The sequence below is a fragment of the Gossypium hirsutum genome, chromosome A05 (assembly GCF_007990345.1).
Source record: "Gossypium hirsutum isolate 1008001.06 chromosome A05, Gossypium_hirsutum_v2.1, whole genome shotgun sequence".
In the NCBI taxonomy this organism is placed as follows: domain Eukaryota; kingdom Viridiplantae; phylum Streptophyta; class Magnoliopsida; order Malvales; family Malvaceae; genus Gossypium; species Gossypium hirsutum.
Window position 1 is genome coordinate 94,773,647 of NC_053428.1, and position 72,089 is coordinate 94,845,735.

General features: G+C 37.9%; 3 protein-coding genes across 3 annotated transcripts; 2 read left to right on the forward strand and 1 right to left on the reverse strand.

Moving 5' to 3' along the window:
* Positions 1-15,681: 15,681 nt before the first annotated feature.
* Positions 15,682-19,014, reverse strand: LOC121228968 (uncharacterized). Its single transcript, XM_041112018.1, has 9 exons — positions 18,524-19,014; positions 18,224-18,434; positions 17,902-17,967; positions 17,783-17,816; positions 17,559-17,629; positions 17,394-17,474; positions 16,812-16,957; positions 16,201-16,333; positions 15,682-16,071 (listed from the first exon to the last, which is right to left on the reverse strand). Exons 1-9 carry the CDS (start codon positions 19,012-19,014, stop codon positions 15,682-15,684), a joined length of 1,623 nt encoding a protein of 540 aa, XP_040967952.1.
* Positions 19,015-28,200: 9,186 nt separating this feature from the next.
* LOC107960467 (uncharacterized) lies at positions 28,201-55,770 on the forward strand. The gene is made up of 9 exons (XM_041112019.1): positions 28,201-28,375; positions 52,544-52,807; positions 52,953-53,188; positions 53,300-53,477; positions 53,588-53,645; positions 53,756-54,008; positions 54,663-54,724; positions 55,031-55,133; positions 55,378-55,770. Exons 1-9 carry the CDS (start codon positions 28,201-28,203, stop codon positions 55,768-55,770), a joined length of 1,722 nt encoding a protein of 573 aa, XP_040967953.1.
* Positions 55,771-62,643: 6,873 nt separating this feature from the next.
* LOC107960466 (uncharacterized) lies at positions 62,644-63,636 on the forward strand. Its single transcript, XM_016896810.2, has 2 exons — positions 62,644-63,258; positions 63,334-63,636. The coding sequence occupies exons 1-2, from the start codon at positions 62,644-62,646 to the stop codon at positions 63,634-63,636; spliced, it is 918 nt and encodes a 305-aa protein (XP_016752299.2).
* The last annotated feature ends 8,453 nt before the right edge of the window (positions 63,637-72,089 follow it).

A 72,089-nucleotide genomic window follows, 5' to 3' on the forward strand; every position in this document is an offset into this window, starting at 1 on the left:
ATGGGAGCAAATGCCGTTTGGGTGATCGAAATAAATAATTAGAGGTTTAATTATCAAAAGGTTTGGCTATGTATATGATTTTTAAGGTATAATTTTGAATAATATAAGTAATGTTATGCATAGGTTTCGGCTTGATATTATCTTTATATAATTAATTCATTTTGATAATAAAGTATGAGGTGATAGGTAAAATTATTATGGTGGCTTAGGTTTAATGACATTTGGCTATGGATTATAAGTGTTAGCTAATTCGGCATAAGGGTATAAGTGTTCATTTCTTTGTATTTGAAGTCTTGAAAAATAGGTAGTGGTTAATGAAAGTGATGAAGGCTAAATCTTTAAGTTTGGTTAAATTAGGCATTCGGCATTTCTTAAGACATTAGATATAAGTGTATGAAAGGTTAAGTTTAAGTAGTTGGTGCGTTAAAATGTTGATGATTTGGGTGCTACCTATGGTTGATTTAGGTACGGTCTTTGCATGAGTAAAAAATATACTTATGGAGATGGTTATTATATTTTACTAAAGTATCACTATATGCATTTATATTAAGGAATATTCAGCTATGTTATATATATATTGTAATATCCTGAATTAGGGCTTAATCGGAATAGTGGTTTCGTGACCACAAATTCGAGATAGAAATAATTATTTTACAATTATTTTGATGTTTATGATATGATTGCATGATTGTGTGAAAATTTCGTGATGAAATTCTATGCCTAAAGTGCTTAAATTGAAAGTACGGACTAAATCGAATAAGTTGCAAAACTTGCATTCTAGAAGTTTTTAGTATGAAATTGTTTTGGAATATTAATGAGGAGGTCTTAAATAGCAATTTGACCAATTTTAAGTTCATGGACAAAATTAGGACATGGAAGGAATTTTTGGAAAGTTTAGTAGTAAGGGTATTTTGGTCATTTAGTTATTAAAATGAATTAAAAACAATATTAAAAGCCAATTTTTGTCCATCTTCTTCATTAGGCCGAAATTTCAAGGGTTCTCCATAGCTAGGGTTTGTTTCAAGCTTCCAAGCTCCATAGTAAGTGATTCCAAGCCCCGTTTTTAATGTTCTTTACGTTTTTGGAATCCCGGAAGCTCGATTAAGCTTATGCTAGCAATAATTCAACCTAGGGTTTATATTTGGAAAAATACCCATAGGTGAAATTTGTGTATTTTGATGTTTTATGATAGAATATGGGGTTTTAAATTATGTTAGACAACTTGTGCTACTCGGTTTTTAGTGAAAACGAGTAAAAGGGCTTAATCGGCAAAAATACCTAATAGTCACAAGTATATGTTAGAGAGAGAATTTGATGTTACCATAGAAGGGAAAAGTGATCAGCATGTTATAAAACATAAGAATAAGAATAAATTTTAATTCCCGAGCCTAGGGGCAAAAGTGTAATTATGCAAAAGTTTAGGGGCAAAAGTGTAAATTTTTTAAAGTTCGTATTAAATGCTGTTTTGATAAATGTGTGTATTAAATAAGATTAATTTGGTATTATAGATCAAGAAAAACGAGATTCAAGTCGTGATCGAGGAAAAGAAAAGATTGTGGACTAAATTGCAAAATCTTTATATTTTGGTACCAAGGTAAGTTCATGTGTAAATAATGTAGCATAAATGTTATTTTTAAGTTATTAATGTTAATTATATGATATGCTGATTTTTAATCGTGAAATATTATGCTTTGAGGTTAATGTTGAGTAATATGCAAATTATGTTTACTACTTGATAAATATGAATTGCTACCGAGTATCGGTTCCGATATTCCATGGAAGACGGCAAATGTGAGATCGAGGGAAAAAGCCCGTTTGAACCTTAGGAATAGATTAGGATACAAGTGACATGTCACTAGGATGGTTGAGCATCCGAACTCGTTGAGTTGAGTCCGAGTTCACTTATGGATGCAAATGTCCGAACTCGTTGAGTTGAGTCCGAGTTCGTGAGATGTAACTAGGCATCCGAACTCGTTGAGTTGAGTCCGAGTTCATTTATGGATGCGAACGCCCGAGCTCGTTGAGTTGAGTCCGAGTTCACTTAGGGGCGGGTTACATGATTTCTTGATTACATATGTGGCACTTATGTGCAAATTATCCATGTATCCGAGTTATATTTCGATGTGTTCAACGGGTGAAATTTCTAGTTTAATGGAAGAGCACTTAAGATATAAGTGACGTTTTGGGTAAGTGTTGTGAAATGGACACTTTGGACAAGTATGTTCTTAACCCTCGGGTTGAAAATAGATACAACAACGATAAGGTGGTAAGATGATGAATGATGTTTAAAGATGTGATATATGTTTTGGTGGTACCATGCTAAAGTTGTTTGGTATATTTGTATTGTTATGTTACTTGTTATTTACATATGAACTTACTAAGCATTTATGCTTACTCCTTCCTTTTCATTCACTGTAGTTTTGAACAAGCCGGCTCAGGAATCGGGACAGGTCGAAAGTTCGATCACACTATCCAAAGGACTTTCATCTGGGTAAATGGCTTGAAAAACATAAGTATGGCATGTATAACAATATACTTATTTTGTGTAAATAATTTTATGATATGGCCATGTTTGGTTGAGAAAATGTTTGATATTGATAAGTCATGGTGATGGCTAATTTAGATCATGTTTGATATTATGGAAGTTTAATAGGTTATCTAGTTCATAAAAATTCATGGAAATATGAAACTTGCCTTAAACAGAATATTGCTGCAGCAATGACATGAATTTGAAAAATCACTAAAAATAGTATAAATGGAACTAAATGATGAGTAAGTTATGAAATTGAATCTTAATGAGTCTATTTTCATATGGATTGAACAAAACAGGAATATAAATTATATTTTATGAGATATTTAAACTTTTGCGAAACAGGGCCAGAGTGATTTCTAGATCCCCTGTTCTGATTTTAAAAATTCATAATAAATTTTACTAAAATAATTAGAAGTTGTTATTTATATTTACGAATTCCTTATTGAGTCTAGCTTTAATAGAAACAAACCTCATAGTCATTGAAATTTTGTATATAGATATATCTAATTTGTAATACACAGAGGTCAGAGCAGTCGAACCCTGAAACAGGGGATACTTTAATTAATAAAATGTACCAATTGGCCCAATAAAAAATTATAGAAAACAATTATTAAATAGATATATGAGTCTAGATTCAGGGAAAATTTACGGATCTTGATTTCGAGTTTTGTAACTCGAGATATGATTTTTCTTGTAACTGTGACGCGAGTAGCTAGAAAGCTGTGAATGTAGAAACAAATGATTTGAAGTTCTTAAATTGATAAATTATGTTCGGTAACCCCTCAAGCTCGACTCCGGTGATGGTCTCGGGCGTGGGGGCGTTACATATATATATTGAAATGATTATAATGGATAATATGTAAGAGTAGTTTCGGTTTGTCAAATATGCGGTATGTGTATGGCAAATTGTATAACTATGATGCATTGAAGTTACCCTATATGATCGAGTAGATAATTAGATTACTAGTAGTATATATATATGTAATTTTTTTATTCATGGTAACTTGGCATGTGGATTGGGTATATGTTAGTCAATATATGCATTGGAGGTGATGTGTTAAAATAATTAGGTATACGGTTTGGTTTCATTATTGAGTATAAGGGTTAAGTGCTTTAAATTGCCTTTGATGTTCGAAATGATTAAACAAATTTATTGGTTTAAATTAAGCTCAAGAGCAAAGAGGAGCTAGATCCGATAAGGGAAAGGAGAAAGGAGTCGAATAGCCTATTCACAACTATTCAAAATTTTCCTATGTAAGTCTTTGAGTAATGGAACTTAGCTTATGATTTGATAAAATAATAATATATAAGTATAATATATAAATTGTGACCTAATGTATCTACTTGAATTAAGTAGTAAGATAAGTAATTTGTACATATGACTTGTATCCGAATGGTTATAGAAATTATGTTGGATAGTGAAACGAAATCGGGTTCTTTGCATGCGACTATTGAGCCGGAAGTGAAATTATTGATAAGCATGTTGTGCTTGAGTTCTAGTAAGGTAAATGAAATGCTAATGTATTGTGATATATATATGTGAACGATAATTGAGGATTTTAACCGGGCTAAGACCCGCAGGCCTTGTGTGAGATATCTATCCGGGCTAATTCCCGAAGGCATTCGTGCTGGTGTTATATCCGGGCTAAGTCCCGAAGGCATTCGTGCTGGTGTTATATTCGGGCTAAGTCTTGAAGGCATTCGTGCTAGTGTTATATCCGGGCTAAGTTCTGAAGGCATTCGTGCTGGTGTTATACATGGGCTAAGTCCCGAAGGCATTCGTGCTGGTGTTATATCCGGGCTAAGTCCTGAAGGCTTTGTGCTGGTATTACATCCGGGCTTAAAGTCCCGTATGCTTTATGGTGGTGATTGGATTTGGGTTTTAAACCTAGCAGACTTAATGCCGATGATTGGAGTAAGATTTTGATTTCGAATGTTCGTAGTAAACTACCATTGAATATGTTCAATACATTAAGTTGGTCAGGTATGTATTATATACTGTTATATGTTAGATTGATCGGAATTGACTCATGAATGCGAAATGAGAAGTCTATGTGAAAATCTCATATGTGTATGTGTGTATTCGGTTATGGTGAAAGGTTATATGAGATTGATTTGGTGATATACATGTTAAATAATATGAATGCAAAGAATGGGTAATAAATCTGCTCGGGATAACAGCAGTAACGTGATTTCGGAAAATCACCATAAATTGTGGAAGTTGAGTTAGAGGCTGAATAAATTATGTTATGAAATATTAATGAGTCTAGTTTCTTATAAAAGAAACGTGTAAGTAAAAGAATTGCCAATAATGAGATAATTGAAGTGGCGTGGAATAGAGTCAAAATGACTTCAAGGTCCCCTGTTCTGTTTTCAGAAAATCATTATAAATGGTACAAAAATGGTTATAAGATAAAATATATATTGTTAGACTCCTTAATGAGTCTAGTTTCAAATTAAATAAACGATAACATATTTCGAATTCTGTATAATGAGAAAATTGATTCGTAGTGAAGAGTGGTCAGAATAGTCAAACAGTGAAATAGGGGAAAATTCAATAAAAATCTGGTATTGATTGGTCAAACCAAAAATTCTTAAAATTTTATATATGGAAGATATATGAGTCTATTTTCAGGAAAAATTTACAGCACTTGATTTGGACTTTCTTATCTCCAGTTATAAATAATTTAGTAACTGTTACTTAGGAAGACAACTTGTAGTGAATTTGTGATTTTGTTGCAAACATGGTGAAAACTTGTTAATGAGATGCTTTTCGAGTTCTTACGATCTTACTTGTGATTTAAATATTTGGTTTTAATTGAGTTCAGATTCAAGTGAGGTGAATTTGCTTAATATGCATTACGTTCATGGATACTTGGCCAAAGTGGCAATTATCTAGGAATAATCGATCTATAAGTAAATTAATTGTTTGCATTGCTTAAAACTTCCTAAGCATTGAAGCTTACTCTGTGTTCTCTTTGCCATTTCTTATAGGTTTATTCTTTAGCTCGAGTTGGAAGGGCCGGAGATATCATCACACTATCGAGTCATTATGTGAGTTGAGAAGATTGTATATCATCATGGTTTAAGGCATGTATAGGATAGACTATAGGTAGAATGATATTTCGACTTTGTATATATTATAGCCATGCGAAGATGGCTTACTCATTTTGTTTAGAGAAGTCTTATAATTGAACTAATGTGGTGAAATGCTTTAGTTATAACTTGACAGTACTTAATTTGTTATTAGATATTCGGTTATGTTTTGATAGTGAGTCATTTTGGAAATTTATAAGAGCTCTTATGGAAAATCAATGAGACATTTTTGCATTGTTGATTATTTATGTCTGGTAAGTATCTTTGGCCTTATAGAAGTTTTGTTCAGTCAAGTAATACCTGTTAACCTCATTCCGGCAACGGATACGGGTTTGGAGTGTTACATTTAAATAACATGCATGCAAGTTAAGTGTGAAAGAGTGATTTGGTAATAAATCTGCTTGGGACAGCAGCAGTAACGTGACTTTGGAAAATCACCATAAATTGTGGGAGATGAATTAGAAGCTGAATAAATTATGTAATTAAATTTTATTGAGTCTAGTTTCAAATGAAATAAACAAGAACATATTTTGAATTCTGTACAATGAGAAATTTGATTCGTAATGAAGAGTGGTCATATTAGTCAAATAGTGAAACATGGGAAAATTTGAGAAAAATCTGGTATTGATTTCCTAAACCAAAAATTCTGAAAATTTTATGGATAGAAGATATATGCATCTATTTTCAGGGAAAATTAACGGTACTTGATTTGGATTTTCGTAGCTCCAGTTATAAATGATTTAGTAACTGTTGCTCAGGAAGACAGCTTGCAGTGAAATTATGATTATGTGGTAAACACTGACAAAAATTTGTTAATGAGTTGCTTATTGATTTATTATAAGCTTACTCTGATCTGTAGGTTTGGTTGGCCGAATATTGTAAGGGGTTAATACGTAGTTCGTTTTTGAATAGTTAGATTAACGTGTTAGTAATCCAATTGTAGGCGGTTCGTGTGTGGATCTCGTCAGCATATCGTCGCAAACAGGTGTGTAACTAACACCCTCTTATAGACTAGATCGGCACAAGCCGAAAAGCCGAAATGCTAAAAAGTCGGTATTTGAGATCTTGCGAGTGTGTGAATGCTCATGAGATTAATAGTTTGATGTATATGGTAAATTAAAGTGATAAGACTGCAGAGTGCGCGATTCTGTGCATTTCGATATTTTTGGGCTTAATGGGCCAAAAAGGGGATAACAGGGCAACGGGCCCAAATTGGTAAGAAAACGCGCTAAGTGTTTTTGATCGTATGTAAATGACTATGTTATGTATGAAAACCTTAAGAATAGTTAAATTACTTGAATACCCCTATGTATGCAAAATTACCATTATACCCCTAGGGTTACTTTTGACTGAAAAGCATGACGATCTGATTCTATATGATGTATGCCATCATTATATATCTATTGCATGGGGACTTGGGTTATACTATGAAGGAAGCGTCCAGGTGGCTATGCCACAATTATCTAATCTGGTGGCTCTACCACATATATCTGTCTTGGTGGCTATGCCACAATTATCTAATCTGGTGGCTCTGCCACATATATCTGTTCTGGTGGCTTTGCCACAATATCTATATCTGGTGACTTCGTCACAATATCTGGCAGCCTCGATGCGATTTCTGTGGTGTGTAGCGGTTGGGTGGGTCGAGTAGTCTCCTCACATGGTGTAAGGCAGGTACGGGGGTGTTATGGATGAATCTGGGTTGGGTTTCTGCATAAACATGTAATATTTATTCTATTCTGTTATGGGCCTATGGGCTTTATTTTGAATTCTGTTCTGGGCTAAGGCCAACTTATTCTATTTCTGTGGTTTGAGCTGATATAGGCTATGGTTGAGTTAATTTACACACTGAGTTTCCCGAAACTCACCCCTTTTATTTTCATCCACGCAAAAAATCCCCAACCATAGTGGGCTTGGAGCTGTGAGGGAATTCGGAGTGGCCACCCAGTCTGAAAGTTTGGTTTTCTTCTAGTGAACTGGACATCCTATTTTTTACGTTGAGGTTTGGGTTTTTAAATGTAATAAGGCCGCTTAATTATTTTTGATGGTTTTAATATGTATTACTAAGATAGGTATTACTTATTTTAACTGTTGAATTTGGATAGCTTTAGGGCGCGTTTTCAAAAAAAACAACAATTGATTTCAAAATAACACGACAACAAGCAAAGCTTCCGCAATGAAAGTATTTTCCAAAATTAATCAGTTTTCCTAAAAATGACTTAATCAAATCGGTTTCCTAGAAATATCTATGACGTTAAGGTGTGGCAATGGCAGTATGCATGTCTAGGATTGGATCCGAAGGGAGCTTGGTACTTAAGCAGTCGGATGGACCCACCACCTCTTTTTCGGTTTCCTACCTGGTGTACAGCTTCCATTCACTTTAACCTATAATGAAATTATCTTTTAAAACACTAAGTAAGTTTTTTTGGATCAACAATATAAAATGTTTTGAACGCTTCGATGTGACATGTCGGATCTGGTCATAACGTCTGGGCCAAGTTTGGGGTGTTACATTTAGTGGTATCAGAGGCTAGGTTGCAACAACTCGGCTGTGGAATGGGTTTACAAAAAACAAAGATTTTCAAAATAATTTTTTTTTGCGAAAAATGCTATTTTCAAAATTTAGATCTTTAGAAGATGGCATTTCGAATCTCCGACCCAAGCCTGTAAGTATTACTCTGAACTTTTCTGAATATTTTCCTGAATTATCTGTCTGTACTGAAACCCTATTAGGATACTCTAGATAGGATGATACTAAAACCATTGGAAAATTTGATAAGAGACTGAAACTGTAGCTAGACTTTGATTCTGTGAAAACAAACTCTGAACTATTGTCTGATTCATAAAACATCTGTAATAATCACTGGAATACTAAGTTAATGCATAAAATTCGTAAACAGATAATACGATATGAGTACAAAAGGCTGTGGACGGAGCCGAGGAAGTGCTCGAGCGAGATCTTCATCTTCGAGACATATGCCGGCGGTGGATGCACCGATACCACCAGCAACAGAGGTAGAATCTCATGACCGTGGTACCGGGGATGATGCCTTGTCACAGGAAATGTTTCGTGCTCTAGAAAGGGTTGCCAGGCAAGCACGGGCAACGAAATTTAGGGATCTATTTATGAACGACTTCAGGCCAACGGAGCGGAGATCTTTAGGGGTGTGTCTGGTATCACCTCGAATGTGGCAGAATATTGATTGGAGGCCATAGAATGGATTATGGACAACTTGGACTGCTCTGAGGAGATTGTGAGTGGGGTATCTGTACTAAGTCCTTTGGGTCACTCGGTTAGGGTAGACAAACTGTATAGGGATGTACCCTTAGAAACTCAATGTAGGATTTTCACTGGAGATCTGATGGAGTTACCATTCGGAGAGTTTGATCTCATTTTGGGAATGGACTGGCTTGTTAAGCATAAGGCGACCCTGGATTGTGCTGCTAAACGAATGGTGTTAAGGACCACAAAGGATGAGGAGGTTATGGTGATAGGTGAGCGAAGGGATTATTTGTCCAATGTGGTGTCGGCTTTAAGAGCTGAAAAGTGGATTCGGAAAGGTTGTGAGGCCTATTTGGCATTTGTAAGTCAGTCAGAAGAGGAGGGATTGACAGTGGATAAGGTTAGGACCGTAAAGGAGTTCCAAGATGTTTTTCCGGAGGAGCTTCCAAGATTGCCTCCGAACCGAGAAGTTGAGTTTGGAATAGATTTGTTGCCTGGAACAGTGCCCGTGTCCATCGCACCGTATAGGATGGCACTGAAAGAGTTAGTGGAGTTAAAGGCTAAAATTCAAGAGTCGTTGGATAGGGGCTTCATTAGGCCAAGCGTGTCTCCATGGGGAGCACCAGTGCTATTCGTGAAAAAGAAGGATGGTACGATGCGGATGTGCATTGATTATCGCCAGTTGAACAAACTGGCGATTAAGAATAAGTATCCATTACCAAGGATTGACGATCTGTTCGACCAGCTTAGAGGAGCTTCTGTATTTTCCAAGATCGACCTTCGATCTGGATATCATCAGTTAAAGGTCGAGGAGGCAGATATCCAAAAGACGGCATTCAGGACTCGGTATGGTCATTACGAGTTTCTGGTTATGCCATTTGGACTGATGAACGCTCCTGTAGAATTTATGGATCTGATGAATCATGTGTTCCAACCATTTTTAGATCAGTTCGTAGTCGTCTTTATTGACGATATCCTGGTATATTCTGAAATTGAAGCGAAACATGATGAGTATCTCCGTATAGTGCTGCAAGTGTTAGGGGAGAAGGAACTTTTTGTGAAGTTCAGCAAGTGTGAATTTTGGTTGAGGGAGGTAACCTTCTTAGGACATGTGGTCTCTGCCGAAGGGATTAAGGTGGACCCTCGAAAGATTGAAGCAATTTCGGAGTGGAAGCCACCTAGGACGGTGTCGAAAATTTGAAGTTTCCTAGGGTTGGTAGGATACTACAGAAGGTTTGTGGAAGGTTTTTCTGTGATGGCAGCACCTCTGACAAAGCTCATAAGGAAAGGAGTACTGTTTGTATGGACTGAGAAGCAGCAGGAAGCTTTTGAGAAGTTGAAGAAAGTTCTGACTGAAGCACCTGTGTTGATTCAGCCGGAGTCTGGGAAGGATTTTACTGTGTACAGTGACGCATCACACATGGGTTTGGGCTGCGTGTTAATGCATGAGGGTAAGGTGGTTGCATATGCATCACGACAGCTTAAACCTCACGAAGGGAACTATCCTACTCATGATTTGGAGTTGGCGGCAGTGATATTTGCACTTAAGATTTGGAGACATTACTTGTACGGGGAGAGGTGTATTATATACACAGACCACAAGAGTCTTAAGTATTTGTTGACTCAGAAGGAGCTGAACCTTAGGCAAAGGAGATGGATTGAGTTGCTTAAGGATTATGACTGTTCGATCGAGTATCACCCAGGCAAGGCTAATGTGGTAGCCGATGCTTTAAGTCGTAGAACCGTATCTGATCTAAGAGCAATGTTTGCTCGTTTGAGTCTGTATGGTGATGGCAGTTTGTTGGCTGAATTGCAAGTAAGGCCAACCTGGGTGGACCAGATTAAGGAAAAGTAGTTGGAAGATGAGTCTTTGGTTGCTCGTTTTCAACAAGTTAAGGAAGGGGAAACTTCTGAGTTTGGGTTAAATGGCGAAGGAGTTCTGTGTTTCCGAGGAAGAATTTGTGTTCCGAAGGACTCTGATTTGAGGCAGACAATATTGAAGGAAGCTCATGGAGGACTTTGTGCCATGCACCCTGGAGGGAACAAGTTGTATCACGACTTACGAGAATTGTACTGGTGGCCTGGACTTAAACGAGAAGTAACAGAGTTTGTAGGGAAATGTTTGACATGCCAGCAAGTGAAAGCTGAGCATCAATTACCCTCTGGACTGTTACAGTCAGTGAAGATACCACTTTGGAAGTGGGAGAGGGTAACCATGGAATTTGTGAGCGAGCTGCCCTTGACACCATCAAAGAAAGACTCAATGTGGGTGATTGTGGATAGGTTGACCAAATCAGCCCATTTCATACCTATAAGTACTGACTTTTCGCTTCAAAAGTTAGCCAAGTTGTATGTGGCGGAGATTGTACGACTTCATGGAGTCCCAGTTTCAATTGTCTCTGATCGGGATCCCAGATTCACATCTCGGTTTTGGCAAAAGTTGCATGAGGCGTTGGGGACGCGATTGAACTTTAGTACGGCTTTCCATCCCTAAACTGATGGTCAATCAGAGAGGGTTATTCAAATTCTGGAGGACATGCTGAGGGGATGCGTGATTGACTTTCGAGGTAGTTGGGAGGATTACTTGTCGTTGGCAGAATTTGCGTACAATAACAGTTACCAGGCGAGTATTCCAATGGCACCGTATGAACCACTGTATGGATGAAGGTGTCGTACACCTAGTTGTTGGACTGAACTAGGAGAGCAACAAATTCTTGGACCAGAGTTGGTAGCTGATACTGAGGATAAGGTCAGAATAATTAGGGACCGGTTAAAAGAAGCATCTGATAGGAAAAAGTCGTATGCAGATTTGAAGCGTAAGGAGATTGAGTACTCAGTAGGTGATATGGTCTTCTTAAAGGTTTCTCCTTGGAAGAAGATATTAAGGTTCGGTAAGAAGGGCAAGTTGAGTCCATGGTTCATTGGGCCTTATCGAGTTTTGAAGCGAGTAGGCCCAGTGGCTTATTAGTTGGAATTGCCTCCAGAGTTAGACAGGATTCACGATGTTTTTCACGTCTCCATGTTAAGGCGTTATCGTGCTGACCCTGCTCATGTCCTGCCAGTTACAGAAATTGAAGTTCAGACTGATTTGACCTTTGAGGAGGAGCCTGTGCATATATTGGCTCAAGATGTTAAGGTTCTCAGAAGGAAATCTGTCCCATTAGTGAAAGTGCTTTGGCGTAATCATGGAAGGGAAGAAGCTACTTGGGAATCAGAAGAGACTGTGCGTCAACAATACCTTCAACTAGTTGGATCAGGTAAATTTCGAGGACGAAATTTCTTTAAGGAGGGTAGAGTTGTAACGCCCCAATTTTCGGGAATTCTGTGAATGTTGGCATACATTTAATTATGTTAGTGGGCCTCTAGAAGGCCCAAGCTTAAGATAGAACCCGGAAATTTTAGTTAATTTTTTTGTTCCATAAGAAAAAGGGGGTGAAATTATGAAATAGGACCTATGTGAAAATGTTTGAAAATGCTATAGGCTAAATTGAAGTGGCCAAATAAATAGGAGTGCAAAATAGGAGGATTTGCATGACAAACCTCCCATTTTACATAAAGTGGCGAGACATCATGTTGTTGTAGACAAAATGTGCACTTGATATCCATAATTTATGGTACAAATTGATAATGGGTTAGGTAAATGTTCCATGATAAAATGTTCCATGATAATGGGTTAGGTAAATGTTTCATGATAATGGGTTAGGTAAATGTTCCATGATAATGGGTTAGGTAAATGTTCCATGATGGGAATTTCATGTCTTTTGTATTAAAGAATTAAATGGATGAAATATGAAATTTTATAAAAAAAAAAGGGGTGAAAAGAACAAAGTTTTGTCCATCTTTGTTCATCATAGCCTAAAGTTAGAGAAGAGAAAGGAGAGGAGAAAGCTCTTGAATGTTCGGTCACTTGGGGAAGAAAATTGAAGGTAAGTTCATGGTAGTTTGCTTTTATTTTGAGGTTCATGAGTTCTTCTTGATTCTACCTTAACTCTTGAAGCATATTTTGGTTTTTAGTTGTGTTGTGAGCATTTAGTCATGAATTAAAATGAAGGAAATGGTTGTTGTTTCATGTTCTTTTGGTGAAAAATGGAAGATAGGTGAAGTTGAGCCAAACAAATGAGCATGGATCTGCCTTAGATGCTAAAGGGAAAAATCGGCTAACATGTTGTGCTTTAAAATGATGAAATGGAGACTATAGTTAAGTAAACTCATAGATATGTGATGATTGATTGGTTATATACATGTTTAAATAACATGCAAGCAAGTTAAGTGTGAAAGAGTGATTTGGTAATAAATCTGCTTGGGACAGCAACAGTAACGTGGCTTTGGAAAATCACTATAAATTGTGGGAGATAAATTAGTAGCTGAATAGATTATATCATTAAATATTATTGAGTCTAGTTTCAAATGAAATAAACAAGAACATATTTTGAATTCTGTACAATGAGAAATTTGATTCGTAATGAAGAGTGGTCAGATTAGTCAAACAGTGAAACGTGGGAAATTTTGAGAAAAATCTGGTATTGATTTCCTAAACCAAAAATTCTGAAAATTTTATGGATAGAAGATATATGTGTCTATTTTCAGGGAAAATTAACGGCAGTTGATTTGGAGTTTCGTAGCTCCAGTTATAAATGATTTAGTGACTGTTGCTCAGGAAGACAGCTTGCAGTGAAATTATGATTATGTGGTAAACACTGATAAAAATTTGTTAATGAGTTGCTTATTGATTTCTTATAAGCTTACTCTGATCTGTAGGTGTGGATGGCCGATTATTGTAAGGGGTTAATATGTAGTTTGTTTTTGAATAGTTAGATTAACGTGTTAGTAATCCAATTGTAGGCGGTTCGTGTGTGGATCTCGTCAGCATATCGTCGCAAACAGGTGTGTAACTAACACCCTCTTATAGACTAGATCGGCACAAGCCGAAAAGCCGAAATCTCGAAAAGCCGGTATTTTGAGATCTTACGAGTGTGTGAATGCTCATGAGATTAATAGTTTGATGTATATGGTAAATTAAAGTGATAAGACTACAGAGTGCGTGATTCTGTGCATTTCGATATTTTTGGGCTTAATGGGCCAAAAAGGGGATAATGGGGCAACGGGCCCAAATTGGTAAGAAAACATGGTAAGTGTTTCTGATCATACGTAAATGACTATGTTATGTATGAAAACCTTAAGAATAGTTAAATTACTTGAATACCCCTATCTATGCAAAATTACCATTATACCCCTAGGGTTACTTTTGACTGAAAAGCATGACGATCTGATTCTGTATGATGTATGCCATGATTAGATATCTGTTGCATGGGGACTTGGGTTATACTATGGAGGAAGTGTCCTGGTGGCTATGCCACAATTATCTAATCTGTTGGCTCTGCCACATATATCTGTCTTGGTGGCTATGCCACAATTATCTGATCTAGTGGCTCTGCCACATATATCTGTTCTGGTGGCTCTGCCACAATATCTGTATCTGGTGACTTCGTCACAATATCTGGCAGCCTTGCTGCGATTTCTGTGGTATGTAGCGGTTGGGTAGGTCGAGTAGTCTCCCCACATGGTGTAAGGCAGGTACGGGGGTGTTATGGATGAATCTGGGTTGGGTTTCTGCATAAACATGTAATATCTGTTCTGTTCTGTTATGGGCCTATGGGCTTTATTTTGAATTCTGTTCTGGGCTAAGGCCAACTTATTCTATTTCTGTGGTTTGAGCTGATATAGGCTATGGTTGGGTTAATTTACACACTGAGTTTCCCCAAACTCACCCCTTTTATTTTCATCCACACAGGAAATCCCCAACCATAGTGGGCTTGGAGCTGTGAGGGAATTCGGAGTGGCCACCCATTCTGAAAGTTTGGTTTTCTTCTAGTGAACTGGACATCCTATTATTTATGTTGAGGTTTGGGTTTTTAAATGTAATAAGACCGCTTAATTATTTTTGATGGTTTTAATATGTATTACTAAGATAGGTATTACTTATTTTAACTGTTGAAATTGGATAGCTTTAGGGCGCGTTTTCAAAAAAAAACAACAATTGATTTCAAAATAATACGACAACAAGCAAAGCTTCCGCAATGAAAGTATTTTCCAAAATTAATCATTTTTCCTAAAAATGACTTAATCAAATCGGTTTCCGAGAAATATCCATGACGTTAAGGTGTGGCAATGGCGGTATGCATGTCTAGGATTGGATCCGAAGGGAGCTTGGTACTTAAGCAGTCCGATGGACTCACCACCTCTTTTCCGGTTTCCTACCTGGTGCACAGCTTCCATTCACTTTAACCTATAATGAAATTATCTTTTAAAACACTAAGTAAGTTTTTCTGGATCAACAATATAAAATGTTTTGAACGCTTCGATGTGGCATGTCAGATCCGGTCATAACGTCTGGGCCGGGTTTGGGGTGTTACATCCATCCTTCTAAAAGGCCAAAATTAAACTTTAAAAGTAATAAGCTAGGATTCGAACCTTGGACCCCCTTGCTAGCTACTAACACCACCTCACTACAGCTTATGTGGCATCACTTAGCCACTCCACCATAGGCTCCTTTTGTGTCCAATTGTTTCTTCATTTATTCAAAAGCCCACCTATTTGTCAACCCTGATTCTTTTAATAATTAAATTATAATTTCTTCTACCCCTTAATTCGAACTCAACCTTAGCTAAGACCTACTAAAATTATTGCTTGGATAAGAATATTAAGCATAATTTTTATCAAAATCAAAAATAAAGAAAATTGGGGATTTCGGGATTTTTGGATTTCAAGATTTTTGGATTTCGGGATTTTTGTGGCATTACAACTCCACCCCCTAAAAGAAATTTCGTCCTCAAAATTCACCTGATTCAAACCGTTGAGGATGTTGATGTCGCATCGCTTCCTCAAGTTGCCAAGTAGCCTCCTCAACCTTGTGATTACGCCAAAGCACTTTGACTAATGGAACGGACGTCCTTCTCAGTACCTTAACATCACGACCAATTATTTGTATGGGCTCTTCCTTGAAAGTTAGGTTTGGTCTGACCTCAATTTCTTCAATCGCCATGACATGGGAAGGATCTGAGCGATACCGTCTCAGCATAGAAACATGGAATAGGTTATGGATTTGGCCTAGTTCAGGAGGTAATTCCAGCTGATAAGCGACTGGCCCAATCCGCCTTGCAACCCGATATGGCCTAATGAACCTTGTGCTTAGCTTTCCTTTATGCCCAAACCTTAACACCTACTTCCATAGAGAGACCTTAAGGAAAACTGAGTCTCCCACGGCATACTCTATCACTCGACGCTTAACGTCAGAATACGATTTCTACCTATCCGAGGCCTCCTTTAAATGATCTGAAATCAATTTTACCTTATCCTCAGTATCGGCTACTAACTCAGGGCCCAAAACTCTTCGTTTGCCCAACTCCGTCCAACATGTTGGAGTCCGACACCTTTTCCCATACAGTGCCTCATATGGAGCCATCCCAATGCTTGCTTGATAACTGTTATTGTACGTGAATTTGGCTAACGGTAAATAGTCCTCCCAGCTACCTTGGAACTCAATCACACTCCCCTCAACATATCTTCCAATACTTGGATCACCCTTTCCGACTGCCCATCAGTTTGAGGGTGGAAAGCCGTACTGAAATTCAACCTAGTACCCAACGCCTCATGCAGCTTCTTCCAAAATCGCAAAGTGAAATGTGGCTCCCTATCAGATATTATGGAGACTAGCACTCCATGCAATCTTACAATCTTTGCCACATACAATCTAGCTAGCTTTTGCAATGAGTAATTGGTGCGAACCGGTACAAAATCGGCAGACTTGGTTAACCGATCCATTATAACCCATATCGATTCTTTCTTAGTAGTTGTCAAGGGTAGCCCACTAACAAAGTCCATAGTGACCCTTTCCCACTTCCAGAGTGGAATCTTCACCGGCTGAAGCAATCCCGAAGGCAACTGATGTTCCGCTTTCACCTTTTGACAAACTCTATAACCTCGCGCTTAAGTCCAGGCCACCAATAAAGCTCATGCAAATTCTGATACATCTTGTTTCCGCCAGGAGGCATTGCATAGAGACCGCTATGTACTTCCCATAGAACAGACTGCCTTAGATCATCATCCTTGTTTAAAACGAGAACTCAAAGTCTCATCCACTAATTGCTTACTCATTATCTGCTTGACCTATACTGGCTTTACTTGAAGCTCAGCTAACAAGCTACTGTCATCCAACAAACTTAAACGGGCGAGCACAGCTCTCAAGTCTGTCTTAGCCCTACGACTCAACTCGTCGGCTACCACATTCACTTTGCCAGGGTGGTATTCAATCGTACAATCATAATCCTTCAATAATTCCACCCACCTACATTGCCTAAGGTTTAGCTCCTTTTGAATAAGGAGGTACTTCAACCTCTTGTGATCCGAATAAATTATGCACTTCTCCCTGTACAAGTAATGCCTCCATATTTTAAGTGCAAACACCAGCACAGCTAGCTCCAAATCATGGGTTGGGTAATTTGCCTCGTGAGTCTTAAGTTGTCATGACACATATGCAACCACCTTTCCTTCTTGCATCAATACGCAACCTAAGCCTACATGTGACGCGTCACTATAAACCGTAAACTCCTTCCCAGGCACTAGCTGAATCAACACAGGGGCCTCAATTAAAACTTCCTTGAGTTTTCCAAAACTCTCTTGCTACTTATCTGCCCAAACAAACGGTACCCCCTTCCTTAACAACTTAGTTAAGGATGCAGCAATTACCAAAAAGCCCTCAACAAACCGCCTATAATATCCTGCCAAGCCCGGAAAACTTCAGATTTTTGATACCGACTTGGGTGTTTTCCAGTCTAACACCGCTTCAATTTTTCGAGGATCCACCTTAATACCCTCGGCTGACACCACATGTCGTACAAAAGTAACCTCCCTTAACCAAAATTCTCACTTACTGAATTTGCTATACAGCTGCTTCTCCTTCAAAGTCTGCAACACAATCCTTAAGTGTGCATCATGCTCATCCTCATCTTTTGAGTACACTAAAATGTCATCTATAAAGACTACTACGAACCGATCCAAGTAGGGTTGAAAGACCCGATTCATGTGATCCATGAAAGCGCAAGGTGCATTCGTCAGCCTGAATGGCATCATTAAGAACTCGTAGTGCCCATAATGAGTTTTAAAAGCCGTCTTACGAACATCTGCCTCCTTCACTCTCAATTGGTGATAACCCGAAGCAGATCAATCTTCGAGAAAACAGAATCTCCCCCAAACTGATCGAAAAGATCATCGATTCTTGATAGAGGGTACTTGTTTTTAATAGTTAACTTGTTTAACTATCGATAATCGATGCACATTCGTAAGGTTCCATCCTTGTTCTTCACGAATAACACCGGTGCACCCCATGGGGACACACTTGGTCGGATGAATCCTCGATCCAATAATTCCTGAATCTGTGCCTTAAGTTCCACCAACTCTTTTGGTGCCATCCAATAAGGAGCGATAGACACCGGTACCGTCCCAAGTAACAACTCGGTTCCAAATTCTACTTCCCTACTGGGTGGCAACCCTGGCAGCTCCTCGGGAGAGACATCTAAAAATTCCCTAACATTCGCAACTCCTTAACAGTAAGGCTCTTAGCCTTCGTATCACTAATATAAGCCAAAAAGGCTTCGTATCCCTTTCGTACTAACTTTTCAGCCCTTAATGATGAAATCACGTTCGACAATTTGTTCTGACATTCACCAAACACCACCACTTCCTTATCCACTCCCATTCTTAATACCATTCGCTTTGCAGCGTAATCCAAAGTGGCTCGATGCTTCACCAACCAATCCATACCTAAGATTAAGTCGAATTCGCTAAACGGCAGTTCCATCAATTCCGCTAAAAAGGTAACCCCTTGGACCACTAAGGGTACCTCCCTAAACAACTTATTCACTCCTACTGACTGCCCTAATGGACTTATCCCAGTCGTTTCATTTGCAATAATCTCAAGCATATCACCCAAAGACTCAGTCTTATTGCATGCAACATATGAATGCCTCGATCTAATATCAATCAAGGCTGTATAAGGTAACTTATATATAAGAAACATACCCGTTATCACATCTGGGGCATCCCCGTCCTCTCGGCAACGAGTAGCATAAACCAAAGCTGGCTGTCTTTCCTCAGCATGCCCCATACTTCTGCCTGGTGCTCCGCGTCTACGTCCATTGCCGTTACCACCCCTAGCCTGTCCACGACCCCTTGGCGGCAGCTATCCACCCCTTGGTGGCTGAGCACCTCCTTGACCCACTACTGGCTCTCGACCTAGCGTTTGAGGGCAATCCTTGATCCTATGCTCCATAGACCCACAAGCAAAACAATCTCCCATTCTCTTCCAACATTCGGCTCCATGCCTTCTCCCACAATCAGCACAAGTTGGCACCCCTGGATTAGCAGCAGGGGGCCCTACGCTAATTGGCCCATTATTTCAGGCCCTAGTCCTAGGCCTTTGTCCAACACCCGGGGTCTCAGCCTCCCTCTTATTCTTACCCCTTTCCTTCTCCTGGTTTGGGGTCTCAGTGCGCTTTACCTCCTCTGCTATCTTTGCTTTCTCCACAAACTCTGAGAAAACTCGTTCCCTTTGTGGAGCTATTAGTACCCTGAGGCTATCTCTAAGCCCATCCTCAAACTAACGCAACGCTCATACTCCATTACCCTTGCATACCTACTAAGGCGTAGAAACTCTGCCTCATGCTCTGCCACCGATTTGTTTCCTTGGGTCAAGTTCAGGAACTCCTTCCTCCTAGCATCCACTTAGCTTGCACCTACATACTTTTCTTTGAATGCAGCTTTGAAAAACTCCTAGGTGACTCGCTCCGGTTCGGTGCCTTCTTTCACGGTCAACCACCACTAGTAGGCTTCCTCCCTAAGCAATGACACCGCCCCTTTCAACTTTTGCTCAGGTGAGCAGTCCAAATCCTCCATTATCCTTTCAGTGGATTCCAACCAATATGCCACCACATTAGGAGCCACGCCAGCCACGCCCGCCACGCCCGTAAAGATCTCAGCCCCGTTCGATCGAAGTCGTTCATGAATGGACCGTCAATTTCCATTGCCATTATTGGGCCCAGCGACCCTTTCCAATATCCTTAGCATTACTTGCAACGATGCATCTTCTACCGTGGCCTGATCATACTGTCCATTCCCAGCCACAGGTGAGGCCGGAGCCTCTTCTACTCCAACATCGAGCATATGGCCTGATGCCGAAGATTTAGCCCTAGCACTTTCGCGGCCTCGACCACGGTCCCTTACACCTCTTCTAGCACTCATTTTCGATTCGTGTATTATCTGGATTAAAATTTTATGAAGTTTTAGCTAGTTTAATACTTACATTGATGTTTTATGAAAATATTTAAAGAGAAGATTATTTTCAAAAATCCTCTACAGTTTCCAAATCCTATGGGCTTTAGTTCCATTCTAGCAATCGTCTAAAGTAGCCCTCTAACTATCTACTATATAACAATTTAAATAAACTTAAATAAACAAAAGTACTTACTTGGTTCGACGTCGGAGACTCGCTGTGCCTCTCAGCAAGATTTCTCTTTTCCATAGTAGTGTGATCCAATTTTTTTAAACGAAAAAAGAAACCAAATAGTAATAAGGCCCACTTGACAGCTCGAGTTTCACAACCTAGGCTCTGATACCACTAAATATAATGTAACACCTCATACCCATGTTCTAAGCCGGAACAAGGTATGGAACATTACAGATCACGAAAACATGAATTCACACATTTACCTGACCTTACATAATTAATTCTTCTAGCTTGAACAAAAATAGATAACATCAACAGATATACATAAATACAAGTAAATTATCTAATTTACATAATTACAAGTAAATTATCAAAATTTGAAAAGTAATATTTTAAACCAAATTAATTATAACATATAACAAAATGATTCAGCCCTCTATACATGCCATAATTCCAAAATAGTGTTTACAAAGTACCAAAAAGTGTTGATAGTGTGGATGGGTCTCCGACGATCTCCAAATCCCAAGCTGGCTTAGTAACTCTATAAGATAAGAAAAAGAAAAGAAGATAAGCATATAGCTTAGTAAGTCAGAATAGGGGATCTCAAATTCATTCAGACCCTGTTTCACAAGAATTCAAATATCACACAATATAGAATTCATTTGCTTCCCCTACTTATTTTATGTGAAAATAGACTCATTAAGCTTTATTTTCATATATCATTTTTATTTTTATTCAACTTCCACGATTTTTGGTAAATTTTTAAATTCATGTAACTGCTGCTCTCCAACACTGTTTTATTTCTAACATTCACTCTTGCATAATTCCACCTAGTTCTTTTTGTTATACTAGAATTCGCTCAATTATCGAGCAGATAGCTCCTAACTTTTCATATATTACCACTTTATCGATTTTCCCAATTGAACTCAACGGAAAAATAACAAATATACCATTGTTTACACATATTTCCCCCTTCCACACTTATAGTCGAAGCTATCTGATACGCATAGTAGCCTGCACTTAGTACTACACATGCGACCAACAATCCGGTACACGTAGTAGCCTCCACTTAGTACTACACACATGATCGAAGTCATTGAGTATGCATAGTAGCCTGCACTTAGTACTACACATGCGACTTAACAGTATGGTACACGTAGTAGCCTGGACTTAGTACTACACATGTGTACTCACAATGGGTCATTCGTATTGTTCCTGTTCCGAAGGTTCAACCGAGAAAATCTTTCCTTTTTCACTGTTAACACTTATTCACAATCTAATTAAATTTGCAAATTTCCATCATTTAATCGTTCTATGGACAACCACCAATTCATATGATAACAACATAAAATAACATAAAAAAATTGATAAATTATTCATGTACGAACTTACCTCGGTGCAAACTTTAGAAATGTTTTAATTTAGTCCGAAAGCTTTTCTTTTCCCGATCACGATCGATTCCACGTCTTTCTAGATCTATAAAAACACATTTAGTTCATTTAACACTCATACTATTTATTTCAATCCAAAAATCACATTATGGAAAAATTACGTTTTTGCCCCCTAACTTTTACAAAATTATGATTTTGCCCCTAGGCTCGGGAATTTAATTTCAGCCCTTATTCTTATGTTTTATGACATGCTGATATTTTTTCCCTTCTATGACAGCATCAAATTCACACTCTAACATGCACTTATGACTATTAGGTATTTTTACCGATTAAGCCATTTTACTCGTTTTCACTTAAAACCGAGTAGCACAAGTTGTCTAACATAATTTAAAACCTCATATTCTAGCATAAAACACCAAAATACACAATTTTCACCTATGGGTATTTTTCCAAATATGAACCCTAGGTCGAATTATTGCTAACATAAGATAAATCGAGCTACCAGGATTCAAAAAACGTAAAGAACATTAAAAACGGTGCTTGGAATCACTTACTATGGAGCTTGAAAGCTTGAAACAAACCCTAGCTATGGAGAACCCTTGAAATTTTTGCCTAATGAAGATGATGGACAAAAATTGGCTTTTAATTTTGTTTTTAATTCATTTTAATAACTAAATGACCAGAATGCCCTTACTACTAAACTTTCCAAAAATTCCATCCATGTCCAATTTTTGTCCATAGACTTAGAAATTGGTCAAATTGCTATTTAAGATCTCCCCATTAATATTCCAAAGCAATTTCATACTAAAAACTTCTAGAATGCAAGTTTTGCAAATTATTCGATTTAGTCCCTAATCTCAACTTAAGCACTTTATGCATAGAATTTTATTACGAAATTTTCACACAATCATGCAATCATATCATAAACCTCAAAATGATTATAAAATAATTATTTCTATCTTGAATTTATGGTCACAAAACCACTATTCTGATTAGGCCCTAATTTGGGATATTACTATACACCCCAAACCCGGCCCAAACATTATGGCCAAATCTGGTGTGTCACATTGAAGTGTTTTAGTGAAAACTGTGTTTCCATTGAAAACCCTTCTTAAATTGAAAGAATCCCTGATTAACTTTTTGGAAAAATAACACCTTTTAGTTGTGAAAACCTTGTTTAAAACATTTGATTTAAGAAAACTTAATATTTAAGAATTTAATTGCGGAAACGTAGAAACACACTATAATTTAGAAAATCCATGTTCAACTTCTTGTAATTATAATGAAAATTAATAGCAGTAATTCAAGTAATAATAACATAATGAAAACCGTATTACAATCTGGTCTGAAACATACTTAAAAAGAAATAAAAACTTAAATGCTAAAAAAAAAGCCCAAGCCCAAAACATCTTGCTAGCTGGCCACCCAGAGTCCCTCCAAACATCGAACCTTCTACTGAGCATCACCTGAAAATAAAATAAAAGAGGGGGTAAGTTTTCATAAACTCAGTGTGTACAACCCTCGGCAAAAATAAGCATTCAAAATAAAAAACATCATTCATCAATCATGCAATGCAATCCCATCCAAATTATCCATCCGCTACACACTATCTTCGTCCCGCGTCACACTATGTGGGGATATAAATATCGACCCACCCAACCCACACGCCATGGTAGCCTGGTTGCAGAACTACCTTCATTTACATATTGGGCTTTAAAAGCTGTCGGTGGATCCACGATTGTCAAGCAACCATGCGATCCTCATATACTTCCTCTGTTCCAAAATTCCCACCCATATGCAACATAAGCAGAATATCATATGTATGCATGTCACATCCATAAAACTTACATTCAGCACCTAGTGGTAATTTGGTCATTTTTTTGCCTTTAGGGGCGTTTTGGTAATTTTTCCTTAATTATGATTTTCACTTACCTTGGCCCTTTAACAAGTCCCACGAGCTAAGATGAACGAATACTATGCACCAGGTAGGATACCAAAGAAGGGGAGGTGGGTCATTAAGACCACTTAAGTACCAAGCTCTCCCTAGATCTAATCTAAGACATGCATATACCCATTGCCACACCTTAACCTCTTTGACCTGCCCACGGTCGCAATATATTAATTAAGTCTTATGTGGATATCATATACTAGGCCTATAACCCCTTACAAAGCCCAAACAATTTCACATACCTGTATTTGGCCCACTAAGCCCAATCATATTCATATGGCCCATTAGGCCCAAATCATCTGTATATGGCCCATTAGGCTCAAATCACATTTATATGGCCCGTTAGGCCCAGTCACATTCATATTCATGCTCACATACAAGTTCCTATTGCATAGTATCAACATTCAGTTTTTGCCTATTATGGGCCCAACAGCCCATCGGGCCCATTTAGCCCATTTCAGCCCATATGGCCAAATCACAACCCAAGTCCACGAAATCACCCGTGGGCCTCAAGAAACCTATCGGTCTCCCCCTTACAAGTGTTCATGCACTCGTAAGACTACCGTAGCCAAACTTTTAGCTTTTCGACATTTCGGCTTTTGCCGATACATAATGTGTGCGCAGTGTATGTACACACTTGGTAAGCAAGCGTGATGCGATCTCCTTAGCCCAAACCTAAAATTGATATCACTCAAAGATTAATCACACGTACTTATTGATTACTTTAGCAAAAGCCAGAATCTCACCTTAACCTTACCTGAACGCCAAGCCTTTACTAGCTTTTACTTTGATCACTAAACACGTGTATTTCTCAGATCTGAAGAGCAAATCGACATGAATCCAAAACTGAGATCTGACACTAATTCCCTACCAAAGTCGATTAGAAAGAAGTGAGGGATTGAATAGTCGATACTTATCAAAAACCGATTAGAAGAGCGAACAGTTACACTAGAATCGACTGTGTGGAAAGAGTAGTGGCAGCACCAAGGGTATTCGGCTCTTAGAGATTTGAATAGCAATAATTGATTACTCAGCACCAAAGAAGAGAGGAAGAAGAATCAGCTAAAGCAAAGAAAATGTTGAGTAGAGGAGGGATAAGATTTTGGCACAAAGAAAGAAAAGAAAAAAAAGGTTTTCGGCTTTTTAGAGAAAAGGGTTTCTGGCACAAAGTGAAGGGAAGTTCGTCATTAGCTTTCAACCCTCCCATTCGGCACCTATTTATAGCCCTATAGCCGAATTCTTCAAGCCCAAGTTCCCAATTTGGCTCCACTTACTCCTCATTTCTCATCTCCTCGTTTATCTCCCTGATAACCCCTTGATCCTTTCCTTAATTTTCTCTTCTGGACACTCCCCTTAGAGTCCATATTCACGCCACTTCCATCCTTCTAGAAGGCCAAAATTAAACTCTAAAAATACTAAGCAAGGATTCGGACCTTGGACCCCCTTGCTAGCTACTAACACCACCCCACTACACCTTATGTGGCGTCACTTAGCCACTCCACCACAGGCTCCTTTTATGTCCAATTATTTCTTCATTTATTCAAAAGCCCACCTATTTGTCAGCCCTGATTCTTTTAATAATTAAATTATAATTTCTTCTACCACTTAATTCGAACTCATCCATAACTAAGACCTACTAAAATTATCGCTTGGATAAGAATATTAAACACAATTTTTAGCAAAATCAAAAATAAAGAAAATTCGAGATTTTTGGATTTTGGGATTTTTGGATTTCGAGATTTCGGGATCTTTGGGGCATTACACCTGAAAAGTGCGTGAAGTGTGCAGTGTCAATCCTACGGGATTCGACTTATCAATGGTGGAATACTCTTGTGTCCATTGTACCGAGTGAGAGGATCACTTGGGAATTCATCCAGGAAAAATTCCAAAAAAAGTATACTAGCCAAAGGTTCGTAGATCAAAAGAGGAAGGAATTCCTAGAGCTAAAGCAATGTCGAATGTAAGTGACGAAATATGAGTGTGAATTTGTAAGGCTCAGTAAGTATGCACGGTGTCTGCAAGAGCCACTATGTGTAAGAGGTTCGAGGATGGTCTTAATAAAGATATCCGAGTATTTTTTGGCATCCTAGAACTAAGAGAATTTGTAGTGCTCGTTGAGAGAGCATGCAACGTAGAAGAGCTGGTAAAAGAGAGGAGGAAAGCGGCTATTGAGTTGCGAGATTCAAAGAGGAGACGGATGGGGAAATCACATTAGTCCTTATCTAAGAGATCGAAGGAATCCACTACCTGATCGAATGCTTCGATAGGGTTTTTGAATAGAAACAAGAACCTCCAGAACACAACTTCTAGAGCCTAGACCACTTCTGTCGCGACGTTGGTAGTGCTCGATCGAATAGGCTAGAATGTTTGCAATGTGGTAGGCGTCACTTCGGTGGGTGCCAGGGGAATGAAAAGGGTTGTTTTAAGTGTGGATCATTAGAATATTTCATCCGAGATTGTCCGAAAATGGAAGAGAAAGAGAAAAAGCAAGAAGTGAAGGCAAGTAGTGCTCATTTGAGGGGTAGACCACAAAGGAACCCTAGAAGCGTGGCTACCAGTAGAGGTGCACCAAGAGATGCTGCAGTAAGGTCTGAGGGCAGAGCACATCCAAGGACTTATGCTATTCGTGCCTGTCAAGAGGTAGAGTCTCCCGACATGATCACGGGTACCTTTTCTATCCATGATATATCTGTTGTTGCTTTAATTGATCTGGGTTCTAACCACTCTTATATTTTTATGGAATTGATACCTTGTATGAACATGTTAGTAGAGCCCACAGAATTTGGGATAAAAGTGTCCAACTCATTGGGTAGATATGTGCTAGTAGACCAAGTGTGTAGAAATTGTCCTTTGACAATTAAGGGTCATTGTTTTCTGGCCAACTTGATGTTGTTTCCGTTTAATGAATTTAGTGTAATCCTTGGGATGGATTGGTTGACATCTCATAGTGTTGTAGTGGACTGTGGGAGAAAATTTATTGAGTTGAATGGTGAAGATGGAATTGTTCTTCAGGTTAGACCAGATGAGTCGGATAATTTGCCTATAATAGTATCGTCTTTGACTAATGAGAAATATTTGAGAAAAGGATATGAAGCTTACCTAGCTTTGGTGCTGAATACTCAAGTGTATGAGTTGAAGATTGAATTGGTACCAGTGGTTTGTGAGTTTACAGATGTGTTTCCAGAGGAATTACCTGGATTACCTCTAGTGAGGGAAGTTGAGTTTGGAATCGAGTTGGTCCCCAAGACGGCACCCATCTTGATTGCTCCGTATAGGATGGCTCCAACTGAATTAAAGGAGTTAAAGGCTCAGGTTCAAGAATTAGCAGATAAAGGTTTCGTGAGACCTAGTTATTCATCGTGGGGCACACCAGTGTTATTTATGAAAAAGAAAGATGGGTCGATGAGGTTATGTATTGACTATAGACAGCTCAATAAGGTAACAGTGAAGAACAAGTATCCTTTACCGAGGATCGAAGACCTATTTGATCAGTTAAAAGGAGCCACTGTATTTTCCAAAATTGACCTGAGGTCAGGATACTACCAGTTAAGGGTGAAAGAGCAAGATGTACCAAAAACTGCGTTTCAGACAAGATACAAGCATTATGAGTTCATCGTCATGCCCTTTGGTTTGACTAATGCCCCGGCGGTATTTATGGATCTGATGAACAGTATTTTTTGACTGTATCTAGGTAGGTTTGTCATTGTATTCATTGATGACATACTAATATATTCATGTGATGAGAGTGAGCATGCGAAGCATTTGAGGACTGTATTAGAGACCCTGAGAGACAAAAAATTGTATGCCAAGTTCAGTAAGAGCAAATTCTGGCTTAAGAAGGTTGGATTTCTGGGACACATTGTGTCGGGTGACGGGATTAGAGTTGACCCAAGCAAAATCTCGACTATTGTTGAATGGAAACCGTCGAAGAATGTGATAGAGGTCTGAAGCTTTTTAGGTTTGGCAGGATACTATAGGCGGTTCATAAATGAATTTTCTATGATAGCTACCCCGATGACAAGACTACTGTAAAAAGATGTCAAGTTCGAATGGACAGAAAATTTCTAACAGAGTTTCGAGCAATTAAAGGCCTTGTTGACCGGAGCCTGAGTGTTAGTGCAACTGGAGTCAAGTAAGGAATTTGTGATTTATAGCAACGCCTCCTTGAATGACTTGGGGTGCATGCTTATGCAAGAAGGCAAGGTTATAGCCTATGCCTCAAGATAGTTAAAGCCACATGAGAAAAATTACCCAACGCAAGATCTAGAGTTGGTCGCCATCGTGTTCGCATTGAAGATTTGGAGGCACCATTTGTATAGAGAGAAATACTGAGTATTCACCGATCACAAGAGTCTTAAGTACTTGATGACTCAAAAGGAGTTAAATTTGCAACAACAGTGATGGTTAGAGCTAATAAAGGATTATGAATTGATTATTAACTACCATCCAGGAAAGGCGAATGTAGTTGCCGACACTTTGAGTAGAAAGTCATTGTTCGCTTTAAGAGCCATGAATACTCAGTTGTCTATGTCTAGTGATGGTTCGATCCTAGTAGAGTTGAGAGCTAGACCGACATTTTTACAAGAGATCTATGAAGCTCAGGAAGGTGATAAGGAGTTGCAAGCTAAGATGGCTCATTGTGAGATGGAAAATGAATCCGAGTTTCATATTGGTGTTGATGGATGTTTAATGCTAGTGGTTGTTTGTCCGTCCACCCAGGCAGTGTAAAAATGTACAATGACCTAAAGAAAATGTATTGGTAGTCGGGGATGAAAAGAGACATTTGAGAGTTTGTTTCCAAGTGTCTTGTGTGTCAACAAGTGAAGTCTGAGCACCAAGTACCTTCGGGTCTACTTCAGTCTGTCATGGTCCCCTAGTGGAAGTGGGATCAATCACTATGGATTTTGTGACGGGTTTGACGATAACCCCGAAGAAAAAGGATGTCATTTGGGTTGTTGTGGATAGGCTAAAAAAGATGGCACATTTTATAGTAATGCGTACTAATTACTCTATCAAAAAACTGGCCGACTTGTACGTTTCTAAGATTGTGAAGCTACATGGAGTGCCTTTGTCGATTATTTCAGATAGAGACCCGAGATTTACCTCGAGGTTTTAGAAAAAGTTACAAGAGGCATTGGGGACAAAGTTGAGTTTTAGCATGGTATTCCATCTGCAAATCGATGGGAAATCAAAAAGAGTGATTCAGATTTTAAAGGACATGTTGCGGTGTTATGTTCTCGAGTTTTAAGTCAATTGGGAAAGGTACTTGCCATTGGTTGAATTCACCTACAACAACAGTTATCAGACAAGTCTAAAAATGGCGCCTGATGAGGCTTTGAATGGGAAAAAGTGTCGAACACCCTTATATTGGACTAAGGTCAAAGAAAGTCAGATTCAAGGGGTCAATTTAATAAAAGAGACTGAAGAGAAAGTTAAAGTGATTCCTGACTGCTTGAAGACCACCTTAGATAGACAAAAGTCCTACGTGGATTCGAAATGAAAGGAAATTGAGTTTCAAGTCGGAGATAAGGTATTTTTGAAAGTATCCCCGTGGAAGAAAGTCCTCAGATTTGGTCGAAGAGGTAAGTTGAGTCCTCGTTTCATAGGAACTTACGAGGTTATCGAGAGTGTAGGGTCGGTTGCCTATCGATTGGCTTTTCCACCAAAATTGGAAAAGATTCACGACGTGTTTCTTGTAACCATGCTACGCCAATATAGATGAGACCCTTCGCATGCGATTACGCCAACAGAGGTCGAGATTCACCCGGACATGACTTATGGCGAAGAGCAGATCAAGATTTTAGCTCATGAATTCAAATAGCTGAGGAATAAGAGCATAGCGATCGCAAAGTTTTGTGGCAGAGATATGGAGTCGAGGAAGCCACATAGGAACCCGAGGAGACTATGAGAGATCAGTACCCAAATTTATTCGCCGGTAAGATTTTTGGGGACAAAAATCCCTAAAGGGGAGAAATGTAATAGCCAGATTTTGGATCTAGTCAAAAAAGTGGTCTCAGGACCACAAAATCAAAGTCAGATAAATTATTTTATTATTATTTTGATATTATAACATGTTTTTAAGAGTGCAAGAAAATTTTGGTGTCATAATTTTAGCGTTTGTGAGCTTAATTGCGTAAAAGGACTAAATCCCATAAAATGCAAAAGTCCTAAATTGATAGCTCAAGATGTCAAATAGCTAGAGAACCTAAATTGGGGGTCTTTAAAGGGCAATTACACCCTTTAAGGAGGCATGGCCAGCCATAGGAGACAAGGTGGTCAAATTTTCGAAGTTTGGTAAGTTAGGTGGCTTATTTTGACTAAAATAGGAGTAAATAAAGGAAAGATGATATCATCCCTTTTTCATCTTCTTTCTCCACTAAAAATTAGCCATTGAAGGGGGTTTGAAAGCTTACAAATTTCAGCAACTTGTAATCCTCACAACTAAGTGCTTTTGATAGTTTTTCTTGATGATTTTTACATTTTTGAAACCATTGAAGCATGAGTTTTCAAATAAGGGTACTATTTTTCAAAATGATTAAGAGTTTAAGGCTTTTCAATGAAAATATTTGTAATTTTTGCTGATTTTTTAAGGAAGAAAATGAGTCTTGGGTGTCCAATAAATAATTTTTGTGAAAGGTGTTGGCATGAAAACAAGAACTATTTTGCATAAGTTGTAAAATAGATGATAAGAGTGTGAAATAGTTGGAATTTGGAGTTGCTATATGAGTAGAAAGGGTTCGGTTAGGCTTAAGATGTGAAGAAATTCGATAAAAATCAATTTTCGGGCTTAGGGGTAAAATGGTCATTTTGTAAAAGTGTAGGGGCAAATTGATCATTTTGCCCAACTATGAATTGTTGAGTGCCTATGTTGATAAAGTGATTAAATAAGTGGATTTTGTTATTATAAATCAAGAAATACCGAATCCGAACCTAGACCAAGGGAAAGCAAAGCAAATCGATTAAATCGACTAGTTGCCACATTTTGTAATCCGAGGTAAGTTTATGTAAATAATACAACTAAAATGTTAACGTATGTGTTGAATTGTACTTGAATTTAATATAGCATGAATTGCTTGAATGTGGAATTGAGAAAGCATGATGGTAATAGAGATAGTACAGTTCTCGTTCGAACCTAGGAAATAAATCGGATATTCATGCAATAATATTGAGTTATTGTGAACTAGTGTAAGACATGTCTGGGACATGCATCGGCCACATTATAAGAGCTTGTGTAAGACCATGTCTGGGACATGGCATTGACATTGAGATGAGTGCTAGTGTAAGAATTATCTAAGACATGCATCGACCTCGAGATGTAAGTCAGTGTAAGACATGTCTGGGACATGCATCTGCTACGAGATGTGTCAGTGTAAGACCATGTCTGGGACACGGCATCAGCACAGATATGCTAGAGCTTGTGTAAGACCATGTCTAGGACATGACATCGCCACCTTACCCCATGTTTAAGGCTTAATGAATATCTAATAGTGTTCCAAATGGTTCAACGGCGAAAGTTATGATTTCAAGTTAACGAGGAAAGTATAACTATGTTGTGAGTGGTACAGGTACCTGTTTGGTATTTATAGAATACGAGCCTATTTTAGGATATACAATGTGTACTGAATATTGATGCGTAAGTGTTGTTTATGCCCAATATTATGCTATGATCTTGTTGATGAATAGTAAAGTTATGTTGTATATTCATTTATGTGAAACTTACTAAGCTTTATGCTTACTCCCTCTCCTTTTTCATTTTCTTATAGTGTCACCTATCTAGCTCAAGGATCAACAGAAGTAAGAGATATCGATCACACTATCAATCGAAGCATTTGGTATAGTTTGATTTATATTTTTGAATAGGGCATGTACAGGGAATTAGGCTTGTGTTTTGGGTTATTATTAATTTGGTCGAATGTGTTGGCTTGGGATAAATCCCTCATTTTGTATTAAGCCTTGAAAGATGGCTAACATTCATTTTGATTTATATACAAAGCTGTTATTTTCATAGATGAGTGAAATGCACAAATGGAACATTGTCTATTTTGGCTGATTTGGTTGCATGAGATAGTCGTATCTTGATTGTGGTTGCTATTATGTAGGCTGTGTAAGTAAGGGTGGCAAATAGGCTTGGTAAATAGTCTTATATTGTCCACACATGCAGACACACCGGCGTGTGTCTAGGCCATGTGTGACGGACGATCTGCCCTATGGGCGTGTGGTCTGACTGTGTGTCCCCTGCACGTAAAAATTTCAAGTCGGTATGCATGATAGTAAGCACACGGGCAGAGACACGACCATGTGTCTCAGCCATGTGATGGACATAGCCTAGCACACTGGCGTTTGCCTTAGACGTGTGACATTTTGGGGATGCTGACATCAGAAACAAAATGTTCATGTTTTTGGACATGGGGTAGGACACGGGCGTGTCATGGCCATGTGAAGGACACTAGCCAGGGACGCGGGCATGGGCCAGGCCATGTGAAAACCTCTGTAGGTGTGTGTTTAGAATTAATTCCACATGGGTGTGCTACCCTTACACACGAGCGTGTGCCCTGTTTCAAAGACAAATTTTCTATAGATGGCGTAAGGACTGGGTTGAGCCCGAATAGTATCCAATGGTCGATTTGGGACTCGTAGGCTTTTATAAGAAGTTTAAAATAGAAATTGAAAAATTTTTAAATTGAATCGAGTTTGGTGACTCGAAAATGTATGAAAGCACGAGTTTAAGGTTAGATAATGCCTCAAATTTCATCTTGACGAATGGTATGAGTGTGGGGTGTTACAATATATATACATGAACAAGATTCTTAAATCAGTCAGAATTTAATTCATAAACTAACACATATATACAGTCATATAATTCGTATGCAAAAATATGAAATATGTAAAGCATAAACTGATTTTAACAGAATGAGCTATAGACCTAAATGAATATCCAACCATATATAATAAATGAGTATACATTGACTTTTATATCAATAAATGAATTCATTACTCAATTCAAGCATCATCTAAATATCTAATATTAACCAAACTCCATTCATTAATATTTATGATATATGCGCATATATGCATGTACACTTAACATCAAATTCTTCAAGACAGAAATTTTTTCTTTATAAAGTTACCATTTCACTTTAAAACATTTTAAAATGCAAATATCAATTAAGTTCAAACTTAATATCATACGTCAATACACCATACAAACATTTATATATATATAGAGTGACAAATTAAATTGGTACTGAATATCTATATCAAAACAACCACATAAGTCACATAATAATGACGAACACTTACTTATGCTAATACCATGTAATAGTTCAGTTATGAAGCTAACCATTTATGACTTATATGAATGTTTTGTCATTACAACTGAACACATATAACCAAATGTATTTACCTCATACTCATCAATGAACATAAATTTCAACCAAGCTCTTAATCATTTTATTTCAAATCAATTTGTTTTACAAACATATAATTCAATATATATATCCAACCAATTCATCATAAGTATATTCATAAGTATCGAGTCATGAGTAATTCATAAAGATTTTCCATATCTATTTCATAACTTAACAGAAACAAAAAGACCAAATTCACATTCGAATATACATATATATATTTATAGCAAAAACACATACACCAACTTGAGCATTACTTAAACTGATTCATATAACCAAGCACACCATGCACATATACAATGAATATAATTTCCAACTTTAGCTAAATACATAACGAATTACACATCATAAATAACATCATTACTAAACCATTTCCAAAGCATATAACGCCTATCACAAATACCATTCATTTATAGCACACAGCATTGGACAGATTAACCATAATCAAACATCATCGAATTCAAACATAGAAATTAAGCCATTTTCGCATGGCTTGAGTTATACACATACGTAAAACTTAACCAAAAACAACCTAGCTTATACATGCCATAATATCAAGTTCAAACTTATAATGTACCAAAAATGGTCGATAGTATGATAGACTTTGCTGACGGTCCTCGAGCTCGTAACTTGAATCCAAGATCTATAAAACAGAGGTAAACAAGAATACACACAGTAAGCTATTTAAGCTTAGTAAGTCATAAGCAAATAAACAACACAATGGTATAACTGAATCATTTGAATTAAACCAAATTATAACATCATTATCACATTTAGTCTCAAACTTATATTTCATATACATATAATATATACTTTCATATATAAATGTTACCTTGGCCGAATATTCATATATAAATATGAACAAAATATCATTCAACTCAGGAAACCAAAATGTCATTATATAACTAAGTATACTTACACTCATGTACACAAACTCACGAATCAGGATATAACATCATGTACATACACTTAGCATATGGCGAATATACTATACCATGTTTATATTTTTACTTTAGTAACTTGTAGAATTAGCATAACATATCAAAAGACCAACTTTCCTTATTTTTAAATAAGTAATCAACTAACTCATACCTGATCGTTTTAGCTCATTTTACACCTTCGTTCACAACTTATCACTCCTTGTTGAACCATTCAGATTTGAGTAGGATACTCGGATAATCAGATATATCATACAATTCCAACGTCTCAATCATGGTCTTACATGCTATCTCATATTGATGCCACTATCCTAGACAGGGTTTTACTCGAATCAAATACAACGCTGATGCCCCTGATATGGTCTTACACATAACCACATAGATCGATGCCAATGTCCCAGATGCGGTCTTACACGAAAACACATATATTGATGCCAATGTCCTAGACATCGTCTTACACGAAAACACATATATCGATGCCAACGTCCCAGACGTGGTCTTACACAAAAACACATATTAGAATCTTGTTGTAACATCTCAAAATAGGGCCTAAATGGAATAATGGTTTCAAAACCACAAATCTAAGATAGAAAAGTTTATTTCGATTAATTTCTATGATTTACAGAGTGATTAGATGCATGTGTTAGAGTATTGATAAGAAATTTTATAGATTGCATGTTTAATTTGCCTATTAGGGCTTATTTGCAAAAGTTGCTGTAATAGCCCGATTTAGGGCCCAAACGGAACTATGGTTTTAGAACCACGAATTCGAAGTCAAAAAATTTATTCCGATTAAGTTTTAAGGTTTATTTATTGATTAAAATATTGTGTAAAAATATCGTTAAGTAATTTTACAGATAAAGTGCTTAATTGGACTTTTAGGACTAAATTGCAGAAGTTGCAAAATATGTGTTCTAATTCATAAGTACTTGATTGAAATAGGAGTTTAAAGAGGAGGCCCTTAAATGGTAATTAGACCATTATATTTTGTTTGGACAAAAATGGGCATGAATAGGACAAAATTTTAAAGAAAGGCCTTAAGGGCATTTTGGTCATTTGGTAATTAAAAGAAATAAAAAGGGAAAATAAAGCCAAAATTGACTCATCTTTTTCATGGAGGCCGAAATTAGCATGGGGAAGCCATGGCTAGGGTTTTCAAGCTTTCCAAGCTCAATAGTAAGTCCGTTCTAACCCCGTTTTTCAAGTTCTTTACGTTTTTGGAATCTCGGTAATTTGATTAAGCTTATTCTAGCAATAATTTAAGCTAGGGTTCATATTTGGAAAAATACCCATAGGTGAAATGTGTTTATTTTTATGTTTTATGATAGAATATGAGGTTTTAAATTATGTTAGAAAACTTGTGCTACTCGGTTTTGAGAGAAAACGAGTAAAATGGCTTAATCGGTAAAAATACCTAATAGTCATAAGTATATGTTAGAGTGAGAATTTGATGTTTCCATAGAAGGGAAAAGTGATCAGGATGTCATAAAACATAAGAATAATGGATGAAGTTTATTCCCGCGCCTAGGGGCAAAAGTGTAAATATGCAAAAGTTTAGGGGCAAAATTGTAATTTTTCCAAAGTTTGAGTTAATGATTGTTTTGAATAGTACATTAATTAAATAAGTAAAATATGATGTTTTAAATCCCGGAAAATGAGATTTGAACCTAGAATGAGAGAAAGATCGAAAGTTGGGAAAGTTGGTAAAATGGCCGTTTTAGTATTGAGGTAAGTTCATATGTATAATAAGCATTAATTTATGCATGTTTCAATGTACAATTGATATATTTATTATAATTTTCGAGGTGTTGAAAGTATGTAAGTTGGTATGATAATAATACAGCAATAATGCTGTAATTTATATTTGAAAGTTAAATTTAGTAAATTAATTGAATTATGTTAAATTAAATGATTATGGTGCCAAGTTTATGAATTGATTTAAAATATGTCTATGGTACATGAAGTGCATTGAATTATCATACATAAATGTGATTTCTATGATTATGGATATTATGGGAAATTGTAAGTTCATATGATTTTTAATAAGGCAATGTGTAATTTAATGTTATTGCCTTGATATTAAATGAGATGTAAGTTTATATGTAAGTAATACATCAATATTACTTGTATTATGATATTTTATAATAATAATGGAAATATGTTTGTGGATAATTACTTGATTGGTGAAATTGTTGGAAAAGAGAGAGAAATCCCGGTTGAACCTTCGGAAAGATTGGATGATACATATAGTATGTAGCTAGGTCACATGTATGGTGTTGAGTGCACATCATGTGTACAAGAGAGCTACAAGACATTATGATGTAGCTAGGTCGCATGGGTGATACTATGTGTACACCATGTAGACAAGAGAGATACGGGATATATGTAGCTAGGTCGCATGCGTGGTTCCAGTGAAGGACACCATGTAGACAAGAGAGCTACGAGATAAATTAGCTAGGTCAGATGGGTGGTACTGAGTGTTCACCATGTGTACAAGAGAGCCGAACTATATGATGGGTGGAGCTATGTACTGAAACCACCAAGTATCGAGGATTGATCCGAAGTGTTCAACGGGAGACTCTCTATGTATTGCTTTGTGAGTTTTGTGATGAATAAGTGCAGGAACTTGGTTATGTGAATGATGTGTGCATTAAGTGACCAGGATGTGGTAAGGTTATAAACAAGTAAGTTATACATGAGGATGATTTTATGGTGACCTTGTGATCATGGGCCTATACTTGTGATGTATGAAATGTGGTGAAAATGATTTGTGATATGTATGTTAAAATGAGGTTAATACAAAGAAAGTGTGAAAGAGTGAATTAGCAATAAAACTGTTTTGGACAGTAGCAGTGATGTGATTTTGAAAAATCACCAAAAATATTAGAAATTGAATCAGAGACTGAATGAGATATCAAATTAAAGCTTAATGAGTAATTTTCATATAAAAGAAACAAATAAAGAAAAAGAGTTTTATATTTTGAGATATTTATGTTTTTGTGAGACTGGTTCAGAATGATTACGTGATCCCCTGTTCTGAATTTAGAAAATCACAAAAATTTGGATAAAAATAATTAGTGGATTAAAATAATATTTTTAGAATCCGTAATGAGTCTATTTTCAAGATAAATCAACAAGAAAATTATCCGAGTTCTGTACTCTGAGATAATTAATTTTTAGTGAAGAGAGGTCAGAACTGTCAGAATGTGAAGCAAGGGAAATTTTAATGAATAAACTGTACTAATTAGCTAAACCAAAAATTATGAAAATTTTATGGTGGAACGATATGTGAGTCTAGTTTCAGTGGAAATTTACGGATCTTAATTTGGAGCTCTGTAGCTCGAATTATAAATAAGTAAGTGACTATGACTCGTGTGGACAGTTTGATGTGAGCATTTATTAGTAAATTGTGAAATCGTACTTACAAGAATGCTATATACATTAAGGATGTGGAATGGAGAGGAGGAGGAGGAAAATAAATATATGTGGAATACATGGAAACTATGGTATATGAAATATTGATATAATGAAATAAATGATATGTGTTTATAAGAAAACAGAAAGAGAATGATATGTATCATGACATGTGTATATATATATGACTAGTCTCAATGTAATGCTTGTTGGGTATGGATTTGAATTGAAATGTTTCAGGAAAATATGTTATTTTGCGCATCTGAATTATGTTATTTTATAAAGATATGATCTAGTTTTAAATATGAATGCTTGATGATTAAGCTGAAGACATTTGGTAAGATGATAATCTTGGTATAAATGTATAAGTGGTACTATAATAAACAAGGTAAAATGAGTATGAGATACACATGTATGATGACATACAAATGCTATGTTTGTGGTTTAATTAAGAATATTTAATCATTAAATGAATACCATGTTATATGCTTTTGATTTTGTATAAGTGTGTAAGAGATTAAGGTTGACCAAAGCTTGGAAAATAGCCTAGGTATATTCCACACAGGCATAGACACGACCATGTGTCTCAGCCGTGTATGGAACACGACTTTGGGACACGGGCATGTGGAGCCTTAAAGCATGAAATTTCCAAGATTTTTGTAAGTTATCGGTTTAGTCCCGAACCCTTTCTAAAGTATGTTTTGGGCTTCGTAGACTCTAATAAGGGACTATGTGTAAGTGAATGAACGTTTTGAAATATGAATGAAATTTTATGGCCCGTATTTTAGTTTAATGTTTGTATGTTGGTCCGGCAACGCCTCGTACCTTATCCTGTCCTCAAGTACGGGTAAGGGGTGTTATAGGAGCTTCAGTCAAAAGGGCTTTCAACTTAACAAAACTTTTCTGGTGCTTTTCTGACCACTCGAACTTAACATCTTTCTGAAGTAGCTTCTTTATCGGGGTCGTAATCGTAGAGAAACCTTTCATGAATCATCTATAATAACCGGCAAGTCCCAGAAAACTTTGGACTTCAAAAACATTTTTCAGAGGTTTTCGATCAAGTATAGCCAAAATCTTATTTAGATCAACCTGAATACCCGATGCTGATACGACATGGCCTAAAAAACTGACTTCACGTAACCAAAATTCACATTTTCTGACTTCACATACAACTGTTTGTCTTGCAAAATCTGTAACACAAGTCTCAGATTTCGGCGTGCTTAGTTTCATCATGGGAATAGATCAAAATATCATCTATGAACACAACCATAAACCGATCCAAATACTGTCTAAAGATTCGATTCATCAAATCCATGAACACAGCAGGTGCATTAGTAAGTCCGAAAGGCATAACCAAAAACTCATAATGTTCGTGCCTCGTTCAAAAAGAAGTCTTTGGCACATCAGAGTCTTTAACTCGCAACTGTAGTAGCCTGATCTCAAATCTATCTTTGAAAACATTGTAGCCCCTTTTAGCTGATCAAACAGGTCATCAATCCATGGCAACAGATACTTATTCTTTATAGTCACCTTATTGAGTTGTCGGTAATCAATACACATCCTCATTGTTCTATCTTTCTTTTTCACAAATAACACTGGTGCACCCCAGGGAGAGAAACTCGGTCGCGTGAAACCTCTATCTGTCAACTCTTGCAACTGAGCTTTCAATTTTTTTAATTCAGTAGGTGCCATTCTGTACAGGGCTATCGATATCGGATTCGTCCTCAGTACTAACTCAATACCAAACTTTACTTCTCGAATAGGTGGCAAACCTGGTAATTCTTCAGGAAACACATACGGATACTCGCAAACAACAGGTATTGATTCAATCTTTCTTTCGGTTACTTTACTGTCAAGCCCATATGCAAAGTAAGCTTCGCAACCTTTTCTTACATATTTCTGAGCTAAAATTGAAGAAATCACTGCCGGTAAACCATTCAGATCATTAGATTCAACCCGAATAATCTCATTATTCTGGCACAGTAAATTAATAGTCTTTCTTTTGCAGTTTACTGTAGCATCATGCAAAGTCAACCAATCCATACCAGAATTATGTCGAACTCATCAAATGGTAACAACATCAAATCAGCCAGAAAACACGAATCTCGAATCATCAAGGGACAATTCTTACATAATTTATCACCATAACACCGACTTAAGGGGTTCGATACTCTAACCACAAACTTAGTAGACTCAACAGGCAAAGTCTTACTGAAAACTAAAGTCTCACACACATAAGAATGAGTCAAACTAGGATCAATCAATGCAATTACAGTAGTATTATAGAGAGTGAATGTACCAGTAATAACATCTGAAGATGAGGCCTCCTCGCGAGCACGAATAGCATAGGCTCTGGCAGGTGCACAAGCCTCAAATCTAACTGCTACATCTTTAGTCCCTCTTTGACTGTTACTCACATTACTCATATTTTTGGGTGGTATACCATGAGTTGCAGTGTTACCCGATCTCGTATTTTGTACTGGATTTTGTTCAGTTAACTCAGGGCATTCTCAAACAAAATGATCTATCAATCCATATTTAAAATAGGCCCGATCATGCAATCTACAACTGCCAGGATGTCGTTTACCACAATGTTTACACTCGGGTTGATTAGATCTAACATTACCAACACTAGCTACTGAGGTAGCTCTCGAGCTCACAGGTGGTTTATCCTGATCCCGTCTAGAATAACAGAAGTGGCCTTAGAAGGGCTAAAATCATCCCAGAATCTCTTTGATGCCGACTGGAAAGTTTTACCCGTTGATTGTTTACGTAAATCTATAGCTTCAAAGTGAGCTATTCTTTTCTCTTTCCCAAGCTCTTCAGCTTTGCAGGCTCGCTCAACCAATACTACAAATTCTTTTATCTCAACTATACCAACTAGCAGTTTAATCTCTTTGTTCAGCCTATCTTCAAAACTTTTACACATGATAGCTTTGGTTGAAACACACTCACGTGCATATCGACTAAGTCTCACAAATTTTCGCTCATACTCTGTCACGGTCATCCGACCCTGTTTCAACTCCAGAAATTCCTTACAATTTCGTCGATAAATCTCTAGCTGATATATTTCTTATGGAACTAAGTCTAAAAAAACTCCTAGGTCACCCGTTCTTTCGAGATCACCAATACTAGTTTATTCCACCAGTGATATGCAGTGTCTCGTAGCAAAGATATGACACATTTCAAACATTCATCTGAAGTACAAGATAGCTCATCGAACACACGGATAGTATTATCATGCTAGAATTCAGCTCGCTCAGCATCATTATCATCAGTAGCTTTGAATTCTTCAGCCACATGTTTTCTGATTTTATCAATAGGAGGCTTAAGTAATCTCAACGGGTCACTCACTTGAGGTATAGCAGGTATCGAAGATGGATTAATCAGGGGTGGAGGTCGTTGTGTAGCCAGATTAGTCCAGATATACTGAGTAAACCAGTCATTCATCATTTGGTAAAAGGGTTGCTTAGCCTCTTCCTCTTGGTTACTTGAGGTCAGTCGAGAATCAACCGGTGTTGTCCCTTACACAGGAGCAGGCGATATACTCTCGACATCATTAGCTACAACTCTGTCGGGATCCATTTACTATACAAAAACACATTTTCAAATCACACTATCGCAGTATATAATATGGCATGTATAACTAGAATCACACGCGCTACGTTAGTCCTAGAATTGACTAAACATAGCTCTGATACCAGTCAAATGTAACACCCCTAACCTGTATTCGTCACCAGAATGGGGTTACGAGGTATTACCAAACAAAACACCATATCCGAACAATTATATTTGTACACATGAACAAGATTCTTAAATCGGTCAGAATTTAATTAATAAACTAGCACAACTCTTTTATTTCAAATCATATCATATCGTACATATATACAGTCATATAATTCGTATGCAAAAAATATGAAATATGTCATATTATACATAAAAGCATATACTGATTTTAACAAAAATGAGCTATAGACCTAAATGAATATCCAACCAAATACAATACTTGAGTATACATTGACTTTTATATCAACAAATGAATTCATTACTCAATTCAAGCATCATCTAAATATCTAATATTAACCAAACTCCATTCATTAATATTTATGATATATGCACATATATGCATGTATACTTAACATCAAATTCTTCAAGATAGAAAATTTTCCTTTATAAAATTACCATTTCACTTTAAAACATTTTAAAATGCAAATATCAATTAAGTTCATACTTAATATCATACGTCAATACACCATACAAGCATTTATATATATAGTGACTAATTAAATTAGTACCGAACATCTATATCAAAACAACCACATAAGTCACATAATAATGCCAAACACTTACCACATAAGTCACATAATAATGCTGAACACTTACTTATGCTAATACCATGTAATAGTTCACTTATGAAGTTAGCCATTTATTACTTAAATGAATGTTTTATCATTACAACCAAACACATATAACCAAATGGATTTACCTCATACTTATCAATGAACATAAGTTTCAACCAAGCTCTTAATCATTTTATTTCAAATCAATATGTTTACAAACATATAATTCAATATATATATATCCAACCAAGTCATCATAAGTATATTCAAAAGTACCGAGTCATGAGTAATTCATAAATATTTTCTGTGACAGCCCTAAATTGACCCTAGTCGAAAAGTGGTTTCGGGACCGCGAAACTGAGTCTTATAAAAAAATTAAAGGTTATATTCTGCGTTTATGATGTGCGTAAATGCTTGTGTGATAGTTCCATACTTTAATTTGGTCAGTGTATGTGAAATTTATTAGTAGGGACTTATGTGAGACAATTTAGAAATATGCTAGGCAAGTGTTAAAGAGGCCTATTAATATATGTGGGAAAGTGCTTGTCCTTGCATGTCAAATTAGCCAAATTAAAGCATAGTGGCCAGCCATGCTATGGGTGGAAACATGTCACAAACATGTTATGTTAGTGATGTATGTTAGGAAAAATAAAATAAGGAGCATGGTAATAAAATAATGAAAGGGAATATGATGAAAACAAAGAAAAAAAAGTGTCCATCCTTTTTCATTTCTTTTGGCCGAAAGTTCTAAGGAAGAAGGAAGGAGCTCTTGCTTCATGTTTGGCTTGGAAGAGTATTAGGAGGAGGTTCGGCCATACTTGTGTCTAGGATAAGTTCAAGAGCTTAGAGGACCACAATTGGATAAGGGAAAGGAAAAAGTTATCGAATAGCCGCCGAAAACGTTCGACCACATCCGAGGTAAGTTTTCGAGCAATGAGACTTAGTTTATGATTTGATTAAGTCATAATGTATGTGCATAGGGATAGTGTTATAAAGTAAACTAAACCATGCTGTTTGTATGTGGCTAGTGAGCCGAAATGGGAATGCTTAATACGTGACTTGTGTTTGAACTCTAATTGTGAAAATGAAATTAGATGTGTCATGATTTATTGATATGTGCATGAATGTTCGGATGATAACCGGGCTAAGTCTCGAGAGCATTTGAGCTAGTGGCTAATTCCGGGCTAAGTCCCGAAGGCATTTGTGCGAGCTACTAATTCCGGGCTAAGTCCCGAAGGCATTTGTGCGAGTTATTATACTGGGCTAAGTCCCGAAGGCATTTGTGCAAGTTACTATAACCGGGCTAAGTCCCGAAGGCATTTGAGCTAGTGGCTATATCCGGCTAAACTCCGAAGGTACTTGGTTTGGGAACGAGTGATCTTGCTGTAATAATTTAAATTGATACGCTCGTAAAACCCAACGATGAGGTACGTTTCGTATATGCATTAGAGTGGTGATTCCGTTTAAATAATATTCGCTCAGTAAATTAATGAGCTTCCGGCCTTGGCTAAGTTGATCTTTTGTGTATGAATATAAGGATTGGTAATGTGAAGTAAGTATGATATTGAGAACTTGTGCATATGAGATTATCCGTTTAGCCATATGATTGCTATACTTTGGTTGTGTCTAATTTCATGGCTCAAACTTACTAAGCATTAAATGCTTACTCCGTTTCTTTGATTCTCTGTTTTATAGATTTTGGGTTCGTCAGCTATCAGACTCGGGATTATTGAAGTCGAAGTCTCCCACACTATCAAAGCCCCTTTTTGGTACACTTTTGGTTGAACTTTGAAATGGCATGTATAGGACTACCCTTTTTGTTGTTGGTCATGGACCCTTTGGTTTTGTATAAATTTGGATAGCCATGCGAAAATGGCTTATATACACTTTGAGCTTAATATTATAATCGTCTTGTATGATGTTCATTAAGAGGTATGGAAATGTTTGGGAACGATTAGCCATTGGAATGGTTAATCATGATCATATTTTGTGCTATATATGCTAAAGGGCTAGTTGAATCATGGAAACTATGTAATAGGTAAAGTTTACCCTAAAGGCTGATGCTGGCAGCAGCAGTGATGTGGATGTGAAAAATCACTAAAAAGAGTAGGAATGGAATTAAATAGTGAATAAATTATGTAATCGAACCTTGATGAATCTATTTTCATAGGAAAGTAACGGAACGGTCATATGAATAGTATATTATGAGATGTTAAAGTTTTCGTGAAACAGGGCCAGAACGGTTTCTGGATTCCCTATTACGACTTTGGAAATTCATTATAAATTAACTAGAGATACTTAGAAGTCATGGTTTACATGTATAGATTCCTTGTTGAGTCTAGTTTCATTAGAAACAAACGGCGTCAGTATTGAAGCCCTGTACAGGGAGATATCCAAGTCGTAATGCGCAAAGGTCAGTGTAGTCGAACCCTGAAACAGGGGGGAATTTAACTAATAAACTGTACTAATTGGCTCGACCAAAAATTCTAGAAAAAAATTTGTAGATGAACATATGAGTCTAGTTTCAGGAAAAATTTACGAAACTGGTTTTTTAGTTTTGAAACTCAAGATATGATTTTTAGGGCGACAGTGATGCAGTAACTAGCTTGTCTGGAAAATTTTCTAACGGACTGTGAAAATAAATGTATTATGTTTGTTAGCACCTCGTGTTCGACTCCGCCAACGGTCTTGGGTACGGGGTGCTACAATTAAATTGGTATCAGAGTTACGATTTAGTTGATTCTAGGACTACCGTACTACGTTTGGGTCTAGCTATACATGCCATTATGTGATTATTTGATAGTGTGGTGATTTCTGACATTTGCAAATGTGTGTATTTATAGTAATGGATCCCGATCCCAACCGAGCGGTAGCTGATGGTCTTGAGAGTGTAGCGCCTGCTCCCGCACAAGGGACAGCTCCGGCGGACTCTCAACCTATTGCTAGTAATCCGAATGATGAAGCTAGACAAGCTTTCTATAGCGTGATGAATGATTGGTTCAACCAATACATTTGAACTAATACGGCTGTTCCACAACCTCCATTCCCGACTAATGCCACCCCCGCACCTACAATACCTCCGGCAACTGACCAAATAAGGTCAAATAAGCCCCCAGTTGACAGAATCCGAAAACACGGGGCTACTGAATTTAAGGCTACGGATAGCGATGATGCCGATCAAGCTAAATTTTGGTTGGACAACACTATTCGAGTACTCGATGAGCTATCTTGCACACCCGATGAGTGCCTAAAGTGTACTATCTCCTTGCTACGTGATTCTGCCTACTATTGGTGGAATACGTTGACTTCTGTTGTGCCCAGAGAGCAAGTAACTTGGGAGTTCTTCCAAACTGAGTTTCGAAAGAAGTATATCAGTCAGAGATTCATCGACCAAAAACGAAAGGAATTTCTTGAACTCAAACAAGGTTCCATGTCGGTTACTGACTATGAACGAATATTTGTGAGGCTTAGCCGATACGCGCGAGAATGCATTTTTTTAGAGGCCGTGATGTGTAAACGTTTCGAGGATGGACTGAATGATGATATAGAGCTGTGTGTTGGCATTTTAGAAATCCAAGAATTTGTGGCACTCGTCGAGCGAGCTTGCAAAGCTAAGGAGCTCAGTATGGAGAAAAGAAAAGCTGATATGGGAGCAAAGGAGTTTCGTAAGAGGTCTTCGGGGAGGCCCTTTCAACAGTCATCGAAGAAATTTAGAGATGATTTAGGCCGATCTAGAAAAACTTTGGGCTTTTCTAGACGAGATCGCGATCGACCCCCTGTGAGTGCATGAGTCACTTCGGTCATCAGTGTTGGAACTGATTGTCGAGACAGAGCGGAGTGCCAGTATTGTGGTAAATGGCATTCGGGGAGTTGTAGATTCCATGACTGCTCCTGTTACAAGTGCGGGTCAGTTGACCACTTTATTAAAGATTGCCCGAGGTTGTCTGAACATAATGTAAATCAGAGTGGGAAACCGGGTGCTACCACTGCTCGAGGTAGACCATCTAGAAATACGGGCAATGCTAGTGGTGGTCAGAGAGGATCTAGAGATGCAACGACCAGATCTAAGGCTCGTGCTCCTGCTAGAGCTTATGCTATACGCGCACGCGAGGATGCTTCCTCGCCAGACGTTATTACCGGTACTTTTACTCTCTTTGATTCTAATGTGATTGCTTTGATTGACCCCGGTTCTACTCATTCTTATATATGTGAAACCTTAGCATCCAGTAAGACTTTACCTATTGAGTCTACTGAGTTCGTAATTCGGGTGTCAAATCCCTTGGGTCGTTACGTGCTTGTCGACAAAGTGTGTAAGAAATGTCCCCTAGTAATTCGAGGTTCCTGTTTTCCGGCGGACTTGATGCTTTTGCCGTTTGATGAATTTGATGTTATCCTCGGTTTAGATTGGTTGACCGTGCATGATGCGGTTGTGAATTGCAAAAGCAAGACTATTGAATTGAGGTGCGCAAATAACGAGATAATCCGAGTGGAGTCTACGGACTTAAAGGGGTTGCCAGCTGTAATATTATCAACGTTGGTCCAGAAATATGTAAGAAAGGGGTGCGAAGCATACCTTGCGTATGTACTTGATGACAAAGAGTTAGAAAAGAAACCCAAATCTGTGCCGGTGGTTTGTGAATACCTGAATGTTTTTCCTGAGGAATTACCGGGTTTACCACCTATTCGGGAGGTAGAGTTTGGTATTGAGCTTGTACCTGGGACTACACCGATTTCGATAGCTCCGTATCGTATGGCACCAACCGAGTTAAAAGAGTTGAAAGCTCAGTTGCAAGAATTGATGGATAGAGGTTTCGCTCGACCAAGTTTCTCTCCTTGGGGTGCACCAGTATTGTTTGTGAAAAAGAAGGACGGAACCATGAGGTTGTGCATCGACTATCGTCAGCTGAATAGAGTGACAATAAAGAATAAATATCCGTTACCGCGTATTGACGATTTGTTTGATCAACTAAAGGGAGCCTCGGTGTTTTCAAAGATAGATTTGAGATCGGGTTATTACCAGTTGCGAATTCGAGATTCGGATATACCCAAAACTGCTTTCAGAACGAGATACGGTCACTACGAGTTCTTAGTGATGCTGTTTGGGCTCACTAATGCCCCAACGGTATTTATGGATTTGATGAATTGGATCTTCAGACAGTATTTGGACCGGTTCGTAGTTGTGTTCATTGATGACATCTTGGTCTATTCAAGAGATGAGATCGAACATGTTGAGCATCTGAGATTAGTGTTGCGAATTTTACGGGATAAGCAGTTATATGCTAAGTTCAGTAAGTGTGAGTTCTGGTGAAGAGAGGTTAGCTTCTTGGGTCATGTGGTATCCGTATCGGGTATTCGAGTTGATCCGAGCAAAATTTCAGCCATACTTAATTGGAAGCCTCCAAGAAATATTACTGAGGTTCGGAGCTTTTTGGGACTTTCCGGTTACTACCGACGGTTTGTAAAAGGTTTCTCAATGATAGCCACACCGATGACGAAACTACTTCAGAAAGATGTTAAGTTCGAATGGACAGAAAAATGTCAGAAAAGTTTTGATCAACTGAAAACTTATTTGACTGAAGCTCCAATTCTAGTGCAGCCCGAATCAGGCAAGGAGTTCATCATTTATAGTGATGCATCCCTACTTGGGTTGGGTTGCGTATTGATGCAAGAAGGTCGAGTTGTGGCCTATGCGTCGAGACAATTAAAGCCACATGAGAAAAATTATCCGACCTATGATCTTGAACTAGCTGCCATTGTGTTCGCCTTGAAAATATGGCGACATTACTTATTTGGTGAGAAGTGCCATGTATTTTCGGATCACAAAAGTCTCAAATATAATGTGGTTGCGGATGCCTTAAGCCGTAAATCACTGTTTGCTTTACGAGCGATGAATGTACACTTGTCTGTTCTATCCGACAATGTGTTAGTGGCAGAATTAAAGGCCAAACCATTGTTGATTCATCAAATTCGTGAAGCTCAAAAAGTCGATGATGAATTGGTTGCAAAACGGGCTGAATGTGTTCCGAATATGGAATCAGAGTTTCAAATTGATGATGACGATTGTTTGAGGTTCAGAAGTCGGTTGTGTGTTCCAAGAAATTCAGAACTCATTTCGATGATTCTGAATGAAGCTCATTGTAGCCGAATGTCAATTCACTCGGGAGTACGAAAATGTACAACGATCTGAGACGTCAGTTTTGGTGGCATGGCATGAAACGAGACATTTCCAATTTTGTCTCGAAGTGTTTAATATGTCAGCAAGTGAAGGCGGAACATCAAGTACCTACGGGTTTACTTTAGCCGATCATGATACCTGAATGGAAATGGGATAGAATCACGATGGATTTTGTGTCTGGGTTGCCATTGTCGACAAGTAAGAAAGATGGGATTTGGGTTGTTGTTGATAGACTGACTAAGTCGGCTCATTTTATCCCCGTACATACGGATTTTTCATTGGATAAACTAGCTGAATTGTATGTTTCTCAGATTGTGAGATTACAAGGGATACCGATTTCTATTGTGTCGGATAGAGATCCGAGATTCACCTCGCGATTTTGGAAGAAATTGCAAGAAGCTTTTGGTACCAAGCTGCATTTTAGCACCGCTTTTCATCCACAAACCGATGGTCAATCCGAGCGAATAATTCAGATACTTGAGGATATGTTGAGATGTTGCATCCTCAAGTTTAGTGGCTCATGGGAGCGGTATTTACCTTTGATTGAATTCGCTTACAACAATAGTTTTCAATCAAGTATTAAGATGGCACCTTACGAGGCTTTGTACGGGCGTAAATGCTGTACACCATTGTTTTGGACCGAGCTTGGTGAAAGTAAAATTTTTGGAGTTGATTTGATTAAAGATGCTGAACGGAAAGTAAAAGTAATTCGTGAAAGTCTGAAGGCAGCCACAGATCGCTAGAAGTCGTACGCGGATTTGAAACGAAAAGACATTGAGTATCAGGTGGGAGACAAAGTGTTTCTTAAAGTTTCACCTTGGAAAAAGATACTTAGATTTGGCCGTAAGGGCAAATTGATTCCGAGATTCATTGGGTCATATGAAATATCCGAACGAGTTGGTCCAGTTGCGTATAGATTGATTTTGCCCCCTGAACTTGAAAAGATTCACGACATCTTTCATGTTTCGATGCTTCGACGTTATAGATCTGATCCATCGCACATAATTAATCCATCAGAGGTTGAAATTCAACCTGATATGAGTTATGAAGAAGAACCGATTCGTATCCTGGCTCGTGAAGTGAAAGAGTTACGAAACAAAAGGGTTCCGTTAGTGAAAGTGTTATGGCTCAAACACGGGATCGAAAAAGCTACTTGGGAAACCGAGAATGCCATGAAAGAACGATACCCAAACCTATTTACCGGTAAGATTTTCGGGGACGAAAATTACTTAAGTGGGGGAGAGTTGTGACAGCCCTAAATTGACCCTAGTCGGAAAGTGGTTTCGGGACCACGAAACCGAGTCTTATAAAAAAATTAAAGGTTATATTCTGTGTTTATGATGTGCGTAAATGCTTGTGTGATAGTTCCATACTTTAATTTGGTCAGTGTATGTGAAATTTATTAGTAGGGACTTATGTGAGACAATTTAGAAATATGCTAGGCAAGTGTTAAAGAGGCCTATTAATATATGTGGGAAAGTGCTGGTCCTTGCATGTCAAATTAGCCAAATTAAAGCATAGTGGTCGGCCATGCTATGGGTGGAAACATGTCACAAACATGTTATGTTAGTGATGTATGTTAGGAAAAATATAATAAGGAGCATGGTAATAAAATAATGAAAAGGAATATGATGAAAACAAAGAAAAAAAAAGTGTCCATCCTTTTTCATTTCTTTTGGCCGAAAGTTCTAAGGAAGAAGGAAGGAGCTCTTGCTTCATGTTTGGCTTGGAAGAGGATTAGGAGGAGGTTCGGCCATACTTGTGTCTAGGATAAGCTCAAGAGCTTAGAGGACCACAGTTGGATAAGGGAAAGGAAAAAGTTATCGAATAGCCGCCGAAAACGTTTGACCACATCCGAGGTACGTTTTCGAGCAATGAGACTTAGTTTATGATTTGATTAAGTCATAATGTATGTGCATAGAGATCGTGTTATAAAGCAAACTAAACCATGCTGTTTGTATGTGGCTAGTGAGCCGAAATGGGAATGCTTAATACGTGACTTGTGTTTGAACTCTAATTGTGAAAATGAAATTAGATGTGTCATGATTTATTGATATGTGCATGAATGTTTGGATGATAAACGAGCTAAGTCCCGAGAGCATTTGAGCTAGTGGCTAATTCCGGGCTAAGTCCCGAAGGCATTTGTGTGAGCTAGTAATTTCGGGCTAAGTCCCGAAGGCATTTGTGCGAGCTACTAATTCCGGGCTAAGTCCCGAAGGCATTTGTACGAGTTATTATACCGGGCTAAGTCCCGAAGGCATTTGTGCAAGTTACTATAACCGGGCTAAGTCCCGAAGGCATTTGAGCTAGTGGCTATATCCGGCTAAACTCCGAAGGTACTTGGTTTGGGAACGAGTGATCTTGCTGTAATAATTTAAATTGATACGCTCGTAAAACCCAACGATGAGGTACGTTTCGTATATGCATTAGGGTGGTGATTCCGTTTAAAAAATATTCGCTCAGTAAATTAATGAGCTTCCGGCCTTGGCTAAGTTGATCTTTTGTGTATGAATATAAGGATTGGTAATGTGAAGTAAGTATGATATTGAGAATTTGTGCATATGAGATTATCCGTTTAGCCATATGATTGCTATACTTTGGTTGTGTCTAATTTCATGGCTCAAACTTACTAAGCATTAAATGCTTACTCCGTTTCTTTGATTCTCTGTTTTATAGATTTTGGGTTCGTCAGCTATCGGACTCGGGATTATTGAAGTCGAAGTCTCCCACACTATCAAAGCCCCTTTTTGGTACACTTTTGGTTGAACTTTGAAATGGCATGTATAGGACTACCCTTTTTGTTGTTGGTCAAGGACCCTTTGGTTTTGTATAATGCGAAAATGGCTTATATACACTTTGAGCTTAATATTATAATCGTCTTGTATGATGTTCATTAAGAGGTATGGAAATGTTTGGGAACGATTAGCCATTGGAATGGTTAATCATGATCATATTTTGTGCTATATATGCTAAAGGGCTAGTTGAATCATGGAAACTATGTAATAGGTAAAGTTTACCCTAAAGGCTGATGCTGGCAGCAGCAGTGATGTGGATGTGAAAAATCATTAAAAATAGTAGGAATGAAATTAAATAGTGAATAAATTATTTAATCGAACCTTGATGAATCTATTTTCATAGGAAAGTAACAGAACAGTCATATGAATAGTATATTATGAGATGTTAAAGTTTTTGTGAAACAGGGCCAGAACAGTTTCTAGATTCCCTGTTCTGATTTTGGAAATTCATTATAAATTAACCAGAGATAATTAGAAGTCATTCCTTACATGTATAGATTCCTTGTTGAGTCTAGTTTCATTAGAAATAGACGGCATCAGTATTGAAGCCTTGTACAGGGAGATATCCAAGTCGTAATGCGCAAAGGTCAGTGTAGTCGAACCCTAAAATAGGGGGGACTTTAACTAATAAACTGTACTAATTGGCTCGACCAAAAATTCTAGAAAAAAATTTTTAAATGAAAATATGAGTCTAGTTTCAGGAAAAATTTAGGAAACTGGTTTTCGAGTTTTGAAACTCAAGATATAATTTTTAAGGCAACAGTGATGCAGTAACCAGCTTGTCTGGAAAATTTTCAAATGGACTGTGAAAATAAATGTATTATGTCTGTTAGCACCTCGTGTTCGACTCCGGCAACGGTCTCGGGTACGGGGTGTTACAATTTCCATATCTATTTCATCACTTAACCAAAACAAAAAGACCAAATTCACATTCGGATATACATATATATTTATAGCAAAAACACATACACCAACTTGAGCATTACTTAAACCGATCCATATAACCAAGCACACCATGCATATATACCATGAATTTAATTTCCAACTTTAGCTAAATACATAACCAATTACACATCATAAGTAACATCATTACTAAACCATTTCCAAAGCCTATAACACCTATCACAAATACCATTCATTCATAGCACATAGCATTGTAACTAAGACGGATTAACCATAATCAAACATCACCGAATTCAAACATAGAAATTAATCCATTTTTGCATGGCTTGAGTTATATACATACTTCAAACTTAACCAAAAAAAACCGAGCTTATACATACATAATATGAAGTTCAAATTTATAATGTACCAAAAACAGTCGATAGTGTGATAGATTTTGCTGATGATCCCCAAGTTGGGGCCCCTATTGCTACTACTAGATCGCGGCCCTATACTGATTGTGGGAGAGGCCATTAGGGAGGGTGCTAGAGAAGGAGTGGGGCATGTTTTAGGTGCAGATCTTCGGAGCACCGTATCAAAGATTGTCCATGGAGTCCTGAGCAGATGCAAGCTACTAGTTTGTGTAATGTACAACTGTCGAGGGGTGTTCAGTAGCCACCGAGAGGCCGTGATCAGGTCAAAGGTGGTAATGGTATGGGTCATGGTCAGAGGGCAGTGAGCGGAGGTGTCGGTCGTACTGAGGTGAGGCAGCCAGCTCTGGTTTATACTCCACATCATTAGGAGGATGGGGACACCCCAGATGTTATTACGGGCATGTTCTTTATTCATAATGTAACTTATACTGCATTGATTGATGTTGGGTCTACACATTCTTATATAGCATGTACTGTATCTAAGACTTTGGGTATGATGGTTGAAAGTACCGTGAGTGAGGTTACCGTGTTGAGTCCACTAGGGCAGTTAGTGAGAGTAAATAAATTGTTCAAGGATGTACCTTTGGAGGTTCAAGGAGCTATCTTTTTGGAGGATTTAATGGAACTCCCTTTTGATGAATTCGACTTAATATTGGGCATGGACTGGCTAGTTAAACACCAAGTGAATTTGGATTATGCTGCTAAGCGGGTGGTACTAAAAACTGTGAAAGGTAATGAGGTAGTGTAATTGGGAAGCATCAGAATTATTTGTCAAATGTGGTTTCTGCACTAAGGGCCGAGAAGTTGGTTCGGAAGGGTTGTGAGGCATATCTAGCATACATCAGTATTTTTGATTCCGAGGTTTCTTTTGTTAAGGATACAGAACAGTTAAGGACTTTTCAGATGTTTTCCCCGATGAACTACCTGGTTTACCTCCAGACCGTGAAGTTGAGTTTGGGATTGAGCTCCTGCCTGGTACAGCTCCAATGTCTATCACCCCGTATAGAATGGCACTGAATGAGCTAGTGGAGCTTAAGGCTCAGATTCAAGAGTTTCTGAATCGACGGTTCATCCGCGCTAGTGTGTCCCCTTGGGGAGCACCCATTTTATTTGTGAAAAAGAAGGATGGATCCATTCGTATGTGCATCGAATACCTGCAACTGAATAAATTGACTATTAAGAATAAGTATCCCCTACTGAGGATTGATGATCTATTCGACCAGTTTCAAGGAACTCCATTCTTCTCTAAGATTGATCTCCGATCGGGGTACCATCAATTGAGTGTCAAAGAGGCTGATGTTTGTAAGACAGCGTTTAAGACTTGTTATGGTCATTATGAGTTGCTAGTGATGCCGTTTGGACTGACCAATGCACTAGCGGCTTTTATGGGTCTAATGAACTGTGTGTTCTAGCCCTATCTAGATCGATTCGTAGTTGTTTTTATAGATGACATCCTAGTGTATTTGAGAACTAAGGATGAACATGATGCACAGCTCTGAGTTGTTTTGCAGATTCTGAGGGAAAAAACTGTATGCCAAGTTCAGTAAATGCAAGTTTTGGTTACGAGAGGTAATATTTATGGGTCACGTGGTATTTGCCGAAGGGATTAGAGTTTATCCTCTAAAAATTGAAGTTGTTTTTGATTGGAAGCTGCCTAAGACGGTATCTGAGATTTGAAGTCTTCTGGGATTGGTAGGGTATTATAGACAGTTTGTTGAGGGATTTTCATTGATTGCTATACCATTAACTAAACTATTGTGTAAGGGTGTGCCATTTAAATGGACTGATGAGCAGCAAGAAAGTTTTAACAAACTTAAGAAAGTTCTGACTGAGGCCCCCGTCTTGATACAGACTAAGTCTAGGAAAGAATTTACAGTCTACAGCGATAAATTGCACGTTGGTTTGGGTTCTGTGTTGATGCAAGAGGGTAAGGTGATGGCATATGCGTCTTGCCAGCTTAAGACTCATTAGGTGAATTATTCGACACATGACTTGGAGTTGGCCGCAGTGTTATTCACACTAAAAATTTGGAGGCATTACCTGTATGGTGAGAAGTGTATTATTTACACAGATCACAAGAGTCTTAAGTACCTCCTCACTCAGAAAGAGCTAAATCTTAGGCAGCGTAGCTGCTCGATTGAATACCATCTTGGTAAGGCCAATGTGATAGTTGACGCACTGAGCCTACGGCTATGATTGATCTGAGGCCGATGTTTGCTCGCCTCAATTTATTTGATAATGGTAGCTTGTTGGCTAAGCTCCAAGTAAAACCAATGTTGATTGAATAGATTAAGGGTAAACAGTTGAAGGATGAGTCATTGGGTCTTCGTTTCTGACAAATAGGGAGTTGGGAAACATCAGATTTCAGACTGAATTGTGAAGGGGTACTATGTTTCCGTGGAAGAGTCTGTGTACCAAAGGATACTGATTTGAGGCAGTCTATACTGCAAGAGGTGCATAGTAGTCCTTATGTTTATGGATCTTGGTGGGAATAAAATGTACCAAGACCTTCGTGAGTTATATTGGTGGCCAGGTCTTAAGTGTGAAGTTACTGACTTTGTAATTAAATGCCTGACTTGGCAGTAGGTTAAGGTGGAACATCAGTTGCCTTCAGGGTTGCTTCAGCCAGTTAAGATTCTACTTTGGAAGTAGGAGAGAGTAACTATGGACTTTGTTAATGGGTTGCCCTTAACTCCTACTAAAAAGGATTCAGTATGGGTCACGTAGATCGATTGACCAAATCTACTCATTTCATACCTGTTCGTACTGATTACTCATTACAAAAGTTGGCTAAACTGTACGAGTCAAAGATAGTGCAACTGCATGGGATACCGATTCCATAACATTTGACAAAAATCCTCACTTCACATCTCGGTTCTGGAAGAAGTTACACAGGCTTTGGGTACGAGGCTTTGGGTATAATGTTGGACTTCAGTACTGTGTTCCATCCTCAGACAGATGGTCAATCAGAGAGGTAATGTAGGTACTGGAAGACACGTTAAGGAGTTGTGTGATAAAGTTCTGAGGCAGTTGGAAGGATTATTTGCCGTTAGCAGAGTTTGCATATAACAATAGCTACCAGTGTAGCATACAGATGGCACCTTACGAGGCATTATATGGTCGTAGGTGTCGTACTCCTTCGTGTTGGATAGAGTTGGGTGAACGGCGTGTTCTGGGCCCTGAAGATAAAGTTAGACTAATTCGGGATCGACTGAAGGTAGCATCAGACAGATAGAAGTCGTATGCGGATCTAAAATGTAAAGAGATTGACTATTCTATGGGGGACTTAGTATTTCTTAAGGTCTCGCCTTGGAAAAAGGTACTCAGGTTTGGGCAGAAGGGTAAGCTAAGCCCTAGGTTTATTGGGCCTTACCGCATACTGAAACGTGTGGGACCGATTGCCTATCAGCTTGAGCTACCTCCAGAGTTAGACCGGATTCATAATGTGTTCTACATCTCTATGTTGGGGCGCTGCCGCTCTGATCTTGCGCATATCATCTCGACTGAGGAGATTCAGGTTAGACCAGATCTGACTTTTAAGGAGGAACTAGTTCAAATTCTAGAGCGTGATGTGAAAGTGCTAAAGAAGAAGTCTATCCCACTGGTTAAGGCACTTTGGCATAATCACAGCTCAAAAGAAGCCACGTGGGAACCTGAGGAGGCGATGCGGCAACAATACCCTCTTTTGTTTTGACAGGGTAAATTTTGAGGCCGAAATTTTCTTTAGGAGGTAGAATTGTAACGCCCCAAAATCTAAGTGTTTATTTTTGTATGTTATGTTACACACAACTGTGTATCTGCTTCAGTGGTTATGTGTTCTAGAAGTGTTTGAGAAGTCTTGGGTTCAAGCCATGACCTGTGCAAAAATTTTGTTTTTACTTGAATAAACCTTGTCTCTAGTTAGTAGGCTTCTTAAATAATTATGGTTAAAACATGACATAAAAAGCCTGTTGGTCTAGGCGATAGTGGTGTGTTACTACTGCTAAAGGTCTTGAGTTCGAGTGTCGCTGTGCTCAAGGAGTGTTTTATTTTGCTTCTTTTGCCATGTCAGAAGTAAAAGTTGACTGAAATACTACTAGTTAAGGAGAGTTTGAATTCGGTGGTTGAGGAGGTAATGGTGGAGTGATATTAGGAGGATTTTGTGGGATTTGAAAGAGGGGGAGTTGTAGCCGAATAGGGCTTTGACCACTCAGGAATTCGACTATGAGTTGGTAATTGGTCACTTCATTTTAGGTTTTTTCCAAATTGTGGTTCTTTTCACTCTTTGCTTCTGAAGTCGAATATTGCTATTGTTCTTTTCGGTTATATTTCGATTCTAGTGTGTTCCGATTCTTCCTTCTCCCCTTCCACTTTGTTGCCTAGGCCAATTACCCTATTGCTTTTGTTTCAGTTTTTGGCCAGTGCTCCTTGACTCATTTTCATCTTTTTCCCCCCCAATCAATTCTCATTTGGCTGAATATACCATCTCCCCCTTTTTGACTCTTGTGGTTATCAGAGTTTATTTCTATCCATCTTGCTTTTGTGACTGAATACCCCTTACTTCTCCTCTCTTTTCTCCCTCCAAACCGTTCTTCTTACTGACTCTTCCTATTTGGTAGCCAGGTCGAATACTCCATCCTTTTTGTTGCGGTTTGGTTTTTGTTCTCTGACAATCGGAAAGTACTCTTACATTGTTTAAAGTCGAATACTCCTTTCTCTTCTTGTCGATTCTCATCTTCCTTCTCTTAGTTGTGGTGTTTCTTTCAGTTTCTAGAACTTCTCAAGGAGTGAAGGAGTTTGCAAGTAAATACTAAAACAGTTGAAACCTTTCCCTCATCATTCGATCAACGTAACTCTGTTTGCGATTATTGTGTTCAACTGGAGCATGACTTGTATAGGAAGGTGTTGGCCGATTGCACTATTTTCCCCTATCATTGGTTTTGTGTTTTTAATAAGCTAATGTATAGTTTCGAGTCATGTGTTTATGTGATCATCATTAATGTATTTCGCTGCTAATATAGCTATTCAATTAGGAGGGTGAATCATCCTTTGTCAGCGGTTTAAACAGGCCTAACCACACTCTTGCAATCAAGGCAAGTATTGGATGTTATTTTGAGTTAAGTGATAGAAAAAGGTGATTAACCCTAGTATCAAGCGACTAACAGAATACCTTGATTGAATGTAGGGCTGGAGAACTCTTGAGCTAGATGCACGTTTTCGCAAACAAGTGTGTAACCACACTGTTATCATTGTAAATCGGCAAAACTTGAAAAATAGGATTATTAATGCTACACGAGCATGTGCTTGCTCATGTGGTAATCCATACGCCTAAAATGTAGGCCCCACAGGGTAAACCTCATGGACATGTGGTGATTATTGGGCCAGGCTGTGTAGTCCATACGGGCATGTGGGCTCACATGGACCGCTTTGTAGGCCTTGGGTCCATTTTCACTGATTGACTATTAAGGTCACACGAGTCACCCAAGATGACTATGGACCTACTGTTGGGTCGGTAAGTACATCTAGACCCCAATATGATGAAATGAATATTTTACACCTATGAGTTAAAATGACGGATATGCCCCTATGTTGTGTATGACTGTATTGAGCATGCCATTTTATATATGTTGTATATATGTAGGATATTATGATGTAAGGCATGGGGTTGGGTTATTATGATTTGAGGAAGTTACTGTTCTAGCAGTTTTGCTGCAATTTTTATTTAGTGCCACCACTGGTGTTATTTTTGGTGTGTAGGGATGGGTAGGTTGATTTTAAACCCACATGGTGTGTAAGGTTAGACAGAGTGGTGTGTAGAGGCTGGCTGGGTAGGATTTCTATTTGCATATCTGTACTGTGACTGCTACTGAATTAGGCTAAGGCCCACACTGATTCTGATACTGTAATGGGCTAACGCCCTATCTAAGATTAAACTGTTACTGAAGCGAGCTTAGGCCTAGACTGTAATGTCTACTTTATGACTAATTGTTGTTAAGGGATTACACACTGAGTTTTCATAAACTCACCCTTCTGTTTTCTGCGTAGGTAAACCTTAGATGGATCGGTGCTGCGAGGGACTCAAAGGTGGCCATACAACTGCATAGACTTTTTATTAAATTATACTTTATAATTTAGTTTGGTTATTTGGTTATGTAATAAGGCCTCTTTCATTTTTAACTTTTAATTTGGGATTTTTTTATTATGATTCATATCTAGTAGTAGTAGGACACGAGTTTTTAAAATGGTAAATGCTTTTCAGAACACCATAAGTACGCATCCTATTTCAAAAAGCTTCCGCAAACAAACAACTATTTAAAAAGATAACTACTATTTAATTGATTAAACATTTTGCTAAAAAACTTGGGTTTTAAAACTGAACAAGATGGCATAAATACTAGCTAAGATTACAAAGAGGGTTAATACAGAATGGGGTTTTCCATTCGAAATTTTATTTTGTGAAAAACACTTTCATATGACACCACCAGATTCGGTCGTAACGTCTAGGCCGGGTTTGGTGTTACAATTTCAATATTCCATAATCAAGACACAACATACCATTATTCCAACCTTAATATTTCCATTTATAACTAATTAAAAATAACAACTGTATAACCATAGCAAAACAAGCCAACATATAAGTTAATTATATATATCACATATATCATTCATCAAACATATAATTCAAACCAACTTAAATGACCATATTCCAACATTTACAAGCCAAATCTCATGGCTATAATCATAATTCAGAACATATTATCAACTCACTAGTCTAGACATGCCATATACCATTATTACAAGCATCCAAAAATACCAACAAGTAGTCGATAGTGTGATAATGGTTCCCGATGATCTTCGATGTTCAAGCTAGCTTTGATACTCTATAAAACAAAGACTAATAATACACAGTAAGCTTCATGGCTTAGTAAGTTCGTACCAAAAATACTCAATAGTTCATAATATACGTATCATCAGTTAATAGAAACTTAGTAGTTCTCATTCATCATACAATTCTAGTCCATAACCATTTATCATGTATATACAAATTCATCAAGCTTCATACACATAGTATCAACTACCACATAGGTATCGTACGTACTGGTACTTTCCTGTATTTATTTATTTCATTCTCACCTCTTTGTTCAATACGTTAAATTGTTTGGAAATCTTTCAATGCTCTGAAAACTCGCACACTTAATGCCGCATAAAGCCGAAGCTATTCCAATTCGCACACTAAATGCTTTATATAGCTGAAGCTATTTCAAAACGCACACTAAGTGCCAAATATAGTTGATTTGTCATCGTACACAGTCATTGTAGCGCCCTAAATTTTGGGCTTAGATGAATTGGACCTTGGGTTTAAAGCGCCTAAAATTCTTGAGAGCAAGAAAATGACATAATTGAATGTTAGTCCTATTGGGTTAGTGATTTTGGATGTTAAGGAGGTCTCTATGAAGTCCTGGGTTCAAGCCTTGGCATAGGAAAAATTTTGGTTTTTAGGGAACCCTAACGCTAGGTTGAATGCTTCTTAAATTTTGAAAGGTAAAATTTGAAAAAAGAAGCATGGTGGTTTAGGTAGTAAGTGATGCCTCATAAGGGAGTGAGGACTGGGGTTCGAGCTTGGAAGGAGCACTGGATGTTTTATTTTTCTTCAAGGACGTGTAGGTGGTAAAGTTTGATCAAAACTCTAAAGAATAAAGGTTAAATAAGTCTTAAAGGGATATGAGGAGGAAGTTAAAGGATAGAGTTCATTGTTGGAGGAAATCAAGGAGAATTTGAATTAGGAGGAAGTTTAGCCGAATGGGGACTTTACGTTGCACAAGAATTCGGCAAAGGGGGATTTGATTCATTTTCGGCATTTGGGGTATTCTTTTGGTATAGTCGAATCTTGCTAGAAGATTTCTTGTGTTTTCTTTTGTTTTGTTCACCTGTTTTCGTACCTTTTCCTTTCATTTTCAAGACTTTCTGACTCTGGGTTGTCCGCTATTTTGTTTTAGTCGAAAGTAGATTACCATTTAGGCCATCTGTTAGCCAATTTCTTCCCCATTTCTCATCTTCTAGTCCTCTCCCTACTTTTCTAATCCTTTTACCTCTCTTCTTTCCTTCTGGCTTGAGTTGAATGCTAACCCTCTTTCTTTCCTAAACCGTGGCCTTTCTCTTCTATTTTTCCTCTAGTCTCTTATAGCCAAAATCCCGCTTCTATCAACCATCTTCTTGTGAGCCAGATTCCCTTACCGCAACGCTATTTTTCTTTTATCTTAAGGTGTGTAAAGTCAAATACTCCCTACTCTCTCTCTATCAACTATTGTCGAATCCGTCTCTCTTTTATTCTCCTATCATGAGGCTGCGTTCTTCTCCTCTTTTGCCTGGATCAAGTTAAGTCGTGGGGATTCATTTTCTTTATTTTGGTTTTCATTGTTGGTGTTCTTCTTTTCACTATTGCCAAATCTTTCCTATATCTCTTAGTCTGATGTTGGTTGGTACCTAGGTTCGCTCGAGGGTTGATAGTGGGGCAAGTGATGTGAAGCAATCGATATCCCACTTCTAGTTTTGATCAAGTAAGTGTTTTTGCCAAGTGTGGATTGAACTACATGTTTTAACAATCCCTTTGAACAAGGCTTTTGTAAATGAAAATCTATCTAGGGGTGTAAACTTTGATATCAAATAGGGAGATTAGCAAAGCTTTATCATTTAACGTTCGTTGCTAGGGGATTCGTAGCACGTTTCGTAAACCAGGTGTGTACATACACCACCTTAACTCTAGATCAGGAAATCTCGAAATTCCAAAAAGCCGAAAGGACGACAACGGTTTCTACGTGAGTGCGCGAGTGCGTGAATGCACGTATGGAAAATCTGATATGATAGTAGACACCATTATGAGCGAACTCATGGGCTGTGGCCGTAATGGGCCATGTTAGGCCGAGTTGGGCTGTACGGGCCTAATGGGCCCGTAGGCCCTAGATGTGTAAAACTCACTAATTAGCGGGAAAACGTTGGACCGGCCGTGTCACTCACATGGCTTGGATTGAATTCAAGCTTGGTGGGCTAATGGGTTGTGTGGACCTATGGGCATGCTTAAATCGACTTTGGGCCCAATTGCACAGTTTGTTTGCTAAAGGTTGCACGGGTCGCACGGAACGACTGTGAACCTACTGATGGGTCAGAAAGTGTACTTAGACCCTAATTTTTGAAATGATCATTATATCCCCGAAGGGAAAAATGACTAAAATGCCCCTACATGTTATATGATTGTTATTGTATGCCATTTATGATATGTTTGCATTCATGTGATATTATGCTGTATAGGGGACGGGATCATGGATTTGAAGGAAGTACATGATTTGTTAGGGTCGCTTGGTCACTTGACAACTATGGATCCACTGACTACTTAAAGCCATTATGTTATTGGCAGCTCTGCTGCGAAATTGGTTAGTGTCGTAACCGGTGCTACATCAAGAGTGTAGGGATGGGTGGGTCGATTAAATCCCCACAGGAGAGTAGGGTTGGATGGGATATGGAGTGTAGGTTGGTTGGGTATTTGTGCTTTGCATAATCTGATTCTGATTGTGACATGGGCTCAAGCGCAACTGAGGCTACTATGGGCTAAGGCCCAAGTGCCACCATTATTGTAATGGGCTTACGGTCAAATTGATGTGATGCATGCTTTGCGATCGATGAGGGTTGTACACACTAAGTTTTCATAAACTCACCCCCTCTTTTTAATTTTTCAGGTAATCCTCAGTAGGCATTTCGACGTATGGGAGGACTCGGAAGTGGCCACACTATGAACAGCTTTAAATTTTTGTATTACTTTTATATTACTTAAATTACTTTCTCTTTGGGTTTTTGAGGTAATAAGGCCTTTTCTCTAATTTTATAGCTTTTAATTTGGGGTTTTTAACAATTTTGATTTATTTCTGTTAAAGGTAGAACGTAGTTTTCCAAAATGATAATTGTTTTCAAAACATCACGTTTTTGCAACACTGTTGAAATGCTTCCGCAACAAACATGTTTTTAAAAGTAAGGCTGGTTTAAAATGGTTAACAAATAATTAAGTTGACTTTAGAATTAAACAAAGGGGCTTTTATCTTTCAAGCGAGATTTATTAATAAGACAAAATTATTCAAAAAAGTATTTTATTGTGACACGCCAGATTAGGCCATAACGTCTAGGTTGGGTTTGGGGTGTTACATTTAGAGGTATCAGAGTCAAGTTGCAAAACTCGGCTGGGAAATGGGCTTTAGTTTTTGGATTTTAAAGTTATTTACAAATGATTCTGACGTATTTTGAAGGATTTTTATTGTGTGGTTCACCGAGTCTCCAGCGTCGAACCAAGGAAGTTCTCCTGATACTAAAATCTATTTTAAACTGTTATACTATAGATACTTATTGAGCTTACTTTAGATGATAGACTATACTGAACTCTTAGCTAGATTAAACTGAAAAACTATAGGAAACTAAAACTGTAGCGAGCTTGCGATTGTGAAAACAACTCTTAACTACTACTGTCATAAAACATTTGCTTAATTACTAAAACTATGAGCTAAATTGCATGAAATTTCAAAACCAGATTATACGCGAAGTGATAATGAGCACTAGAAGGGGTGCAAGACGCCGCGGTAGAGGCCATGGAAGTGCTAGGGTTGGATCTTTGACATCAGGTCACATGCCCAACATTGATGTGAGAGAAGCACCGGCTTCGCTGGTACCTGAGACAATGTCGTATAATCGAGTAGCTGGGGATGACGCATTGTCCCAAGAAATGTTAAGGATTCTAGAAAGGGTCGTTGGGCCCAACACTAGTATTAGGAGTCGAGGGTCAATTTGTAAGAGACTCCGGTCAAATGGAGCCGAAATCTTCAAGGGTACCGAGGGAGTAGCACCAAATGTGGCCGAATATTGGTTGGAGGCCACCAAAAGAATAATGAAAGACCTGGATTGCAATTCCGAGCAAAAACTGAAAGGAGCAGTGTCTCTGCTGCGAGAGGAAGCTTACCAGTGGTGGCTTATCGTGAAAGAGGGCACTCAGCCTGATCGGATAACCTGGGAGTTCTTCAAATCGGTGTTTCAAGGGAAGTACGTAGGTGCAAGCTATGTTGATGCCTGGAGGAAAGAATTCTTGAACTTGACTCAGGGAGACCGATCTATGGCAGAGTACGAGACAGAGTTCTTACGACTCAGTCGGTATGCTAAAGGAATAGTGGCAATAGATTATGAACATTGTGTTCAGTTCGAAGACAGCCTCAGAGACAGTCTTTGGGTATTGATTGCCCCTTAGAGGAAGCGGGATTTCACATCATTGGTGGAGAAAACAAAAATTACTGAAGCTGTAAAGCGCACTGAGCGCCTAAATTGGGAAAGAGAAAGGGGAAAAAATAAAAGAGATTCTGAGCCCTCTAATTACGATCAGAGGCCTAAAAGAAGGGCCAAAGTCGGTGGGCCAGTCAGAGCGGGGCCCCATGTTGCTAATACTGGGTTACCACCTTGTGCTATTTGTGGAAAAAATCATGCAGGAGAGTGCTGGAGGAGAACAGGAGCCTGTCTGAGTTGTGGTACCCTGGAGCATCATCTTAGAGAGTGACCTAGAAGACCAGATCATATGCAAGTCTTTGGTAGAGGTAATGTACAGCCATTGAAGGGTGGTCAGTAGCCGCCTAAAGGCCGTGGTCAAGCCAAGAGTGATCATAGTGAGGCGAGGTAGCCAGCTTTGGTCTATATAGCACACCGCCAAGAGGACAAAGACGCTCTAGATGCAAATACTGGTACGTACTTTATCCATAGTGTACTATTTATCTATTTTGAAATTAGAATTAGAGTGCGCAGCAGAAGCGTAGTGGTGTAATCTGGGTTGTGCGACTATTAGAGAGTTGGAAATTTCGAGGATGAAATTTATTTAAAGGGTAGAGCTGTAACGCCCCGAATTTTGGGCTTAGAAGAATTGGGCCTTGGGTTTGGAGCGCCTAAAATTCTTGAGAGCAAGAAAACGACACAATTGCATGTTAGTCTTGTTGGGTTAGTGATTTTGGATGTTAGGGGGGTCTCTATGAAGTCCCGGGTTCAAGCCTTGGCATAGGAAAAATATTGGTTTTTAGCATTAAGGGAACCCTGACGCTAGGTTGAGTGCTTCTTAAATTTTGAATGGTAAAATTTGACAAAAGAAGCATGGTGGTTTAGTGGTAAGTGACGCCTTACAAGGGAGTGAGGATTGGGGTTGGAGGCTTGGAAGGAGCACTGGATGTTTTATTTTTCTTCAAGGACATGTAGGTGGTAAAGTTTGATGAAAACTCTATAGGATAAAGGTTGAATGAGTCTTAGAGGGATATGAGGAGGAAGTCAAGGGATAGAGTTGATTATTGGAGGAAATCAAGGAGGAATTGAATTAGGAGGAAGTCTAGCCGAATGGGGACTTTGGGTTGCATAAGAATTCAACAATAGGAGATTCGGTTCATTTTTGGCATTTGGGGTATTGTTTTGGTATAGCCGAATCATGCTAGAAGAATTCTTAGCGTTTTCTTTTGTTTTGTTCACTCATTTTGGTACCTTTGCCTTTTGTTTTTAAGACTCTCCGACTCCGAGTTGTCTGCTATTTTGTTTTAGCCAAAAGTGCATTACCATTTAGGCCATCTGTTAGCTGATTCCTTCCTTATTTCTCATCTTCTAGTCCTCTCCCATTTTTTCTAATTCTTTTACCTTTCTTCTTTCCTTCTGGCTTGAGTTGAATGGTAACCCTCTTCCTTTTCTAAACCGTTACCTTTCTCTTCCTTTTTCCCTCTAGTCTTTCATAGCCAAGATCCCTCTTCTCTCAACCATCTTCTTATGAGCTGGATTCCCTTACCGAATGCTATTTTTATTTGATCTTAATGTGTGTAAAGTCGAATACTCCCTACTCTCTCTATTAGCTATTGTCGAATCCGTTTCCCTTTTATTCTCCTATCATAAGGCTGTGTTCTTCTCCTCTTTTGCCTGGATCAAGTGTAAGTCATGGTGACTCATTTTCTTTATTTTGGTTTTCATTGTTGGTGTTCTTCTTTTCCCTATTGTCGAATCTTCCCTATCTCTCTTAATTTGATGTTGGTTGGTACCTAGGTTCACTCAAAGGTTGATAGTGGGGCAAGTGATGTGAAGCAATCAATATACCACTTCTAGTTTTGATCAAGTAAGTGTTTTTGCCAAGTGTGTATTAAACCACATGTTTTAACAATTCCTTATAATAAGGCTTTTGTAAACGCAGACCTGTCTAGGGCGTAAACTTTGATATCAAATAGGGAGATTAGCAAGGCTTTATCATTTAAGGTTCGTTGTTAGGGGATTCGTAGCACGTTTTGTAAACCAGGTGTGTACATACACCACCTTAACTCTAGATCAGCAAATCCTGAAAAACCAAAAAGCCAAAAGAATGGAAATAGTTACAACACAAGTGCGCAAATGCATGTATGAAAAATCTGATGCGATAGTAAAGGCCACCATGAGCAAACTCATGGGCTATGGCCTTAATGGGCCATGTTGGGCAGAGTTGGGCCATACAGGCCCAATGGGCCTGTAGGCCCTAGATGTGTAAAACTCACCAATAGGTGGAAAACGTTGGACCGGCTGTGTCACTCACATGGTTTGGATCGAATTCGGGCTTGGTGGGAAAATGGGTCATGTAGGCCTATAGACCTGCTTAAATCGGCTTTGGGCCTAGTCGCATAGTTCGTTTGCTAAAGGTTGCACGGGTCGCGCGAGACAACTGTGAACCTACTGATGGGTCAGTAAGTGTACTTAGACCCCGATTTTTGAAATAACCGTTATGGCCCCAAAGGGAAAAATGACTAAAAAGCCCCTACATGTTATATGATTGTTATTGTATGCCATTTATGATATGTTTGCATTCATGTGATATTATGTTGCATGGGAGACGGGATCATTGATTTGGAGGAAGTATATGATTTGTTAGGGTCGCTTGGTCGCTTGATAACTATGGATCCACCAACGGCTTAAAGCCATTATGTGATTGGCAGCCCTGTTGCAGAATTGGTTAGTGCCGCAACTGGTGTTACCTCAGGAGTATAGGGATGGGTGGTTTGATTAACTCCCCACATGAATGTAGGGTTGGACGAGATACAGAGTGCAAGGTTGGTTGGGTATTTTTACATTGCATAATCTGATTTTGATTGTGACATGGGCTTAGGCCCAACTGAGGCTACTATGGGCTAAGGCCCAAGTGCCACTGTTATTATAACGGGCTTAGGCCCAAATTGATGTGATACATGCTTTATGATCGATGAGGGTTGTACACACTGAGTTTTTGTAAACTCACCTCCTCTTTTAAATATTTCAGGTAATTCTTAGTAGGCGGTTTGACGTATGGGAGGACTCGGAGGTGGCCACACTACGAACATCTTTAAATTTTCGTTTTACTTTTACATTACTTAAATTACTTTCTCTTTGGGTTTTTTTATGTAAATTACTTTCTCTTTGGGTTTTTGATGTAATAAGTCCTTTTCTCTAATTTTCTAGCTTTTAATTTGGGGGGTTTTTAACTATTATGATTTATTTCTGTTAAAGGCAGAGCGTAGTTTTCCAAAATGATATCTTTTTTCAAAACATCACATTTCACAACATTGTTGAAATGGTTCTGCAACAAACATGTTTTTAAAAGTAAGGCTGGTTTAAAATGGTTAATAAATAATTAAGTTGACTTTAGAATTAAACAAAGGGTATTTTATCTTCCAAGCTAGATTTATTAATAAGACAAGTTTTTTCGAAAAAGCATTTTAATGTGACACGCCAGATTCGACCATAACGTCTAGGTTGGGTTTTGGGTGTTATAGTTGTAGTCGCATATATGCAATTTATGCATTATTAAAGCATTAAAAAATAATTGTAACAATGTTTACCATGTACGAACTTACGTTAGATGTAAAAACGACAAAACTAGTCAATTAGTCGAATACTTTGTTCTTGCCTCGATTTAAGTCTGATTTATTTTTTTCTTAATCTATATATATATTCAAAATTAATCTTTTTTCTTGATCTATATACATTCAAAATTAAAATATTCAATCACAAATTTATTCAATTTAATCCACAAACACATATTTGTGCATTTTTGCACTTTAGCCCTTAAAGTTTCACATTTAATCAATTTAGTCCCTCTTTCACAAAATCACAAAATTACATAATTTCTTTCCAATTTCATGCTAGCCTATAACAGTCTGGCTTAGACCCTAGTCAAAATAGTAATTTTGAAACCACAAATTCGAGTCAAAAAATAATTTTAATATTATTTTCTGTGCTTATAATATGTGAATTAACACGTGTGAATGTTTCGTATAAAAATTCGATCAGTTGTGTGCTTAATTTTGAAAAATACCTAATCAAGTAAAATGTAAAAGTGGCCTTCTATTTGTTAAAGTGCCTATTTGTTATGGTTTATTATTTATGAGGTCCTTATGAGGTTAGTTGACCATGGAATGAATTAAATGACTTTAATGGGCATTAGTTGGTGGAATTTTAATGATTAGTAATATGGTTAAATTGGTAAAATGCATATTAATGTTATATTAATTAAAACCAAAGCTAAATTTTAGCTTATTTCTTTCATCAATTGCCAAAAATATAAGAAAAATAAAAGGGAAAAAGAGTTCTAGGGTTCGACCATTGTTTTGTTTGATTGAGGTATGTGTTTTGATCCGTTTCCGATAATTTCTACGTTTTTGTAATCGTTGCTTAGAGTTCTATCAAGCCCATGTTTGAATTTCAGAAATTGTTAATGATTTTGAGTTGAGCTATTGATGAAACTATGAGTTTTATGAAGTTTGATGTTAGTGAATGTAAGATATGTATTGGGTTAATATATTTTGTCTTTGAATTTTTGATGAATTTGAGTAAAATGGGCTAAATTGTGAAATTTGTATTTTAAGGGACTAAAATGTGAAATAAAAGAAATATGTGGACTTGTATGAACACTATGAGAATTTCGCTAGGCATGTGGGCAAAGTAATTATGTGTATTTTATGATTTTGTGAATTAGGGACTAAAGTGTCAAAATATAAAAATGTGAGGGCTAATTTGTAAATTGCCCTAAATGTGTGTTTGTGGATTGATTTGAATGATTTGGTGAATAAAAGAGTTAAATTTGAATCTATATAGATCAAGAATTAAAGAAAACAAAATTAGATAGGGGAAAGTCGAAAGTCGTCGAATAGCCATTCGTTTCTGTTCATACTCGTACGAGGTATATAGAAATAAATGTGTTTGAAATGATTTATTTGTGCTTATATGCTATTGAATAATTATGAATAGCTTAATGCATTGACTATGAGATACTTGAGAGAGTATCGACAAAGTTCCGATGACCGAAAAGCCCTACACGAACCATAGGAATAGTTAGGATACATATGTCATGGCATAGGATCCGATATGTGTTTTTGTGTAAGATCATGTATGGAACATTGGCATCGACTTATGATTTACGTGTAAGACCACGTCTGGGATGTTGGCATCGTATTTGATTTTGTGTAAAACCCTGTGTCGGACAGTGGTATCGATATTTGATTACATGTAAGACCATGCATGGGACGTTCGCATTGTATGTGCTTTCCGAGTTATCACGTATCCTTATGATTTCAAACTATTCAACGGGCATTCCGAGAGATGATTGATTATATGAGATGTGTATCTAATCCAGGTATGTTTGAAATGTATACTATGTTTGAGAATAAAAGGTAAGTATATGTACAAGTGATGATATGTGTTATAAGTATGAGAAAATATGTTATATGTGTAAATAAATTGGGAACATGTTAAATTTATATGAACTATGTGGTTTGAGATAGTATTTGGCCATGAAATATACGTAATTTGATGATGCTTTGATATGATGAATGTTAAGTTTTTTTGTACATGGCTTACTAAGCTTTTGAAAGCTTACTCTATGTGTTTTTTAACTGTTTTATAGATATCAAAGCTACTGGGAGCTCGGGGATCATCGAGGATCATCACCACACCATTGAACTATATTTTGGTACCTTTTGTAAATGTATTTATTGAAGTACGGCATTTATAGACTAGAAGTGTGTGAATATGTTTGGTAATGTATATATTTAGCCATGTGATTTGGCTTGGTTTTGGTTTTGGTATGAATTATGTGATGTAATTATGTTAATATGATATGTTCTTGAATGGCCAAGAGAATAGGTCATTTTGGGTAAGTTTGTGGTAAGTGTTTATTTTGGAGTTTGGTAAGTTTTGGTATGAGATTGAATGAAGTAAATTTAAGATTGTGGTTCATATGTTTTGGCATGATTGTAGCTCATGATTTGGTATGATTTGGAACGGTGAATAAGCATGAATTTGGTTGGTAATTATATAACATTATTGGTGTATGTGTTGGTTGCGAAATGGTTGAGTATTTGGTATGCAATTGATATTTATTTGTTACTTGTAGGGAGGACCCTTAGTGAGTTGAAATTGGCATTATAAATGGGCTATTTTTGCTCACTCGGGCAAGGGCACGGGCATGTATCTCGGTCGTGTTGCTCAATGGCCATTTCAAAATGAGCCTGAGCAGACCACACGGTCACACACACGGGTAGGTGCTAGGCCGTGTGGCCAAGTCACTTTCGAGCAGGTACTAGACACACAGGCATTTGATTGGCTGCGTGACTCAAGTCAATAGCCTCCCTAATTTCACACGGCCTAGCACATGAGTGTGTCTTGTTGCCGTGTGGACAAGTCAGGGCGTATGCCCTATTTTGACACGGCCTAGACACACAGGCGTGTCTAAAACCGTGTGAGGCACACGGCCTATTCATACAGGCGTGTGACCTATACAACTTTGAAAAGTTGTTTAAGTTTCAAAAATTTTTGTATGAACTCAGTTTAGTCCCAACCCCTTTCTAATCCATGTTTAAGGTCTCAATGACTTATATAAGGGACATTATGATAATGTTTGACTATGATTGTGGATAATGCATATGAATTGTTCGCAAAATATTCTGATTTATTTTGTAACACCTTTAACCCTAGTCCGGCGACGGATATGGGTTAGGGATGTTACTTTTTTTGGTATCAGAGAGTATCAGTGCTATGGCTTAGTCAATTCTAGGACTAGTGTAGCGTATGTGAATCTAGCTATACATGCCATATTTATGAACTGCGATAGTGTGATGAATCTTGACAATGAAAATGTGTTTTTATATAGCAAATGGATCCCGAACGAGCCGTAGCTGACAATGTCAAGAGTAATGCGCCTGCTCCCACGCAAAGGATAGTGCCATCTGATTCTAGACCGGCTATGAGTAGCCATGATGGAGAGGCTAGACAACCTTTTATCAGATGATGAACTATTGGTTCACAAAATATATTCGAACCAATCCGACTATTCAACAACCCCCAACTCTAGCTAATCCTCCGTAAGTCCCTGTTATGCCACAAGCGAATCCAATTCAGTTAGGTAAGCCGCCGGTCTATAAGATTAGAAAATATGGGGCCAAAGAATTACATGCTACTACGAATGATGATGTTGAAAGAGCCAAGTTCTAGTTAGACAATACGATAAGAGTATTTGATGAATTGTCATTGACTCTCAATGAATGCCTAAAGTGTTTCATTTCGCTTGTGAGAGATACAACCTATCATTGGTGGAAAACTTTAATATCCGTGGTTCTGAGGGAATGAATCACTTGGGATTTCTTCCACGTTCAAGAGTTTCTTGAACTGAAGCAAGGTCTTATGTCTGTTACAGAATACGAATGAGAATTCGTAAGATTGAACCAGTATGCATGAGAATGTGTTTCAACTGAAGGAATAATGTGTAAAAGATCTGAAGATGGTTTGAATGAAGATATCCATTTCTTAGTCGGGATTCTAAAGATAAAAAAATTCATTGTGCTTGTTGAACGAGCCTGTGAAGTTGAAGAACTAGGGAAAGGGAAAAGAAAGTTGATTCAGATGCTAGAGATATGAGAAAAAGACCTATGAGTAAATCATTTTAGTCTGTGTCAAAGAAATTCTGAGGTGATTTTAGTCATTCAAAGGCTAATGTGGGGCATTTGAGTAGAGATCGTGCAAAATCTTTAGAGCTCCAGCTACTTTTATTGCAAGTGTTGGAAATGTCAAATTTGATCGTCCTAAGTGCAAACACTAGTAAAAGACATCCTGAAAATTGAAGATTGTAAGATTGGGCTTGTTTCAAATGTGGATCATTAGACCATTTCATCTATGATTGCCCCGAATCTATCGAGCAAGAAATTCTACAAAATCTGAAACCTAGTAACACTTCAGCTCAAGGTAGACCTCCTAGAAATACGAGAAATGTGAGTGGTAGTCAAAGAGGGACTAAAGACATTGTTGTTCAATACGAGGCTAGAGCACCTGCTAGAGCCTACGTCGTCTAAGCTCGTGAGGAAGCTTTGTCTCTAGATATGATTACGGGTACATTTACTCTTTACGATACTTCTGTGATTGCTTTGATAGATCCTGGATCAACACATTCGTATATATGAATGAATTTAGTATCCAGTAAGACTTTTCCTATAGAGTCTACTGAATTCGTGATTAGAGTATTAAACCCCCTAGGTAAAAGTGTTTTAGTTGACAAAGTCTGCAAGAATTGTCCGTTAATGTTTTGAGACATTTGTTCTCTGCCCGATCTGATGTTATTACCTTTTGATGAGTTTGATAAAATTCTGGGTATGGATTGGTTAACTTTACATAATGCTGTTGTGAATTGCAAACGAAAAAATATTGATTTGAGATGCAAGAATGATGAAATAGTTCGAATTGAATCTAGTGATTTGAATGGATTGCTACTGTGATATCTTCAATGAAAGCTCTGAGCATTGTGAGAAAAGGTGGTGAAGCTTACTTTGTTTATATGATTGATTCGAAGGTAACAAAAAAAAATGTTGAATCAATGCCTGTTGTCTGTGAATTCCCTAATGTGTTTCCTGAAGAACTTTCGAGAATACCTCTAATCCGAGAAGTTGAATTTGGCATTGAGTTAGTACCAGGAACTACTCTGATTTTGATAGCTCCGTATAGAATGCC

Coding starts and splice junctions, on each gene's coding strand:
- LOC107960466 (XM_016896810.2), top strand. CDS start 62,644: ATGAGCACTAGAAGGGGTGCAAGACGCCGCGGTAGAGGCCATGGAAGT. Junction 63,259..63,333: donor GGTATGCTAAAGGAATAGTG/GCAATAGATTAT, acceptor ATTGCCCCTTAG/AGGAAGCGGGATTTCACATC.
- LOC107960467 (XM_041112019.1), top strand. CDS start 28,201: ATGAATACTCAGTTGTCTATGTCTAGTGATGGTTCGATCCTAGTAGAG. Junction 52,808..52,952: donor GGTACTAAAAACTGTGAAAG/GTAATGAGGTAG, acceptor TCTTTTGTTAAG/GATACAGAACAGTTAAGGAC. Junction 54,009..54,662: donor TGTTGATGCAAGAGGGTAAG/GTGATGGCATAT, acceptor ACTTGGCAGTAG/GTTAAGGTGGAACATCAGTT.
- LOC121228968 (XM_041112018.1), bottom strand. CDS start 19,014: ATGGGGCATGCTGAGGAAAGACAGCCAGCTTTGGTTTATGCTACTCGT. Junction 17,817..17,901: donor TTTCAACCCTACTTGGATCG/GTTCGTAGTAGT, acceptor ATTGTGTTGCAG/ACTTTGAAGGAGAAGCAGCT. Junction 16,958..17,393: donor TATTGATGCAAGAAGGAAAG/GTGGTTGCATAT, acceptor GTTTTAAACAAG/GATGATGATCTAAGGCAGTC.